Source organism: Cricetulus griseus, assembly GCF_003668045.3.
Source record: "Cricetulus griseus strain 17A/GY chromosome 1 unlocalized genomic scaffold, alternate assembly CriGri-PICRH-1.0 chr1_0, whole genome shotgun sequence".
Classification (NCBI taxonomy): Eukaryota; Metazoa; Chordata; class Mammalia; order Rodentia; family Cricetidae; genus Cricetulus; species Cricetulus griseus.
Genome location: NW_023276806.1, coordinates 189,795,082 through 189,856,029, shown reverse-complemented (window position 1 = coordinate 189,856,029; position 60,948 = coordinate 189,795,082). Strand labels below are relative to the sequence as shown.

General features: G+C 45.5%; 1 protein-coding gene across 2 annotated transcripts; it reads right to left on the bottom strand.

Annotated features, from left to right (window-relative positions):
* Positions 1-524: 524 nt before the first annotated feature.
* On the bottom strand, positions 525-46,891 carry Zc3hav1 (zinc finger CCCH-type containing, antiviral 1). Of its 2 annotated transcripts, XM_027391477.2 has the most exons (13): positions 46,204-46,888; positions 30,436-30,571; positions 28,136-28,388; positions 23,977-24,996; positions 23,686-23,784; positions 21,502-21,625; positions 17,097-17,271; positions 12,237-12,357; positions 9,341-9,443; positions 6,036-6,132; positions 5,224-5,354; positions 4,849-4,982; positions 525-3,820 (listed from the first exon to the last, which is right to left on the bottom strand). In XM_027391477.2, exons 1-13 carry the CDS (start codon positions 46,509-46,511, stop codon positions 3,552-3,554), a joined length of 2,970 nt encoding a protein of 989 aa, XP_027247278.1. In that variant the 5' UTR covers positions 46,512-46,888; the 3' UTR covers positions 525-3,551. The 2 variants fall into 2 exon arrangements, with proteins under 2 accessions (XP_027247278.1, XP_027247279.1); XM_027391478.2 differs by lacking the exons at positions 525-3,820; positions 4,849-4,982; positions 5,224-5,354; positions 6,036-6,132 and adding an exon at positions 8,715-9,051 and having other exon boundaries at positions 46,204-46,891.
* Positions 46,892-60,948: the final 14,057 nt, after the last annotated feature.

The following is a 60,948-nucleotide window of genomic DNA, read 5'->3' as shown; positions in this document are numbered from 1 at the left end:
TGTAGTGCTGGTGAACTGAAAAGGCTTTGGGTAATATAGACCCTTATAAACTGAGCTACACCCCCACCCCCAAGGCAATAGACAATGGCTCTTTGATTTGAAGACAGAGTCTCACTGTGTAGACCCAGCTGGCCTAGAACTCACTATGACGTAGACCAATCAGGATGGCTGAGAACTCCCAGAGACTCACCTGCCTCTGCCTAAAGTCATTTGCCATCGTGCCCAGATTTAGAGAAGGATTTTTGTGGACTGTCCAACAGGATAATTCTGTTTATAAATATATGCACCTTCATGTCTCGACCTGGCTCTGTTACCCCTTTGGGACCAGGGGAGAAAAAGTGTGTTTGTGGCTTCCAACATGTCCGCCCCCAACCAAGCTTGTAGTCCAAAGCTGTGCCAATCAACTGTAGCCTTAGCTATCCCCATGCCTACCTTTGCCTTCCACTCTGGTGTCTACAGTTGAGGGTTTTCTTGCTTTTGTTTTATTTTGAGATAGCCATAAACAGAACAAATGAAGACAAATGAACCAAGTTACTTTTTTCTTTTATTGAGTAAACAAGAAGGCGGATAAAGATAGACAAAACCAAGGCACAAAGCATTTTAAAAACTGGGGGTTTGTGAAGCAAGGATCTGGGTATTCTATAGTAAAACACAATGGGAGTAACAACTGAATTGATCCATGAGTGCTGTCACTAACGAGGTCAGTGATTCTCATTGTAGTATACTGGAGAGTACTGGTTGTTTGCTTTGTATCTGAAGGTTATTACCGGCACTGAGTAGATGCAACCTGAGGCAGAACAAGTGTTCTGCTGTGTGTGGATGGGACAGTCCCACACACTTGTTCTGCACCTTTGCGACTATCTAATGTCCTGCTGGACATTTATGCAGGACCTACAGTTTGTCTGGGAGAGAACATCTGGTTTCCGAGACAAAATGTAATTTGTCCTGTCTTATTATCAATTAAGGTGATTCCGCCCTTCCCTTCACCATAGACAGGTAAGCAGCACAGTCTGCTATGGTGTACCCTAATGCCATCTGGTTTGTGTCACTGAGTCCTTCCAGCTTTCATTTCCCTGTACTTCTGTACTCCTGCACTGCTGAACTCTTAAGCCCAAACCTATTCATAGTGAGAGTTGACATCTCTTTCAAAACCTATAGCATAGTCATGCCTGAGCACTTACATGCTGTGTGTTCATTACATCTATGTTTCATTTTCATTACAAAACAGGTAGGGCACTAAATTAAGTTTTAATAAACTCATATGTAGACCGTATTACCTATAAATCATCTCAAGATGGCCAAAAGGTGCTATAAAAAAGATCTACATTTAAAAGGGTGAACAGGTGTGGTAGGGTCTATGGTTGTCATAACTGTGGGCGAGGGCGCTACTGGCATTTAGCATGTGAGAGCCAACTACGGATCTTGCGACCTATTGGGCAGTTCCTCACAAGAAGAAATTACTTTGCGCCCTATTCGAGTTTTGAATGTCTCAGACATTCACGTACGACATATATATATATATATAATATATATATATATATTATATATATATATTGTCTGAACAAATCTGTAAGTTCTTTTGTACAGTATCTTTATTACAATAAAGGTATTTCGTTCTTACCATGAACAGATAGTGCTGACATTTGCAAATGACTTATGTCATTAGTTTTTACTCTAATGTCCACACACGTCCCTGATTTTTCATGTTCAGCCAATTCCTTTCTTCTAAGCTCACACTGATTCATGGTAAATGTAGGCATCTGACGACTCCATTATGTCTTAGTACTGTAAAGTCGTGCCGGAGTTACGGCCTTGTATTTCCCTCTTAAATTATATTAACTTTTTTTAATTAATGGAGTTATATGGAGAATATATGTCTGAATTGCACTTTAGAGATTAAAACAGATATTGCTTGTGCGGGGAGGGGTGGGAACCCCGACAGAACAGTTCACTGAGACCCACAGAATTGAACTAGGTGCTTCAGAATGGGCTTAGGAACGACTCAGACTGGGGGAAGCTAGGAGCCTGGGAGGAATTCTAGCTTTCTGCTTGTGTATCAGGGAGCAAGTGATACTGTTTATGGGGTTGGGGCAGGTGAATCTTTGGGGGTGAATCACTTTGAAGCAGGCAAATAGAGTGTTCCATTTTGAGCCTGTTGAACTGGAGATGGCAGGTAAATATCCAACTAGAAGTTAGCTTGCCAAGTAGTTAGATGCACTACGTGTCTACAGTATGAAGTCTATGTCAGAGAATGAGTATTCCAAAATAGAAGATACCACGTGAGAAAAAGAAAAGAAAAATCAGTGAATTAAAAAAGAAAAATTGTGGCAATGAATGACAAGAATCCCACTCTAAAAAATTCTCAATATATCATTATTGGAGACTTTCAAAGTAAAGCAACTGATGAAAAATCTGATCAAATGCCCATTAACGATGAACATGTCTGCTGGAAGAAAATGTAACAGGAAAGGAAAAAATATGCCAGGAAACTCTGGCAACTGGGACAGAACGTTGAGAAAGGGAGGTTGGAAGGAAGGACCTGATCTGTACACAGTAAGCAAGGAAAAAAAATTGGTCCGGGCGTCCTAAATGCTCTAAAAAACCCACACCCACTATGCTTTCAAAAAGATGTGGCTAACAGTAAAGGTCTATGTGGGACACTGCTTTCTCTGCACTGCTTTGCGCTCACCAACAAACCAGTCTTGCCTCCTTACAAGGCCCTTCCAACAGGGAAGGCCTTTCCTGGCTTCTGACAACCCTTCTGTCACTGTACACAAATCCCAATAACACTAGGTTTTATCAGTACTGCAACTTAATCTTACTAAAAAAATCCGGATGATTACACAAAAGCCTGCAAGAAGCATCCTCTGTAATCACATGAATTAGAACTCGGATACCAAGAGCCTCAATGGACAATTAACTCCAGTTAGTTGCTTCTGAACTATACTTAGGGGTGCTTATCACTGTATTTCAGAGTCAACTCCATGGAGTCTGTCTTCTAAGTAAATGCAGAGAGACAGAAATGTGTTCCTCAGGTCAGTTTCATCGCATGGTAATATATAGTATTGCGTACTGCTTTTGTGTCTCAATATCGTTTAAATTTAACCTTTAAACTTTTTTCCTCAGCAAGTTTTCTACTCAAAGCTGCAATGTCTTCTTATATGTCCCTATTTCCATAAACATTATTACATGTCTCTCAAATTTCTCAAACTAATATCCAGTTCAAATTAAGCGAAACCGAAACAATGCTACCTACATACACAATAAAAACAAAGAGTAGATGGGAAAGATAAGATTACAGACAATTTAGAAACCAGCCTCACTAGGAATGTAAGACAACGAAATCTTTTCAAAATGCTGGAGTCATGGGGGCAATTTTTACAAAAAAACTGCCTGGCCAGGGACTGTGAATCTGGAGAGAAGTTTGAGAATGGCTGATTTAAGACGTTAGGTAATGTAGCAAGGAAATGCAAAAGTCTAACTACTGTCTGGGGATGGTTTGGTCCTAGAAGTCAACATAAAGGCTTCGACGCGGCAGTATACATCGTTTTCTAACTAATTATGCAGGCTTTCTCTTTCTCTAGCTCCGTGTACTCAATCACATACGCTGGGTAAATCTGCTCTTTCTGGAAGATGACAAAGACCGAGGGATTCAACCTGCTATCCACACAGCTGTCATAGAGGGCGGGAGCGCTACTGTATCTCATATTTCCTTCAATGGAATTTCCAGCCAAGACTCGGGCGACAAGCATAACAATGTTTTTGGCCTCATATGAACAATTCTTGTGGGAATACATGGCTTCTTTTGCAAAGTAATTTCCTAGAAATAACCAGAAAAAGTGGTAAATTGTTATTTATCAATGAGTATAGGTTATAACGGGATACAGAGAAGCAGACATTGGTATGGGTGAAAAACATCTGCCAATAACACTTACTACTATCCCACCACCTGTCTGTGACCAATAGCTCCAGCTGTCATTGCTACCTACCCCCCTCCTTCCTAGTTGTCCCCAGCACCTCAGTTTGTCATTGTTTTATTTTATCTAGGACAAGGTCTCGCTAGGTAGTGCTAGCTGTCCTGGAACTCTCTATGTGAACCAGGCTAAACTCAAACTCAAGCGATCTTCCTGCTTCTGCTTCCCAAGTACGGAGATTAAAAACATGCGCCACCATTCCCAGGTAGTTTGTATTATTTTTCCCTGAGACAGGTCTGGTCCCCGCCACAGAATTCTACACTGTACTATGCTGCCGGGTCTGACTACGTCACATTCCTCAAACACCCACAAAGAGTGAATGATTCCTCAACAAAAAAAAAGGAGGGCAAACCTCTTTAAAAATAAAAATGTGGCTGACATGAGAAGGGGCCTTGCTCTGTAGAACAGGCTGGCCTCAAATTCACAGAGATCTGCCTGCCTCTGTCTCCCCAGTGCTGAGATTAAAGGCGTGCCCCACCAACTCCCGGCCCCTCTTCCCATTCTTAACTGGAATCCATTGGTGACAACAGAAAGATAGTTTGAAAAGCTCTGCAGTCACAGACATAGGACAGGAAGAGCCATCTCCAGTAAGTGCTAACGGCAGACAATACAGCCAGTAGATGGAGCAGTTTACAAGAATGAAGACCTTCAGTTGTCCCCAGAGAGAAACAAGACCGAAGACCTAGAGCCAAGGCCTAACACCCACACCCCCAAGTCAAGAGACCTGTCCTAACACAGGCTGAAGGTAACTTAGCTTCTTTTCTTCCAGGGCCACCAGAGCCCAGACATGCAAGTTTACAAACTAATGCCAAGAACATCTCAACAAAAGCATGTGCGGAGCTGGAATCATGGCTGTCTCTAGCCCAGCACAAACCTTTTCCATATTTGGTCTCCCGACTATCATTTATGATCCAGTCGAAATTATTTCTACAGATATAATCCACATGAACACGGCATGTTGCATGAAACAGCAGCATCTCATTGTCATTCTTCATCATCAGCTTCTTCCTAATATACAGAAATGTGAGATTCAGTACCAAGAAACTGGGCCAGCAAGATGGCTGCCGCTGAGCATGAGAGCCTGGGTTCAATCGTCTGGACCCACGTGGGCAGACCCAATGACTCCAGCAAGTTGCCTTATGACATGCATGCATGCCCCGCACCCTAGTACCAAATAAATGTGAAAATAAAATGAGCCCTCTTAGTATACTTTAACTACACAGTCCCAAACAAGGTCTGATTATGTCACCTTTCAAAAGTTTCCCAGAGGTCTTGATTCCATATCCTCTTTATCGATACAATCTTGAAATATTTCATGGATGCTTTAAAAAGTTCACTTATCGTGGCATATTCCACATCCTGGCTATCAAGCTCTACCAACTGAAAAAAAAAATTAGATGCTTAAATGTAAACTAGGAAATACTAAAAACATGCTATGTTCACACATGTGGCCACCACCCTCCCCCCCCATGCCATGAACACCATTGCTGTTCTCCAGTGAGACAGGCTGGCTTAGTGTGTCCATATCTAACTTCTTGTTCATTCTAGTAATGAACCAACAGGCATGTGCACTTTTCTGTTTATATGTGACTTAGTCCAGAGACCCAGAAAGCCCAAACTCCAAAACCGACCAGTGACAGAGCCATCCATCAGAAGTACCTATGGAACACAAACAGACCAGAGCCAGTTGTGAAGGCTAGACAGACTAGAAATGGTCTCGTCCCAGCCAGGCTGGTGACAAAGTGAGGCACACAGAGCTAGGCAACTATGATTCTCTGAGTTCCGGTTACATCCTCAGCAGCGTTGTTATGGTCTCACGGGGTTACCCTAAGGAACCCGCCTCACATCCTCAGCAGTGTTGTTATGGTCTCACGGGGTCACCCTAAGGAACCTGCCTAAGTGGCACTGCATCCCTGAACACGGGGAGATGCCCTGGGAAAGTGTCACAATCCTACCTAGACGCCTGTCTTTAATCTGGAGTTAATGCGGAAGCACTCATTCACTCCAATAACGAACCCAAACACTTTCTGCCAAGCATGTAAAACAAGTAAAACCAAGTACCTCGTATCTGTTAGAAGGAAACGGAAACGTGCCAGTGTCCCTCAGGGGAGGAGAATCCAGGGTCAAAGCCTCTACCGCAGGCATCACTGGCTGCCGGCTACAAATAAAGACAGAAGGAAAATTCACTGGGTTCCCTTTCTTTCTACCCTCAACAGGCAGCCAGAAAGTCAAGACTTCCTGGGAAATGCATTGTTGACACCCCGGAAAATCCCTGGTTCCAGTAACCACAGCTTTTAAAAAGGGCATTATTAAGTAATATAAACGCACAAGTCACCACGCCTGGCAATTTTGAGGACTAGTTGGGTCCAGACTGGATTTTGGTCAAGAATGCGGCACAAGGGATTTTCTTATTGCAATAAATAACATCTTACTGTCCTGTTTACTGACATTAAGGGGTGTCTGCAGTTATTCCTGTCTCCCACCTGACCTGTCGCCCTGAAATACAGTTTCTACAGAAAGGAAGATCCTTCCCATTGTGTCTTTCTAAATTAGCTGTCTATCATCTGGCAAGGAAGTCACAAGGCACACATGAGTGCACAAACACTCTGTCATGCACGTGCGCACACACAAGGTCAGGGGACAAACTGAAGAGTCTGTTCTGTCATTTATTAGCCGGGCGTTGTTGGCACATGCCTTTAATCCTAGCACTCAGGAGGCAGAGGCAGGTAGACCTCTATGAGTTCAAAGTCAGCCTGTCTACAAAGTGAGTTCCAGGGCAGCCAGGGTCACACTAAGAAACCCTATCTGGAAAAACCAAAAGAGAAACAAAAGAAAGAAACAAAAAAATCCAAATTCTAAAAATCTGGCAACCGGGGCTGGAGAGATGGCTCAGAGGTTAATCGCACTGACTGCTCTTCCAGAGGTCCTGAGTTCAATTCCCAGCAACCACATGGTGGCTCACAACCATCCGTTATGACATCTGGTGCCCTCTTCTGGTGTGCAGATATACATGGAAGCAGAATGCTGTATACATAATAAATAAAATTTTTTTTAAAAAAAATCTGGAAACCAGCCTACAGAAGCCACCCATAAAATGATCCCACTGGAACACAATGGAGTATATTTTTATAAATCAAATTACCCATTTCTTTTTTAATCATATTGTAAAAACAGAGAAATTGGACATGGAGGAACATACCTCTAATCCCAGGAATTAGGAAGCAGAACCAGGCATAACTCTTGAGTTCAGAGCCAGCCCAGCCTACATATTGGATTCAAGGCCAGCTAAGACTATATAGAAGGGTGCTGGAGAGATGGCTCAGTGGTTAAGAGCTTTGGCTGCTCTTGCAGAAGACCTGGATTTAGTTCCCAGCACACACACAGCAGCTCACAACTGTCTGTAACTCCAATTCCAGGGAACCTGGCACTCTCTTTAGGCTTTCATGGGTACCAGGCAGTTGCATATATGTACATATACAGAGGCAAAATATTTGTGCACATAAAATAAAAATAAATCCTTTTCTAAAAATATAGAGGACTGGAAAGATGGCTCAGTGATTAAGAGCACTAGCTGGTCTTCCAGAGGTCCTGAGTTCAATTCCCAGCAACCATATTGTGGCTCCCAACTATCTGTCATGAGATCTGGCGTCCTCTTCTGTCGTGCACGCATACATGCATACATAATACATACATATTAAAAAAAAAAGACTACATAGAAGCCCCTATCTCAAAAACAAAAAAGAAAGAAACTATGGGGAGATGGATTGTGGAGATGGTTCCCTGGGTAAGTGGGGACCTGAGTTCAGATCCCCAGCACCCACGTAGAAAGCTATGTGTGACAGCACCCTCCGTAACACCAGCACTGGCAGGAGTGGAGATATGTGTGTCCAGAGACTCGCTGGGCGGTCCAGCTGATGTGTGGGTAACCGAGTCTCAAGACGTGAAGTGATTGAGGAGAACATACCCATGTCAACTTCTGGCCTCCACATCTATCAGAATGAGTGAGAGCACACAGACGCACGCACACATGTGCACGCACACAAAACTTTTAAAAATACAGGAGGGTACGCTTAAAGAGTTGAAAAGCAGCTTAAGGGATAAACCAGCTAAACGTAATATACACAGACCTTGTTTGGATATGATAGGGGATAAATCAACTCTCAAAGGGCATTTCAAAGAGAATGGGAAAACTGAACATGACTCGGGCATCATTACACGCCATTTAATTAATTACTGTCAGCCATTTAATTAATTACTGTCAGTTTTGTTAGATGTCCACATGTGTCATCACAGAGCCTAACACCAAGAGGAATAAAAGTAATGATCAGAAGTGTTGTTACTGTTCCCAGGGTCTGAAGGTGGAGCTCAGAAGTGTAGCTGTCAGACATATTATGTGGTGGTGGTGTGGGGTGTGTGTGTGTGTGTGTGTGTGTGTGGTGGGCGGTGTGGTTCATCTGCAGGGTGTGAACTCAGGTGACCAGCACTGGGTCTTAGACCTGGTCAAAGCGTAGGCACTGAACCATCCTGCAGTACTGGCACCTACATCCTCCCGGACACCACCCCCTGCCCTCTCCACGTTCGAGCTCTTTCTAGATGTTATTTCCTGCGTTCCTAATGGCAATCCATCCACCTTGGACTCTTACAACCACAAGAATTTACAACAGCTTGATTTGACACCCGCCTTGAAACCTGATTCATATAATCACACATCCCCCGGGGGGAAAAAATCCAACTGCAAAGTTTGTGAACAATGAGATTTTACTGAGTTTCACAGCAGATAGGCAAGTTACAATCAATTCCCCACAGCAAAACCCACCTTGAAATGCCCCACTGGTACAACGATTACAAGTCAATTAAAACTAAAGCCAACGCATTTAGTCAACTTTCTCCAAAGCCCTTAATCAGGATGCTAGCTCAAGCCTTTTCCCCAGCTTCCTGCTCTCTATAAACCACACCAAAGACAGAAAGAAAACGCACAGCAAAACAAAAATTCACTGTATACAGTACTTTCGTAGGCACACTCCTCAATCCAGTCAGTCACAGTTGGAGTAGATGAGGCCCAGAATATGGATGAGACCTGCCCAGAAATCCCCTGTGACTGTGAGTTAAGGGCAAATGCTGCTTTCCTGGTACAGTATCCCTCCCACTCTATACCCGAAATCCAAGGCCTAATAAAAAGGCTTATCAATGCAACCTGCTCCCCTGGACTCCTAACCTGAGCCTTTTACCCATGCCTAACAATAAAACAAAAGCAGGAACTTTCCAAGAACACAGACCCCGGATGCACGGTGCATGGTTGCAGCGCAGCAAGGTCAGGGCCAGGGCATCTCAGACACCTGCCCGCTAACCAGCTTCGGAACACTTACTCTGCACCTCTTCTCCTCCGCTCCACATCCTTCCACGCAACGAACACTGGCCGTCTGACTACACGTCTTTGAGTCTTGGAAGCTATGTTTGTCTGAATCATCCCTATAGACAGAAAAAATACAATAAAAATCAAGACTTGATCCTAGAAAATGACTTTTTCTTTTTCCCCAGAGGCCATTTGTATAGCTAACATTCATGACCAAATCTTAAATGTACAAGTGGAGAATGGTTTTAGATAAAAACAAACAAACAAAAACACATAAACTATAGAATGCTGTTTTCAGTTGCAGACCTGGCTCAAAATTCTAAGAGTGACCCTTTTCAAAAAGCAAATTACTGTATATTGTTAGAGTATAAAATAATATCTCACTTGGAAATTAAACAGCTTCTCATAAAGCCAAACATATCCAAAAGCCCTACCCAAAGAAATGAAAACCTGTACCTACAAAAAGACCAGCAAGTAAGTGTTCCCAGGCATTATTGCAACCAAACATTGAAAAACAAGCCTGATGTCCACAAACTGATGAATGAAATAAACTATGGTATGTGTTTATAATAGAATGTTATTCAGCAAATAAAAGTGAAGAACTAGTATATTTGCAGCAACACAAATGATTTTTACAGCCATTATTTTGAGTGAAAGAACCCAGCAAATGTATATACTTTAAGAAATCTATTAATGCCGGGCATTGGTGGCACACACCTTTAATCCCAGCACTTGGGAGGCAGTGGCAGTCAGATCTCTGAGGGTTCAAGGCCAGTCTGGTCTACAGAGTGAGTTCCAGGATAGCCTCCAGAGAGAGAGAGAGAGAGAGAGAGAGAGAGAGAGAGAGAGAGAGAGAGAGAGAGAGATTGACCTATAGGAACTTAAAGCAAAGCACCCATAGCTTGTCACAGAGTAAAAGATGGGGCCAGAGGCTGTAGAAAAAGGCAGGACAAACTTTCTGGACAGATGGAAATGTTTTGTGTTTTCACTAGAGGGGTTGTCACATGAAGGTACTCATCAATATTCAACCAACTGTGTAAGCGAAATGGATCATTTTGCTGAGACAATTAAGACAGGGTGATATAACAAAACAAACATAACATTACAAGGGCAAATAGGATCTTGTAGGGATGCTGCTCAATCCTCCCACGGCTCTGATGTTGGGGGGGGGCTGGAGAGATGGCTCAGTGATTAAGAGCACTGGCTGCTCATCCGATGGACCCACGTTCCATTCCCCTCACCTACATAGTAGCTCATAAATGGCTAACTCCAGTTCTGGGGGTTCTGATACCCTCTTCTGGCCTCCATGGACGCCAGGCACCATACGGCACAGAATTTTATTGCATGCAGGCAAAATATCCATACATATATAAATTTTTAAAAAATTTAAACCAAGGACTTAAGAGATGGCTCGGGGACTAACAGTGTTTGCTGTTCTTGCAGCATCCACATTAAAAATCAATTTATACTTTCAAATGAAACGTACAAAACAGAAAATAAGATAAATTTGAAATACAATAGTTTTGTTTGTTTTGCTTTTGGGGGGGTTATTTTGAGACATGGGGTCTCACTATGCATCCCTAATAGCCACGGGAACTCTCCTGCCTCTGCCTCTCAAGTGCAAGGGATTATAAAGATGGGTTTTTCTGTGTCCTCGCTCTCCTGGAACTCACTTCGTAGACAAGGATGTCCTTGAAATGCACTGAGAGTCTGCCTGCCTCTGCCTCCCAAGTGCTGGGATTAAAGGTGTGCGCCACCAATGCCCAGCCACTTTTTCTTTTTTTGTTTTGGTTTGGCTTTTTCAAAACAGGGTTTCTCTGTGAAACAGTCCTGGCTGTCCTGGAACTCAACTCTGTAGACCAGGCTGGCCTCAAACTCACAGCTGCCTCTGCCTCCCTAGGGGGACATTTTTAAATTGTTAATTGTGTGGAAGGGCCCAAGTCACTGTGGGCTGTGCCATACCCAGGCAGATGGCACTGTTCTGAGAAGGAAAGGTGACTGGGCAACCTGGGGAAAGCAGGCCAGTAAGCAGCACGCCTCCATGGCTTCTGCCTCAGGCTGGAGTCCTGGCCTCCCTGAGCCCAGTTTGCTTTTGGTCTCACAGATGCAGAATAAGACAACTACCCCACTAACATTTAACTCTCAAGTTTATTTACTCCCCGTTTTTTCTAGTGGACACAGAGGAAGCAGTGGGCATGGTTCAGCATGTCTTGGTGTGAAGGCCGGGTTGAGTTCCAAAACGTCTGGTACAATATAGGCCCTAAAGTTGCATTGTTTGTGACACAATAGGCAGCTTAGGACTCAAAATCAGAGACTACCAGGAAAGGACTTGAGAAAGTATCACTTCTTCAAACCTGGCCCTGAAAGGGCAAGTGTCTTGCTACAAGCAGGCATACCCCCGAGGCTGGATGCCAGAGGGACAGTACTTTCAAAGGGAAGTTGGTCTCATTTCTTTCTCACTCAACATAACACCAGGAAGACTGGTGGAAGCTACCAAGACCTTCCTATGGAGGTTCAAATAAACATGGTGGCAAGCCATGTACCTGAGTGGAGGCGATAAATTAAATCACTGATTAAGGGCAGGGCAGAAAGCCAAGAGCAACTTTCTAAATGTCTAAGGTGCCCAGAGTACCAAGACTCTATTGCAGTCATCGGTAACTAAATAGCACACCCGCCCCCAAATCAGAAACACAGGAGCTGAAGAGCCCATGGAGACTTCTTGTCCAAACTTCTGATCTCCCAGGAGAGAAGGGGCAGGAGTCAGAATACGGATCTGATGGCCACCAACTGACACTTTCAGAGACAGTTCCCATGCTGAAAAGGGCCCTTGAACCTGGGTGTGGCCATGAGCACGGACTGTCAGTGCCAGAGTCCACAGACATTCCACACCACCAAAGACGAGAACTCACCTTGGAAGCTTAATTCGTAGTTTTGTGAACCGGCCTGAAACGGCAAAACTCCCCTAGGACAGGACTGGAAGAAGGACTCCAGGTATGAAGAGCTGATGTTGGAACTGAGATGGCTTTTATTCTATTCACAGAAAAAGTTGAGAACACACAGGTAAAGACTTGAGGGTAGATTTTCGGGGAATCTCTACTGTTCCATCTTACACAGTTTAGTTTGCCTTTAGCGATGGATGGGATTAGGGAGGCATGCTGTCTCCCAAGTCAGGCTTAAGAACTTCCCAGAGGACACCAAGTCAGTGCTGGAGAAAGCATAATTCTGTAGAAACCGACCATTCTTTCGGAGAGTGCCTGAAGACCATGACTGCGATATTCTTTTTACACCATCTACACAACAAAAACCCATCTGCACCCACTGTGACAGAATTCGATAGTCTTGTGTGGATCAGAACATCTTGGGCAGTTAGTTTGGAATTGTAATAAAGGAGAATCAAGAAGCCTTTCCAATACTCCCTCTTAAATTCGAAGCTTCAATAGGGATGCTGCTCAAATATAAATAACCTGGCTCTTTCCTCTGCATTCAACCACAATAAATAGCATGAGCAGACCTCCAGCCAGGCAGCTACACTGAAGATGCATTGGGCTTACTACCCACTGAGGCTGTTATGAAAGGGGCTTGGATAATCAAGAAACATAGACCTTGTCTCTAGTTTCAAGGCATCTAGGAAGGATGTAAACCTCAGGACGGGTGGGGAAAGACATGCGTCAAAACTAAGCTACCATTCCACCATATCCATCCTGCAGCAAGCGCAGACCGGATGTAAAACCCTAGACTCAGGGCCTCCCAACAGAACAAACAGGTGCAAAACATTCCCTGAGAACTAGAGCAAAGGGGATGAAGACTGCAATCCTGCCAGCTACCTACATGGGGAGGGGCCTAGCAAATGCCCATCAGGAGAGGGCACTGGAGCAGAAATACTCGAGGAAAATACCTTAGGGCCTTGGGCCTACGTGCTCTCCCAGTCCTGTAGACCAGCAGGGCTAGAGGAGGAACATTTGGGTTCAAAGGCTTTCACATAATGCAGAGTGGGAGATGGAGCCAAGACAAAAGGTAGAAGATTTCTAAGCTTCAGCCTCCAGTGATGACGTCAAGCCACTAATACAGAAGTGGTTGAAAAAGATCACTGCCGAGACGGGGTGGTGCCTGTTTCCCCAAGTCCCTCCTTCTGGCTCAAAGAACAGCCAAGGGGAGCACATCCTCATGAGGCTCTGAGACTTCCTACCCATCTAGATCGAAGTCTTGCATCCTCTCTGTTCAGCGTTGGCGGTCCCACCCCATTGTGCCTCAAACCACCTTTCCAGGTGGCGCACACAGGGAGCGTGCCAGACTGTGCTTCAGGAGGTGCGGGAAGGACCTGGGGTCCAGAATTTGAACACCATGGAGGCCACGCCAATGCTATTGTCTGTGAACCTCGCTTTGACTAACAAGGCTCTGGGGTCTAGTGTGCCTGAGGATAGTTATGAATGAACACAGACACAAAACCATTCTAAAAGCAATGTGAGTTTCTTAACTCTATTGCATTTGAACTCCATAGATAAAATGTGATGGTTCCACTTCCTTCTTGTTTTGTTTATCAGTTTCTAACTGTATTTTGTTTGTTTGGCTTTTTCTTGAGACGGGTTTTCTCTGTGTAGCTTTGGTGAGCCTGAAACTCACTCTGTAGACCAGGATGGCCTCGAACTCACAGAGCTCTCTACCCGCCTTTGCCTCTCAAGTGCTGGAATTAAAGGCATGTTCCACCGCCTCCGCCCTCTCTGCTTTTTAACTATGGATGTACTGTGACCAGCTGTTGAGCTCCCGAGGCTATAACCTGGAACTGAGAAATATAATAAACCCTTTCTCCTGTATATTACATTTGGTGGGGGGACGGGACTTATAACATGACAGGGTCTGGAATTCATTATGTAGACCAGGATGGCTTTGAACTCACAGTGATTCATCTACTTCCGCCAAGTGCTGAGTTTAAAGGCATGTGCCACCAGGCCTGATGTATGTGCTTTTAAAAATCTTTTGACATTTACTTAGTGGGGGGCGGTAGGGGAAGTGCACATGAGCCAGAGCCAGCTTGTGAGGGTCGGAGGACAGCTTGCAGAAGTCAGTTTTCTCCTTCCATCATGTGGTCCCAGGTATCAGAACTCTCCCACCACAGGGGAAAGCAGAAAGCAGATACAGACACACTCCTATACCCTCTTTCTGTGTTAGTAGGAGAAGAGCCAACTCAACTCATGCCACGATGAAGCCAAAAATACAAGACCTCATTCATATCTTCATGTGAACAACAAACACTTTGCATTGTGTTTATGCTCACCTAAGGTTATATATTCCAGGGCTGACAGGATGGCTCAGCTGGGGAAGTTGCTTGCTGGTAAACCCTGAATTCCCCACCCCCCAGATCCTGGGAAGAGAGACCCGACTCCTGGAAGCTGCCCTCTGACTTCCATATTCACACGTGTGCACACACACAATAAATAAATGGAATTTAGAAATAAAATTATTCCTTTAATCCCAGCATTCAGGAAGCAGAAACAGGTGGATCTCTGTGAGTTCAAGACCAGCCTGGTCTACAAGAGCTAGTTCCAGGACAGCCCCCAAAGCCACAAGGAAACCCTGTCTCGAAAAACCAAAGAAAAAAATAAAATAAAATTATCCTGAAGCCTTTGTAGCTAATGCAGTCTGAATGTACCAGAGAAAAGTCTGTACTAAGAGCTCAGAAACTTTCTTTCTTTCATTTGTTTGCTTGTTTATTTATTCGGTATAGGATCTCAATATGGAGCCCAGGCTGATACGATGACAGGTATATAACCCCATGCTTGTGGCTGAAGCTTCTTAGTGTTTCATTAGAAAATGTGATCTATAGAACTAAATGTTTAAATTACTTTTTTTTTTCCCTCAAGATAGGGCTTCTTTGTAGCTTTGGAGGTTGTCCTGGAACTTGATCAGTAGACCAGGCTGGCCTCGAACTCACCGAGATCCACCTGCCTCTGCCTCCTGAGTGCTGGGATTAAAGGCGTGCGCCACCACCACCCAGCTAAATTTCATTCATTCATTCATTCATTCATTCATTCATTCATTCGAGAGAGATGGAACTCAGGTTGTTAGGTTTGATGGCAGGCACCTTCATTACTGAACCATCTTGCTGGCTCTAAATTTGAATTTAAATACCACCTCTTCTGATAGCTCTGGTCGCTGGTACTGATGTTAGGAGGGTAGAGCTGTCTCCTGAGCTTCCTCCCTTGAACCATCTTGCTGGCTCTAAATTTGAATTTAAATACCACCTCTTCTCCTGATAGCTCTGGTTGCTAGCAGTGATATTAGGAGGGTAGAGCTGTCTCCTGAGCTTCCTCCCTTATCCAACAGAACATTAAATACCTGACTTAGGAACCACTGAGATGGTGCTGAGAGTATAGTGCAGTGGCAGACCACTTGCTTAGCATGCGTGAGACCCTAGGTTCAATTCCCAGCTCTGGCTAAAAAACACACAAGGCATGTGCTTGGGAACCACTGAGACCTACAGTTTATTTTAAATTTTCCCAAGGTTAATTAACTTGGGTTCATGGTATCGATTCCCACATGACTTAACAAAATCATTCCTATGCGACTACACTTTGACATCACACTTGGCTTGAACATAAAAAGAACTGGGAGATTTCCTGTCTCGAACGGACACAGGAGCTGTCACAGCCCATTGTGACGAGACCGCTCCTCCAAGGATGCTCCACATGCCCTATCAGGTCTGGCGTCTTCACACCAGCAACTCTGCACTGCTCCCCTTTGCTCATTTAGGTTCCTTCAAGGACTCACTGATAAATGTGTGCAGCTAAGACCTTTGGAAACCACTGTGCTGCTGAACTGACATGCAGGGCCCTTGCTTGTAGAGCGCCCCTTAGCAAGCTTGTCCCATCCACAGTGTGTCCACGGGGAACAGTAACACTTAGCAGAGACAGCGGTATCTCTACTGAGAAGTTGCTGTGCTCCCTGTGGAGGTGCTGGGGACTTTCTAATGAATGGCATTTCTTTCTTTGCCTTAGCAGCTCCATCGCCCCTCACGTCTAACTACAGGAAACCTCACACTGCCATTCCTTTGTCCTTACATGGCTCTCATTTGTTTCTCTCGAAGTCACTTTGAAGACCTTTCACTCTTAAGGATGGGCTGGAGGTGTGAGCCAGCTTTCTGTGTGTCAGTTCCAAACACAGGGCCAGCGAAGAGGGCAATACTGGGAAGTTAGGGGAGTGACAGCCATGTCTTGACAGCTGTTGCACTAGCAGAATGTCTTAAGCCACCCTACCATACAAAACACATCTGGTCACTTGTATCTGGTCAGCGTTTGGACTTAACAGAACTTGGAGAATTGGATAGAAAAGTCTAGGCCGACCCACAGTGGGGGCATAGTAAGGGGGAAGTCTGGATACACTGAGCACCTGTCCTTTTGTGTGAATGTCTCTTCCTTTGATTCATAGATTAGCAAAGTTTTTATTAATGAGACCTATTAGAACTTGTGCTAAAGTGTCACTGTGGGGTTGGGGCTTTGAGGCCTCCTATGTTCAAGCTACACCCAGTGGGGACACAGACTCTTTCTGCTGCCTGACAATCCAGGTGTATGGAGAACTCTCAGCTGCTTCTCCAGCGCCATGTCTGCCTGTCCCCCCACCATGTGGCAACACAAAGATAATGGACAGAACCTCTGAAACTGTAACACGCCACCTCCATGGAGTGTTTTCCTTATAGGAGTTGCCATGGTCGTGGTGTCTCTTCACAGCAACAGAAACCCTAGCTAAGACGTCCCTGAAGGGAAAGTGGTTCTTACCTCATCACCATACTGCACGTATTTGTTAAACTCATCCTTCCAGTACCAAAGCCACGTGGTGCTGAAGACGGAATTAACTGACTGTGCGTCAAATGAAGGCGTGGAGAGGCGTCGGATGGGGAAATAGTCGCAAGTCATTTTCTGGAAATTGATCTGATACTCTCCTATCATAACGCTGAAAGAGAAGGTGGAAAATTAACAACACTTCAATGAGCTGTCTTGTACGTTCTGGTCACCTGTACCACAAACACGGATTTACATTTTAGGGCTGCAATGGATCTTTAAATGTTCTTTCACTGTTTCTGTCTCTTTCATTCTAAATGGCACTGGGTATTTCTCTATACAGCTCCTGGTCTTACACATAATAGAAAAACTGAAATACAGACAGGTAATTTGTCTGCGCTAAATATGTAATGGTTTCCAAAAGATGTATTCCTGCTTGGCATGGGGTCAACTTTAATCCCAGCTCTCTAGTAGAGGCAGATGAATCTCTATGAGTTTGAGGCCAGCCTGGCCTACCTAGTGAGGGCCTGGCTCAAAAAAATTTTTAACTAATTAATTTTTTTAAAATATTAAAGTTAGCCGGGCAGTGGTGGCTCACCCCTTTAATCCCAGCACTCAGCAGGCAGAGTCTCTGTGAGTTCGAGACCAGCCTGGTCTATAAGAGTGAGTTCCAGGACAGCTTCCAAAGGCCACAGAGAAACCCTGCCTCAAAAAACCAAAAAAAAAAAAAAAAAGTCATTCATTCTACCCCCCACCCCCCACAAATCTCCAGTGGGCTAGAGCAAAGGGTCACTGTGCTTAAAAGCATTTGTGGTTCTTACAGAGGACTTGAGTTCAATTTCCAGCACTCACATGGAGACTCATGGCCATTTGCAACTCCAGTTCCAGGGAATCTACACATTCAGGCAAAAACATTCATATACAAAATGAAATAAAAAAAAAATCTTTACATAAAGAGAAATTAAACCCGGGTCCTCTGGAAGAGCAGTCGGTGCTCTTAACCACCGAGCCTTCGCTCCAGCCCTAAGACAGCTTTCTGGAGGTTATATGATACATAACTCCAAAAAACAGATTTAATTTGTATTTGTGTGTGTGTATGATGCTTTGTAGGTATGACTGATATATGTATTGTGTGAGGATGTACACATGTGTATAGAATGTGCGTGTGTGTATATATATGATGTGAGCATGTGTGCATAGTGTTTGCATGTTATGTGCATGTGTGTACAATGGGCATGTATGATGTGCATATGATATCTGTTTATGACATGCGTATGATATGTGTGTACATGTGTGTATATGATGTGTCTGTATATGGTGGGCATATGATATGCATGTATACATGTGTGTATATGATGTGTGTATGATGGACATGTGTGTGTGTATATGATGTGTGTGTGTGTGTGATGGACAGGTGTGTGTGTGTATGATGGGCACATGTGTGTATATGATATCTGTGTGTGACGTGCGTATAATATGCGTGTATACCTGTGTGTATATGATGTGTGTATGATGGACATGTGTGTGTGTGTATGATGTGTGTGTGTATGATGGACATGCGTGTGTGTATATGATGTGTGTGTGTGATGGACAGGCGTGTGTGTGTATGATGGGCACGTGTGTATATGATATCTGTGTGTGAGGTGTGTATAATATGCGTGTATACCTGAATGTGTGTGTGTGTGTGTGTGTGTGTGTGTGTGTGTGTATGATGTATGTGTGTATGGCGTGCCCACGCAGGCACACGCTGGAGGTCAGAGGACTACACTCAGAAGTCGTTCTCTCCTTCCACAGGGGATTCTGGGGTTCAATCGGTTTGTCTGCTTACAGGGAAAGCGCTTTCATGCACCTCCCAGCCATATTATTTTTAATATGATACACTGGTAGCTGTAATCCACACACAGACTCTCAAAGTTCCAAGAGTGCTAATGCTGCTGAGATGGACGTTTGATAATTGCTGTTCTACACGACAGCTCTTAGGCCCTTGGTCAGGACAGATCAGGGGATCTTTTGGTCATAGTTAGTGGACAACAATGTTGGTCACCGCCAGTCAAGGAAGCAGGGAAAGCAAGGCCAAGAATTCTGCTCAACTCTGCCCCCAACAATTCTATTCCTAAACATCAATAGTTTCAAGACTGAGAAACTGGGTTTACAGAGAGGAAAAGTATCTAACCTGGGGGAGGGGAGAAAGAAACGTCTCATCTACATATGAGAACAGCGTTTGCCGCCCTCTAGTGGCTGAAGGCACAACACAGGACAGCTACCAAATGTTTCTAAAATTCCACACGGCAAGGAAAGCCTGTGCACTTCCCTCTTGTACATCAAGAGTCAATGTGATCATGCGGCTGTCACCCTCACCCCCGCCAATACCAGCAAATGCAGGAACATAAGCAACCCTCTTGGAAACCTCCAGAACACAGAGATGGCATACAAAAAAATGTAGGTACAAAACAAACTTCTCAAAGCGCGCGCGCATGCGTGTGTGTGTGTGTGTGTGTGTGTGTGTGTGTGTGTGTGTGTGTGTGTGTGTGTGTGTGTGCGCGCGCGCATGCATGTGTACGTATGTGCATGGAGGCTAGAGGCCAAACTCAGACCCACCATGGTGTTTTGGGAGGGTTTGTTTTGTTTTGTTTTGTTTTTGTTTTTCAAGACAGGGTTTCTCTGTGGCTTTGGAGGCTATCCTGGAACTAGCTCTTGTAAACCAGGCTGGTGTCGAACTCAGAGATCCGCCTGTCTCTGCCTCTTAACAGCCAGGATTAAAGGTGTGCGCCACCAATGCCCAGCCCACCATGGTGTTTTGGAGACAGGGTCTTTCACTAACCTGGAACTCACCAGGTTAAATTGGGAATCACCTGCCTCAACTTTCACAGGGTTGGGATTACAAACACACCCTTCTGTGTGTTCTGGGGATTGAATTCAAGCATTTTTACTGCCTAAAGGTATCTCCTAAGCATCAAATCTTATTTCTAAATTAAGAAATTAAGCCAAAGGCTTATTTGTCCTGAATCACTTGACATTTCTTTTGAAATGTGTGTGTGTACATGCATGTGCATGTATTTATACGTATGTAGGGACCAGACAAAAACCATGGCTGTCATTCTTGATAGCTTCCACCCTGTTGGTTTAAGACAGGGTCTCACTGGCCTGAAGTTCACCAAGTAGGCTAGACTGGCTAACTGGTATACCCTAGGGATCCATCCCCGTGTCTCCTCCTCAGTGCTAGAACCACAAACATATATATAAACATGCATCCCTCTCCCCTCCAGCAAGAGTTGACGACCAAATCCAGGGCCTTCTGCTTATTAGGCAAGAGCTCTACACAGAGCTAACTCCTCAACAGCTGTCCAGCTTTTTGTTTGTTGGTTGGTTTTTGTTTTGTTTTGTTGAGATAGGGTTTCTCTATATAGCCCAGCTTTCTTGGACCTTGCTCTGTAGATTAGGCTAGCCTCAAACTCAAGCGATGCACCTACCTTTGCCTCTCAGGAGTGCTGGGATTAAAGGTGTGTGCCACTATGCACAGCGGTGTCTCTCTGGCTTTTTAAAAGCATGGGTTTGCAGGGTATAATTCAGGTTCTCATACTTGTTAGGCAAGCTCTTACCAACCAAACAGTTTGTCTCCTCGGCCTTAATTTAGTGTGTGTGTGTGTTTTTTTTTCAAATAATTTTTTGGTATGTGTTCTATCTGTATGAGTGATGGGCAAAGGACAGACAGCTGCCAGAGCAGCACCTTGTTTTTTTTCTATTATGTGACATATTCTGAGCTAACTGGCCACCAGCTTCTGGATATAGAAACGCTGGGATTCCAAACGTGTGTCACCTCATCTGGGTTTCTCATGGCTTCCAGGAATCAAACTCGGGTTGTCAGGCTTTTGAAACAAGTGCTTTCATCCAGTAAGCCACCTTCCTGGCCTCACTGACTGTTTTTGATAGTGAAGAGCTATCAAGAGTATGAACTAGGGGCTCAGTGGTTAAGAAGGTTGTTCTTCCAGAGGACCTGGGTTCAATTCTCAGCACTTGCATGGCAGCCCATAATTAACATCAATGAACATAAAATACAATTAAATGATAAAAAAAAGTATGAACTAGCTGGGTGGTGGCCCACACCCTTAATCCCAGCACTTGGGAGGTAGAGGCAGGTGGATCTCTGTGAGTTTGAGGCCAGACTGGTCTATAGAGTAAGTTCCAGGACAGCCACAGCTGTCTTGAAAAAGAAAAAGCAAAGCAAAAATACTGACCTCTGTACACTATTTTTCTATAGGATACACTGACAGATGAAACAATCATATGTTCATGTGACTCAAGCTACTAACTATTCCTCGAGTCCCTGACACTAGGTATACCACAGGCTGAGCTTGAAGCTTCCCTCTGTTCAAGGTGTAGACCCCATTAGCCACCAACTTACCTTTCAGTTTGGGGATCACAATAGGCCCGCTCGATATCCTCCATGTCCTGGAAGTCAACCCAAGAATTATCTATGAACAGCTGCCACCGGTAGGGCAGGTGGAAGTGGCTCTTGTTGCAGTTGCCTATGAAAACAGAGAAGGGGTTTACAGTTGGGTGTTGGGGTTTCTAACCAATTCAACTTCCCTGCTCAACTTCAAGTTCACTGCTGACGTCCTGTCAAGTCCAGCCTATCCTACTTGCCAGGCACTTCCCCACCATCCCTTCACTCACGCTGACCCCTGCTTGGATTGCACGTCATCTACTCTGGTTCTAATGGAAAACCATTAGAAAATAAAAGTTGGGCTGAAGAGATGGCTCAGAGGTTAAGAGCACTGGCTGCTCTTCCAGAGGACCTGAGTTCAATTCCCAGCAACCACATGGTGGCTCACAACCATTCGTCATGAGATCTGGTGCCCTCTTTATGACCTGCAGGGAATACATGCAGGCAGGATACTATATACATAATAAATAAATCTTTAAAGAAAATAAAAGTCTGGGCTGGAGAGATGGCTCAGTTAAGAGCACTGATTGTTCTTCCAGAGGACCTGGGTTCAATTCTCAGCACCCACATGGTGACTCACAGCTGTCTGTAGCTCCAGGTCCAAGGGACCAGATACCCTCTTCTGGCCTAGACAAGGAACTCTAGGGCAAGTGGCAGCCTTCTTTCTACCTAAGAGTCACCTTAGGGAGACTAGGATGAATCCCAGTAACTACTGTTATTCCATTATGATCTGTCTGGTATTTTAAATTCCTTAAATTCTGATACACAATTTGGGCTAGATGCCAGGTATTTGCTTATTTTAAGCAGCCTTCCTGCTTGTGGCTACTCTGGTGCCCACTTTAATTACAGACATTGAAGAAAAGTTGCATCATCGTTAAGTTTATGCTCCTAGCCCAAGCGATGGAAGATGCTAGAATGGACCCTTGCTGAGTGAGGAACGATTATAATCCCAGCCCACAGGAATACGGAAAATGGCTTTTCAAATTACCAGTGTCACACTTGTTTTATTTTTGAAATTCCATGTAGGTGTTGTATCATTCTGTTCCTTCCTGTCTTCCCTCCAGGGCCCCTTGCACCTCACCTCCTGGACCTGAATGGCCTTGAATTCATGGCCTCCTTTTCTCTAATTATTATTGTTGTCATATATGCGTATGTGTGTGAATATATAAACATAATCTTCTGGGATTTTTTTTTCTTTTTTCTTTCTTTCTTTTTTTTTAAGATCTATTTATTATGTGTTCCTGTGGGTCAGAGGAGGGCACCAGATCTCAGTATATATGGCTGTGAGCCACCATGTGGTTGCTGGGAATTGAACTCAGGACCTCTGGAAGAACAGCCAATGCTCTTAACCTCTGAGCCATCTCTCCAGCTCCCTGCTGGGATTTTTTATTTTTTAAATCCAGATGCCTATGGATGCTAGAAGAGGAAGTGGAGTTACAGATGGTTGTAAAACTGCGATATGGGTGCCAGGAACTTAATCCAGGTCCTCTACATAAGATCAACAGGTGCTCTTTACCTCTGAGGCATCTCTCCAGCACCTTAAATCACTGTAAAAATGTTTAAAAGATACATGGCTACTTTAAAATAAAAGGCACCACAGAGGGAATCAAAGAATGGGGCTGCTTGAGATTTAGGATTAAAAAAGTCATTAACAAAGAAGGAGGAGGAGGAGAAAGACAGCTCTGGAGGAGGAGGAGTTGTCTTCCTCAGTGGTGGGGGATACTAGTAAGCAGCTGTGCCCTGTAAGTAACCGAACTCGGCCTTGTGCACTTGTGCAAGCAGTCCTGACTAAACTCAGTGGCTCGTTACAAAAAAAAGGGACATGAATACCCAGGGAGGACTTGTTGGAAAGGGGGTGAGGTAGAAGAGGGAGAAGAATGAATGGGGGCAACAGGTGTTTGTGAAAATATCATCTGAAAAAGAATGACGAGAAAAGAGAGAGTAAAGACTGAAGGAGTAGGGAAAGAGCCAAGCCATAATGGAAAATGTTTTCTACAAAAATCAAAGCAGAATTACCCTATGATCCAATTCATTATCTGTTTACTCCAAAGCCGCAGTGTAGTCTTGGGCAAGCACTGGTGTGTGCCATGCTCAAAGCAGTATTCACAGTGGCTAAAGGATCTTTCAGAAAACACAACTTACTCTGATGACAACCCTTATACAGGTGGTCCTGACAGATTTCCTTTGGTCCATGATCATCCATCCTAGGGGACGTAGAACTTGCGATGGAGAACAGGGGATCTGCAAGACAAAAGAGGATGCCTGTGTGCCATCACTGACGATGTCTGCCCTCACAGTGAGAAAACCACCAGAAACCGCATCTACATTGGCAAGCACCCTGGGGTTCACGGGCTGCCCCTAAGAGTCCACACAGTCCCTCTGCAGAATGAAACAAAGACACTTGCAATTCTGAGGCAGGTAACTGTAACTTACACTCAGAGTCTGAGGTCCTCCTTGAGGGCTTACAAACTGGGCTCACAGTGGCATGTGTGGAGTTCTTGCCAAGGATCTCAGAGGCTGCAACTCTGTGGCTTGAGGAAGGTGGAGGTGTCTGAGGCAGCCTGCTGGCTGGTACAGCGGCAGTGATCTCCTCGGGCATAGCCAGGACCTGGCTTCTCAGACTCTGACCTCCAAAGCTCATAGCTTCTTTTCTTCCAGTGACTGCTGCTTTTACACCAAAGCCAGTGGCACTACTTTTAGAGACATCAGGAGTTTTGTTCATAATTTGACTGGAGCCATTTGGGTCACTATGGGTAGACTTACTAGCCCAGACTGTGTTTCCTCCATATTTACCACCCAGGAATGCCATGTCTTGGCCGCTGTCGGCGATGCTGTCGGCGACTCTGCTGGTGATCTGGAGATCCAGAAGGTTACCCGCACTCTTCCGATGGTTGCTAGGTAATATTTCTCCCAGACCGTTGGCTGTGGCCCTGTTACCTAGAATTCCTGAGGCTGTTCCTTCCATCTTCGCCCCACCAGCACAGCTATCAAAAAAAGGGACATGCTGCTTGTCATGGGCCTTACTTCTGTTCTTGACATCCATGTGGTACCCAGAAAGCTTATCTGTTTTCTTGGCCATGGCTTCAAGTGTTTGTGTCACATCGAGATGAAAGCCGCTGGCAGCTAGATTTGAGGATGAATCAGAACAACTCCTAGAAAATAGGCCACCTGGGTCCCCATTCTCTGAAAACTTCAGGCCTGCTCCTCGGAGACCGGCAGCCTTAGGTGACACTGAAGAAAGCTGTGCACAGTCTTGAGTCCCCAGGTACTTGAACTTCTGAGTGACATCTGCAGATACATCCTCCAGGGAACCCTTACAGCTAGTGGCATCTGGGCTAGGTGGACCAGATTCCGCAGGGGAGACAGTTGGGAGAAATTCTAGACTGTTCTGAAAGAACCGGTCTCTGCTTTTGCTTCTACCTCTGGCCCGGCCTCTGCGATGTGGTTGGGGAGCTGAAAAAGAGAAACCGAAAGAGAACTTCAAGCTCGGATCCTACCTCGATGTTCCTTTCGCTTGTCCAGGCGTGTGAGCCGAGTTCTCAACTGGGGCTACAGATCTTAGGATGGAGCTGGATTCCAGACTTCCTCCTCTAGTTCCCCTCAAGTTCAAATGTATTATCCAAAGTCAACACTGAAGGTGGAACATAGTGGCTCATGCCTACCATCCCAGTGCTTGGGAAGCTGAGGCGGGAGCCCAGCTGAGGCTACACAGCAAGTTCTAGGCCAGCCTACCCTACATTATGTATATTGAAGAGAAAAGAAAAGCTAAAGTCAGACTGATGAAGTAGGGTCTTCTCTCTAGAAAAATGATGGTTCCCATCTTCTGGAAGCTGAGAAGATGGAAAGAAAGGGCCAGAGTGTGAAGTCTGGGTGGGAGATGTACATATATGGTGTCCACTTTGGAAAAGGGGTTGGAAGTTATGGGTTTCTGTATGCTTACGAGAGCATGTGTACAGTCATGTAGTTAAAGCAAAACTCCTCCTATCATGATGGCTAACTCCACAGGTGAACTAGAAGGGACAATAAACACAGATCTTTGCTACACACAGTGAACCCACGCAGAACACATGAAAACCAGAATGTCTCTGCAGACACCCCCGCTCACAGCACTATGGTGCTGAAGTCAAGCTCCAGTGTGAAAACGGAGCGTGTGCTCTATGCTCAGCTCAAAAAACAAAACAAAACAAAACAAAACAAAAAACGTGGCTTTGGCAGCTGGGCGGTAGTGGCACACGCCTTTAATCCCAGCACTCGGAAGGCCTAGGCAGGTAGATCTCTGTGAGTTCAAGACCAGCCTGGTCTACAAGAGGTAGTTCCAGGACAGCCTCCAAAGCCACAGAGAAATCCTGTCTCGAAAATCGAAACAAAACAAAACGTAGCTTTGGATTCAATCTTCCCGGTGCTGTTCCATGTTCTAAGCATGATTCAAAGCTGCCTGCAATAAAAACTGCTTAATACTTCTGACTTTCTTGCTTGCTTGCTTCTTCTTCCTCGTTTTGGTTTTTCAAGACAGAGTTTCTCTGTGTAACAGAACCCTGGATGCCCTGGAACTTGCTTTGTAGACCAGGAGGCTGGCCTCAAGCGCACAGAGATCCATCTAGCTCTGCCTCCCAGTGCTGGGATTACAGGAGTGCACCAAGCCTGGCTGCTTAACCGTTTCCAAGTCCTTGTGCCTGAGTGAGGTTAATAAGCCCACCATTGTTCATAGTTTTGATGTGAGGAATAAGGATGAAGTATTCTGGGTGAAAGTTTCCGGTAAACTATAAATTATTCGCAAAACACAAGATGTAGTTTTTCCACTGGATAACTGCAACACCTTAGTGTCAGGTGATCCTGTATCTACTTTACAAAGACAAGGAGGACCAGCGTGATGGCTCATTTGGTAAAGGTGCCTGCCACAAAGCTTGAATAACCTGGGTTTAATCTGAGGGAAGAGATAACTCCTGTAAATTGTCCTCCGACCTCCATATGTGGCACACACACCCAAACAATATAGTTGTGCTGACTAATTTTATGCCAACCTCACACAGCTGGAGTTTTCTGAGAGGAGGGAAGCTCAACTGAGGAAAATGTCTCTATAAGATCAGCTGTAGGACATTTTCTTAATTAATGATTGATGAGGGAAGCCTCAGTCCACTGTGGGTGGTGCCACCCCTGGGCTGGTGGTTCTGAGTTCTATAAGGAAGCAGCAGGCTGAAGCCAGCCAGTGGTGGCCTTCGATTCCAGAACTCAGGAGGCAGAGGCCAGGACAGGCAGATCTCTGTGAGTCTGAGGCCAGCCTGCTCTACAAAAGTGAGCTCCAGGACAGCCAGAGCTGTTACACAGAGAAACCCTGTCTTGAAAAACAAAAGCAGGGAGGGAGCAGACTGAGAAGGGCATGAGGAGCCAGCCAGAGAGCAGCACCCTCGATGGCTTCTCCATCAGCTCCTGCCTCCAGGTTCCGGCCCTGCTTGAGTTCCGGCCCTGCTTGCCTTCAATAATGAACAGCAATATAGAAGCAAACGCCAAATAAACCCTTTCCTCCCCAAGTTACTTTGCTCATCACAACAATAGTAACCCAAACTAAGACAATAACCTAACTTAATTTAAATTAAAAGAGCACCATGGTATATAATAGGAAAATGCTTAACAAATGGCACCACTTCTGGCCCCTAGGACAGTGTTTCATGAAAACTCTGGTGGTGTCTGAACCTTGTGTGTCACGGGGGGGTTGGGGGGGTGGCAGAGATGCTACGGAACACAGCTTGGCGGCTCGTCGAAACAATTATCACATCTAGAAAGTGATCTGGACACTGGCTATACTCCTGAAAGGACCGGGAGCTGGGTCTCAAGGAAAAAGTTTAGCACCCACACTCATGGTGGCACTCTCCCCACAGTGGCTACCACGGAGAAACAAAGCAAGCCTCCATCAGCAAACCACTGAATAAACAAGATGGGGTGAAGCCATAGTGTGGACACTGAGTAGCCTCAAACAATGAAGGGAGGGCGTGGGGGGTGGATCACTGCTGGAACATCCTTGCTGCTAGCACAAAGACATGTTGGGCTACTCACAACTGCCTACAACCCCAGCTCTGGGGAGAGCTGACGTCTTGGCCTCTGCAGGCACCTGCACTCAAATGCATATACCTATGCCAACTGCCACACGAATCACACATACACAATTTTTTAGATGATAAAACAGCCGGGCAGTGGTGGCACACGCCTTTGATCCCAGCACTCGGGAGGCCGAGGCAGACGGATCTCTGTGAGTTGGAGACCAGCCTGGTCTACAAGAGCTAGTTCCAGGACAGCCTCCAAAGCCACAGAGAAATCCTGTCTTGAAATCCGTCCCACCCCTTGCAAAAAAACAAACAAAAAACTGATAAAATAAATCTAAAAAATATATTTAAAGGAAAGTAATTACTTTAAAACCAGGGGCTATAGCTACTTGCAAATCATTGTTTCGATTATATTGAAGTGGTGTGTGTGTATGGAAAGGTGTGGAAGGGAAAAATGAGGTTTCTGTATAGCAAAACTGAGGTTTCACAGGTAATTTCTTTCCTTGTTAATTTCTATTTGAAAGCTCACACAATTAAAAGGGGAAAAGGCACACCTCTCATGGCGGGTGGGTTCCTCCGAGAGTGCTTGCTGTTGCAGATGTCCTGGATGTTCTGGACCACATCAGAACTCAGCCCGTGTTCCTTCATGATGGCCAACACCTTTCTGTCCATCAGGTTGTGAGACCTGAGGCAGTTGAGATAACTGCAGTTGCCCCGGGTGAAGTGCTCACAGATGTGGAGTCTCTCACATGGCTGTGGTTGTCCGCATATCTGTTTGCGGCCCTCTCCTTTGTAACTTTTGCATATCTGCAGAGGGGGGAAGAACAAGAGGCAAGAATATATTCTACCTGCCATGCCGGTTAAATGCACGAGCCCCCTTCCTGTAAAAAGCAGAGGTGTACCCAGAGGAAACAGTGCACACACAGCCCACCTCTTTGAGGAGATGGAATGAACTGGGGACTCATTTGGGGACAGGGGAGAATATGCAGACCAGTCAACAGATGACAACCGTGCATGGTGGTGCACACCTACAACCCAGCTCTCAGGAGGCCAAGGCAAAGAGGGTCACCAAGCTCAATGCAAAACCTCACATTTAAAAGAAAAGAAACATAAGGGAAAAAAACAGTGATGAGTTTGGTAATTCTTGGAAGAATCAGATGCATATAGGAGCCCAAGAGGAAGTCTAGTCTGGATCCTGACTTACTCTATAGTTAAAAAGACATGTGTATCTTACCTGCAACTTTGGGATTTTTGTCATTTGGTCTCTGGTAGCCAGCGCAGGACTTTTTCAAATGATTTGTATGTGAGGGGGTGGGGTAGTGGGAAGAAGAAACAGAAGAGGAAAATAAAGAGATGGAGGCAGGTCTCACTACGTAGCTCTGGTTGGCCTGGAACTTTCTATGCAGACCAGGCTTGGCCTTAAACTCTTGGAGGTTCACCTGCCTCTGCCTGCCAGCTACTGGGATTAAAGGTGTGCACACCCCTTTTCCATTTTGTTTTTGTTAGCTGGGATTAAAGGCACACATCACTGTACCCAGCCTTGGTTTTCAGTTTTTTTGAGACAAGGTTGTATTATGTAGCACAGGCTAGACTTTAACAGACAGTCCTCCTCTGAGATCCCCAAATGCTGGGACTGCAGGCATGCTCCACCATAGCCAGTTCAGTAAGGAAACTGACTACAGTCTATCTAAACCGATGGTTCTCAACCTGTGGGTCCCAACCCTTTAGGGAATCGCATATCAGATGTTTACATTATTATTCAAAATAACAGCAAAACTCCATTTCTGAAGCAGCAGTGAAATGATTTTCTGGTTGGGGGGTCACTACAACACGAAGAACTGTATTAAAGGGTCGCAGCGTTAGGAAGGTTGAGGACTGCTGCTCTAAACATGCAACTCTGCAGAGGTGGAGCTCCTGCTGAAGACAGAGACCAGAGCCAGGCAGAGGTGGCCCACGCCTTTAATCCCAGCACTTGGGAAGCAGAGGCAGGTGGTTTAAAGGCCAAGGTCCACGAATCAGCAGGGGGACCTTATGGGCCCAGCAATCCTCTAGCTTGTTTCCTTTTCAACAGCAGAAGGAAAATAGTTGTTCTGCTGGCCTGCCTAAAATCTGCTGTGAAGCAGAGTAAACGACAAAACAGAAGACTGTGTTATACAAAATAAGGAGTGTGAGGCTAGTATTTAAACCATTAGATGAGGAGCCCTGTATGACTTGTGACAAACAATGACCAGGAGAGGAAGTGTACACCTTAATCCCAGCACTAGGAAGGCAGAAGCAGGTAGATATCTGTGAGTTCAAGCTACCCAGTGAGACCCTGTCTCAAAAAAGTTACACATCCAAGGAGCAGGGACGTATAGTACATTGCCTGTAATCCTAGCATGTAGCAGCTAAGGCCTGAGAATCAGGAGTTCAAGACTAGCATAGGCTAGTTGAGAGAGTTTCAGGACATTTTGAGCTACAAAGGACAACTTGGGGGAGTCAGTTCTCTCCTATCATTCTCTTGTACAGCAATACAACATGTACCTCCATCTTTACAACTTCAATTCAAAGGCCACCCTGATGTAATAATAAAGCATCAACCAATCTGACTACGACTGTCTTCAACCCATTCTTGTTCTCAATGGAATTCCTGGCACCCCGTGGTGCTGGGATCTGGACCCAAATCTGTTGAGACAGGGTCTCACCGGTAGCCTTGACTGGCCTGGAACTTGCTATGGAGACAGAGCTAGTCTCAGGCTCATATAGATCTGTCTGCCTCTGCCGCCCAAGGTTGCTGAGATTAGAGGTGAGCATCACAGGCCTGGTTTGCTCATAACACTCTTGCCCGCTGCTTAAACTGGGAATCAGGACCTACCTCAGGCATGAAAAACGGGTCGCTCTGGACCAGGAGTACTGCCAGCTCCTCCTGGTTAAGCCCAGAGAGCTCATGATTCTTCAAGACCTGGAAGTTCTGTTCCGAGAGAACTTCGTGAGAATATTTGCAAAGGTTCCTGGAAAAAAGGAGACCTGTCAGTACCTGCATTTCACAAAAGACATGAAAAGAAGGCAGCCACAGACACAGGACACAGATGTAGGAGGAGGACTGGGGGAGAGAGGGAGGAAGGCATCCTGAGTTCTAAGGGAAGGGAAGGAGGGAAAGAAAGGGACTAATTACCATGAGGATGGGGGTGGGGCAGGCAGGGGCCTTGGGAGAGGGGAACAAATAAGACCAAAGTGTGATAGTATGGGTGCATGAAAGCACAATAATGAAATCCATTCCTGCCGGGTGGTGGTGGCTGCGCACACCTTTAATCCCAGCACTCAGGAGGCAGAGGCAGGTGGATCTCTGTGAGTTCAAGGCCAGCCATGGTTGTTACTCAGAGAATCCCCCAATGACAAATCCATTACTTCATATGCTAGCCTAAAATTAAGAACTGAATTTTGAAAGAGTGGATTTCAGTGGTAGAGCACCTGCTTAGCGTGTCTAAGGTAGATTAAACTTTTGCTCAGCAAAGATAAGTGTGTGGCCTTCAGTCATTAACACAGGTTAATCAATCCTGCAGAAAGAATGCAATTTTCAAAGGTACACTGGTCCAGCCAGATGGCACAATGGGTAAAAGTAAATTAAGATTTGCCCACAAACCTGATGACCTCAATTTGATTGCACACACACAAATACAAATCTGATGACCTCAGTTTGATTGCACACACACAAATATGTACTTAAACAAAAACAAGGTCTCACTGGATAATATCAGCTGGCCTGACACCTGATACCAGACCATGCTGGTCTCAAACTCACGGTGATCTGCATGCCTCTGCCTCAGAATTAAAAAAAAAAAATAAAAAGAAAAAGGAAATGCATAGAAAGAAAGAAAGAAGTGTGTGGCACATGATTTAAAACCCAGAACTTGGGAGGCATAGATGGGAGTTTGAAGCCAGCCTTATTTACATAGCTAGTTCCAGGCCAACTAGGGCCACAAAGAGAGACCCTGACTTAAAAAAAAAAAAAAAATTTAGTGCCAGGTGTTGGTGGTGCACGCCTTTAATTCCAGCACTCAGGATGCAGAGGCAGGCGGATCTCTGTGAGTTCAAGGCCAGCCTGGCCTACAAGAGCAAGTTCCAGGACAGGCTCCAAAGCAATACAGAGAAACCCTGTCTCAAAAAAACAAACAAATAAACAAAAAAACTTATTAGTAAGTAAAATGATGATGATAGCAATGGTGATATATTTACCAAACAGCTAAATCAGGAGGGTGCACAATTCTTTACTCATGCACACATAACATCTGACCTTAGCTGTTAGAATACTTCTTTTGCACATAGCTGTGAAAGAAGAAAAAACCGCATAGGAATGAGAAACAACCTGTTCAGAAGTCATGGCCCACTGAGGAGCAAACATCACCAAGAGGCTAGCAGATGGCCTAATGGTCACAAGAGCCCTCAGTGCCCTTCCAGAGGACCCAAGTTTGGTTCCCAGCACCCACACCAGATGGTTCATTCTTAGAATATTGTTTTGACTAATCTGTTTTGTTTTGAAACCAATGGTGATCATTTATGTGTCCTTTACAACATAAAATATTAGCACAAACAATTCACAATAATGTTGGCTACTCCTGTTCAGAAGATCCTTAATGAGCTTAACTACTTTTGTACATACAAATGTTACTCAAGAGTGTCTCAATTTCTGTAAAATAGCACATAACTGTTGCCTCTATAAATGATACTACATATTACCTGTGTTGAGATTGTGTTAAAATATCTGGTTCTGGACAGAAAACTGAAGGGCTTAGTCCAATTTTTAATTAAAATTTTCCCTTTAACAGTTGTCCTTCATTGCTAAATATTGCCTGCCCCACTACTATTTTTCAGCTGTTTACTCCTGGCAAACTGAAATGCAAAATGATTTTCTTGAAACTGGTGGGTTTTGACATAAACATCCAGGCGGAAATCAGTCTCTAAGAATTACTCTTGCCAGGTGGTGGTAGTGACACACACACATACACACACACATGCTCGCACTCGCATCTTTAATCCCAGCACTCAGGAGGCAGAGGCAGGCAGATGGGGTTTGAGGCCAGCCTGGTCTACAGAAGGAGTTCTAGAGCAGCCAGGGCTGCACGAAACCTTGTCTCAAAAAAGAAAAACAAATGAGCAAAAAGACAGAGAATTAGTTTTGAGAAATCATCCATGTGGGCTAGAGATAACAGCTCCATCAGTAAAGTGCAGGCCTTGCCATCATGACAACCTTCGTTCAAATATACATAAAAAAAAAAAGCCACCTGACTAGCTTCTTTGCAATCCCAGGCCTGGAGAAGCACACAGGCAGATCCCTAGAGCTCAGTAGTCAGCTAACTCAGTCACTTGATGAGTTCCAACTCAGGGACAAAACCTGTCTCAAAATAAAGTGGACAGCTCCTGAGGAATGAGGCCCTACACAAACATGTGTGTGCCTGTACATACACATACATACAGAAATACAGAAATGCAGACAGACAGACAGACAGACAGACAGACACACACACACACACACACACACACACACACACACACACACACACACACACACCACTTACAGGAATGTTATTAAGCCTCCAGAGGTACCAGAACCTTTAAAAAAAATTACAGACACAAGCCCGTTGACCACTAGCTGGCCAGCCAGCCCTTCCAGGCCCTTTTTTGGCAAGGAAAGGTGAAGGGCTGCTCACGGCCTGCGTCCATCCTTGCCATTTTCCCAGCCAGCCCGCCTCTCACCTCCCCACTGCCTACCATGCCTTGTAGTGTATCTCTGCTGCTCCTTGATAAGGCTGACCTCAGCCCTGCTAACTTACAGCTTCTGCTCTGTGGTTTCAGATAACGGCTCCCACCAGCCTCTACCCACCAAGAACCCTTGCAGCTGGGCAGAAACTCCACCTTATCACCCTGAAGCCACAGAGAGGATCTGAGGAGACTGCTAAGCAGAAAAGCCCTCTCCCCCTCACCCTGTTATAGCTTTGCAAGAGGTGTAGGAGTTCCCTTACCTTGCCACCGAGAGGCCTCACTTCACTGGTCCCATAGCCATTCCCATTAAGGTTCTGTTTGTTACAGATCTGAAGCACCTGCCCAGGGCCAGCACAGTGGCTCAGTGGGTAATGCCACCCCCACTCCCACAGACAAACAGGTTCCATCTCCTGACTTTGACATCTCCTGAGATTGACAACCGTTAGTCAAAGAGTAGAGAATCCTTGCTTTCCTTTTGAGTCCAGCCCAGACATCCTGACCACAGAGAGCCTATGGGGCTCCCTCTGTTTGGAAGCCCACTCAAGGCATGGATGTCTAAAAGAAGAGTTGGTTTAGGCCACCTGTTGTCCTTGATGCTGTCCTTCTGATGGCTCCAGTTTTGCTTTTTATTTCTCATCTCCATCCTTAGGTCTTCACCTCAAACTCAGCTTCCGTCTGCTGCATCTGTCTAGTCTGGATGTGGCTGGCACCCCATCCCCAGCAGGCTCTGCTGCTTCCCCCATAGGCTCCACGCAGCCCCTCCACTGCTTTTTAGGATTTTATTAGTTTGTAAGGTTTATTTATTATGTACACAGCATTCTGCCTGCATGTATGCCTGCATGTCAGCAGAGGGCACCAGATCTCAATATAGATGATTGTGAGTCACCATGTGGTTGCTGGGAATTGAACTCATGACCTCTGGAAGAGCAGCCAGTGCTCTTAACCTCTGTGCCATTCTCTCCAGCCCTTCTAACAGGTTTTTAATCTTGGTTCTCATTTCAGTACAGCAATCAGCCACAAAGGCAGGCAGTTTGTGCTTGCTGACTATCTAAGGAAATACAGAAATTAAAATCTATCATGTTTCCTGCCTGGGAGCTTAGCAATTACAATAACCCTAACTCGGGCAACTAAGGCCCAGCAGACTGCAACCTCAAGAGCGAGGTGGGTAACAGGAAAGAGCAGGTCATTAAACTCAGATGTCAAAGGCAAGAGGAAGGGAAGGGGACAGAGACCTCTAATCTGCAAAACTGAACGTGGGTAGCTCAGAAACTTACAAACGAAACAAGTGGGGAAGTCTGAAGCCATTGCTCCCCCTTACTAGAAAACTGGGTGCAGAGTAAAAGGATAAAGGCTAAAGTTCAATCGGGCAGAGGGATGAGAAAGGCTCAGCTGCCGGTCTAATTAGAGCTAAGGCTGAAGCCTCCTTTCCTTTCCTCACCATTCGGTCTGATTCAGAACCCTGACACACAGCTGACAGCCAGGACTGGCGTCAGAGTCGCCCAGGGATAGTGTCTCTCAAAGTGTTCCTCTGAGGGAATCAACAGGGACGCTGTCAGAAATGCAACCTCTGGGTCCCATCCCAGACCTGCCAGGTGAGGCTTCACTTACAGCATACAAAAGAATAGTCTAGATCCAGAGGGTCTGCCAGACTGACTGGCAGGGGCCCAGGCCAGTTCTGAAACAGTCTGTCTGAAGAAGGGGGCTGGAACTTCCTGGTGATGCTAGAAGTAGCCATGGTTCCCTCCCCTCAGGGGACAATGGCTCTTGGGGAGAGGGTTGATTAAAGCCTCGGGTGCGTCCCCCCCCCCAGACAGAAAGAGAGTTGTTTACAATCCTGCATGAATTGCCTAGGACAATGCAAACATTTGTAGAGCGCTGCTGGCACCCCGCAGATACACAAGCAAGCAAGCTCCTGTCACAGGAAATGGTAACTTTGAAAAAGAAGCAAAGATGGAGCATCTCTGACACCCCAAGCCTAACAATAAATGACCATTCTCCTTTGCCTTCTAGCCACAAAACAAAATGTTGCTTTAACCCAGCAGGCCACACTCCCCCACCCGCCCTGTCCCCCCTGAAGGGTGTGGCCTACCAATCTAGCCTGGAAAATGGTTTCTGTCCCAGGCAGCACATAATCCCCAATTGAGGACTGTTTTAAAATGTCTGAACCCAGTCACACCTACAGACTGCTTGAATCTCACTGGTGTGAGGCCCCAAGAGAGTCTAATATGTTTTCTGGGCCCGGGGTTGGGCTTTTCAATTCTGGGTGAGGCTCCAGGCTGGGTGTGTTCCCCTCAGTAAGCAAATCAGCTGCTCACCAGAAGATTACAACACAAGAAAACCTATGAGTCTTGAGTTTTGATGGAAACAACATTGAAATAGCCTTTCCCTCTCCCCCTAGCCCTGGTGTTCCCCTATAACCCATGAGGTTGATAAACACACAGATGCCTGATTTATTTGCATAGGAAACAGGAAATAGCAAACCATAATACAAGCCAGGTAGAAATGGAACCAGGATGTGTGAGCAATATGACCTACACAACCCTAATAAAGCATTCAAAGCACTGGACTCCCATTCTCTTTGTACTTAAGATGCTCTTGGTTACACAGCCAGGTTACACAGCCACTAAGGATGGTCACCCAATGTGTGACACTCAATGGGACGGAGTCAAAGAACAGCTCAGCACAACCAAGGACACACAGAGGAAAAGCCTGGGATTAAAAGGCTTTGTCCACAACTGCCTTACACACAACACTCCCGGAGCTCAGCCAACTGTCACAACATGGCAGAACCCCTGAAGTTGCAGCAGGAAGTGACATCAGAGCACCCAGGCCCAGAGGATGATGAGGGCAGACAGAGGGAGCTGAGAGACAGAGATCCGTGAAGTCTACACTTCTGTGGAGGGGGAGACAAACTGGTACCAATCAGATCTCCTACAGACTTGGAAAATTTCCCTCCCCGTGCCATGTCCAACCTAGCTCAGTGGTTACACACTTGACTACCATGTGTGAAGTCTCAGGTTCAATCCCCGCCACAAAACAAAACAAACAAACAAAAAACCCAAACAAAATCTCCGTGCCTGATTCATACCTACTGTTAAAAGTCTAGGACTAGAGAAGCCACTCCGCAGTTGAGAGCACTTAGGGCTCTCTCGGGGACTCCAATCTGGTTCCTAGCATCCACACTGAGCAGTTCAAAACCACCTGTAACACCAGTTCCAGGATTTCCAATACCTTCTTCTGGTCTCTGTGGGTACTTGCCTGCCTGCCTGCCTGTGGCGCACACACATGTGGGCAGGCACACACAAAAACAAGTGTGTGTGTGTGTATATACACATATATACATATACATGCACACATACACACACACACAGTATGTAAGGGAAGCATCCGGCTAAGATATTCCATGTGCGGCCAGTCTCTCCCTACTCACAAGTACGTGGTGGAGGGTTATCCAGGCTGGCAGTGTGTGTGTGTCCCCTACCGTCATCTCTGCAGCCTCTGACTTCCCCTTCCTTCCCTTGCCCCAACTTCTCTTTTCCAATAAAACCCAGCCATTTTGCCTCTCGTGGTCTCAGGTCCCCAGGTCCTAGGCTCCTCTCTTTTCTCTTGCTGTCTCTCTCTGCTCTTCCCTTTCTCTTCTCAGGGCCGGGTACAGCCTGGAAATCCAGATGCCTGGGGCTGTTTTCACCCTCTTATCTACAGTAAACCTCCCCAGCCATACCTAGGAGCAGCCATGTCCTCAGTCTTCATTCACACAGATTGTGATTTTTGTCCTGACTTCAATACATCAGTATAAACAGCTATGCTGCGTTTACATTGTATTAGGTGGCACACATAATCCAGAGGTGGTTTTAAGGATGTGGGAAGGTATGTGGAGTTCACATGTAAAAACTACGCCATTCTGTATTAGAGACTTTTGTACCAGAGATCCCTCCCCAAAGGACTCTAAGGACTGACTGCATATGTTCTGACCAGAGTAAGGAATCAAGCCAGGTGTTGGTGGCACACGCCTTTAATCTCAGCACTCGGGAGGCAGAGGCAGGCGGAGCTCTGTGAGTTCGAGACCAGCCTGGTCTCCAGAGCGAGTGCCAGGACAGCCTTCAAAGCTTAAAAAAAAAAAAAAAGGTGAGGAATCAAAAAGTCTGAAGGCTACTTCCCTCTTCAGTCTGGTGGCATGAGTGTCTAAAACATAAACTCTCTTCTCTGAAATGCTGAGCAGTTAAAGGCTCATGAAATGGGCTATACTCTCCAAGTCAGCTCAGCTCCCCTGCTCCAATATGGTTAAAATGTCTGGCTTCTAAAACCTGGCATGGGGGCACATACCTGTAAACCAGGTACACACCTGTAACCCCAGTTACATGCCTGTAATCCACGCACACATCTATAACCCCAACACACACCTTCTGCAAGCCCAGCACACCTGTAACGCCAGCACTCAGGAGACAAGAGAAAGGAGAATCAAAGGTTCAATGTCACCCTTCACTAAACAGACTTCAAGGCCTGCCTGTTTCTTCTTGTTCCTGACATCCTCGGTCTCACAGAATCTTTTCCTCCTCTTTCCATTTCCAGGCCTTGCCTAGTCCAAAGTAACTTGTAGGTAAAGATCAGAGAGATTCCTGTTTGGAAGAAAATACCATTAGGATTAGAGAGTAAATCAGAACTTTCCAGTTCATGAAAAGAAAATGAAGTTACGCTTAATGAAAGGGTTTTCTTTTTTTTCCCCTTCCATCTCAATATAACATAAAAGCAGAAAGTATTTGTTGTCAAAATGCTTGTGTAGAAGCCCAATGGAGCCATGGGCTATGCCAGTACTTACACAGCACAATGCTTGTCCCTGTTAAAAGCTTTTTTAATCATTGTAAGTATTACTTATATGGAGTTTCTTAGATCGTTTTTTGTCGGCAATGAAGAACATTGCCGACACTGAGTATCAAGTCTGATGGAAGTAAAATTAAAAAACATGAAGCAAATCTGAAATAGAACAGATTCCAAAATGATTCTTCTGGCCTGCACCCCTGTTTGGTCAACAGGTTGCAGAAAATAGCAAGTGTGCCTTGAGGGCCTGAGGAATGACTGACTCTACAGACAGGAAGAGCTTCCCAGGAGGGCTCCTCTGAGAAAATACACCCAAGCCAACTGTTTGTCACTTGCTCAACTGAAACACAAGCTCTGAAAACACACTGCTTGAAAGGAGCAAGGCAGTCCCCAGAGGCCGCACTGTGATGCTACTGAAGAGGAAGAGGACAGGTCCAGAACAGACTAAGTACAAACAGAAGATGGGGGTAGGAAAGAAACAGGTGTGAGGGCATTTTCTGGAGGATAAGAAAGTGTTCTGGCTTTTGATAATGGTAGTAGTTATGTAACTATAAAACAAAGAAGCCATAATGTGCTTATTGACACGAAATTAAAAAATGCATTTAGCTATTTAAAAAAACAACAACAGGAGCTGGAGAGACGGCTCAGTGGTTAAGAACACTGGCTGCTCTCCCCAGAGGTCTTGAGTTCAATTCACAGAAACCACATGGTAGCTACAACCATGTATAGTGGGATCTGATTCCCTCTTCTGGTGTATGTGCCGGCAGAGCACTCAAATATACAGAGTAAGTTTTCTAAAAACCATGAAATAAAGAACCTTACAGACAACAAAACAAAACAAATACCATGAGCTGGTTGTGGTGGCTCAGGCCTTTAATTCCAACACTGGGGAGGCTGAAACAGGCTGATCTCTGAAGTGGAGGCCAGTCAAGGCTACACGGAGAATCCCTGTCTCAAAAAAAAAAAAAAAAAAAAAAAAAAAGCCACAAACAGAATGCTATGCTAAAATGACCCAAAAAAGAGTGCCAATAAATGCATCAAATCAACAAACTTAAAAAATTCAGAGTGATATAGAAGGTTGTTCTCAACTACATCAAGAGTGGAGACCGACAAATACCACCCTCCCAATCCACCCCCACAAAAAGATGAAGAGCGGGTGGTGCAGGACTTTAACCTCAGCACTCGGAGGCAGAGGCAAATGGATCTATATGAGTTTGAGGTCAGCCTGGTCTAACAGGGTGAGTTCTACATTGGACAGGGGTATGCAACGAGAGTCTATCTCTAGGAAAGAAGAGACAGTGTGCTGGCCCATTTATGCTCCCAGTAAGTGGTCTTATATGCCATTGGAAATTTGTGCCTCTGCCTCCCAAGTGCAGGTATGAAGGGTGTGTCCCAAAACGCCCAGATCCACAAACACTCTTTCGAGACAGGGTTTCTGTGGGTAACATTCCCGGCTGTCCTGGAACTCACTTTGTAGACCAGGCTGGCCTCAAACTCACTGAGATCCACCTGCCTCTGCCTCCCGAGTGCTGGGATTAAAGGCCACCTACCTGGCTTTCCACACTCTTTAGAAAACAATTTAGCATCATCATCTCATAAAACTTCAGGTACGTTTGGAAATCCCATTGTCAATTCTATAGGGAAGATGTGCACAAAGAAACATAATCAAATTAATCAAAGATCATGATTAGTGGCACAACAATTGGAAACATTTTCAATTTTAATAATGAGAAAAAAGCTTTATACTTTAATAAATCAGAATAGTCCCCCTCTAAAATTTGTGGGGTCTATAGCACAGATGTAAATGAAGGGCCATGTGAAACACCTACATAGAAAAATCTAATATATTTTCTCTCTCTCTCTCTCTCTCTCTCTATATATATATATATATATATATATATGTCTGTAATGAATTTAGAATTCTCAGACTGCTCAGTCTCAGAGTGGAAGATAGCAGTTCCAGTCCACTAGCTACTTCTCTCCTCAGGTTCTCCCTATACCCACGGAACTGACAACCTGAACAAGGCTGTATGAGCCATTTCCTTCCATATGTAATTTCCTTCCAAGAAAACATAACGTAGACTCTAGAACTATGATTGAGAAGTCTATGGGCCCAAGGACCCCCCAAGCACGGTGTAGGCTTCGGGTATTCTTTTAAAATTGGGTAGGGAGGGGCTGGAGAGATGGCTCAGAGATTAAGAGCAGTGGCTGCTCTTCTGGAGGTCCTGAGTTCAATTCCCAGCAACCACATGGTGGCTCACAACCATCTGTTATGAGATCTGGTACCCTCTTTTGGTGTGCAGATATACATGGAAGCAGAATGTTGTATATATAATAAATAAAATCTTAAAAAAAAAAAAATTGGGCAGGGATACGACTTGGCAAAGACCAGAACCAAGACCCATAAAACCCAGAGCTCAAGGCAAAAATAGAATAAAAAAATAGAGCAGGTGAAGCATGCTGAACCAGTAAGAACAAATGAAGCAAGAAGAGCCACTCTTTAGTAACCCTCCCCTCAATGCCAAAGTCCATATTAGATTCCCTTTGGTAACAGGCACAGTATTTGCATGCAGCCCACACACACCCTCTCATGGTCACCCTGAGACTTCTTACAATACCCCAGACAATGGAAATGCTATGTAAATACTTGTTCTGCTGGATTGTTTGGAAAACAATGATTCAGGCTTCCCCCATGCATATTTTCCATCAGCAGTTGGTCGAATCCACAGATTCTACAAATACCCTACTAACCCAATCACCTGTTGGTTTGTAGATGTGGAAACAGGCAAAAAGAATGGGACCAAAGGGTGAAAACAAGAATGCCGAGGTCTCTCAGGCTCTTCATTTTGTAAGAGACGAGCAAAAATGTAAAGACATTTATTCTACATCCCTTTTAACAATTATCAGTGTGTGTGTGTCTGTGTGTGCGTGCACGCACTTGCATGCCAAAGAGTGTGTCTAGAAACCAGAGGACGGCTTTATGGATTGGATTTCCTTCTTCCATCTTTCTGTGGAGTCTGGTGATAGAATTCAGATGACCAGGTTTGCAAGGCAAGCATTTTACCTCATGAGCCATATCACAGGCCCCACACCTAACCGAAGTTTCAGCCATGAATACCTTAAAAACAGGAAAGAGCCCAGAAAAAAAAAAAAAAAAAAAAAAACCCACACTGACAGAAACCATAGTAACAAAACAACCCTAAGACATCTGCTCCAACCAGTTCACCAGAACTCATGCCTGTGAGCAGAGTAATCAGTTAGTCAAAGACCACAATGATGTATACTGTGTGCTGTATGCTACGAGACAATGGAGAAGCTAAAGTCACACAAATAGGGTTGACTTGTCACCTCTGCCAGTTACAAACTATGGTGGCCTCCAGGAAAAGAGGGTTTCAGATCCCTCAAAACTGGGGCTACAAAGGGTTTTGAGCTGCCATGCTGATGCTGAAACAGAACCCAAGGAGAACAGAAAGTGCTTTTACTGCTGAGCCATCTCTCAAGTCCCAAGACAGAATTTATAAGGCTTGGAGTGATGCTGTATACCTCTAATACTACTACCCAAGATGCTGAAACAGGAGGATTCTTTTTTTCTTGAGATTAAGGCAAGCTTTCAAGACCTAGCAAGACCCTGTCTCATAACACAAAACAAAACAAAACAACAAAAAGAAGGGCATCAAGTCCACATAACTGTGCTAAACTCCACATGTGTTCTATGGCACACATGTAATCCCCTACACACATTGTACACCTATACACACACATACAAAACAATAACAATAACGTTAAATTACTTTTTAAAAGGGAAGGACTTGCAGGGCACATGCCTCTAATCCCAGCCCTCAGAGGCAGAGATACGTCTGGTCTTCAGACGTGTACTGCAGACTTCTCAGGTGCTATGGTGAAAACTAATTTAGCTGTCGTCTCTACCGAGCTTATTGCATAATTAGTGTCTGTGTCACACCTGGGACTTGAATTTCAGGTTTGAGAATATGATGTCAGCAAAGCAAACAGAAATATCCCAACTTGAGCGCCCAAACAAGTATATACAGCCTACTTAGGAAAGCCCTGTTGTCAACTAAAATGTATAGCCAGAAGCATTACAAAAGACAGGAACACCGAGACAGGGGAATTTATAGCTATAAATAGAAGTACTACTGAGAAAGTATTATAAGACTAGCAAAAATACAAATTACACGACAAAATACAAATACAGTATATCATTGTGTATATTAAAAGGTTAACTGACCCCATCAGCCAGTGATTCAAGAGAGTCATTAATCTATGTCAAGTTTTAGAAGACAAAATTTTGTAGGAGTCAATAAAGGGAAAATACTAAAAAACAAACTTGGTTTAAAACAAAAATTCTTGGCCGGGTGTTGGTGGCGCATGCCTTTAATCCCAGCACTCAGGAGGCAAAGGCAGGCAGATCTCTGTGAGTTTGAGACCAGCCTGGTCTACAAAAGCTAGTTCCAGGACAGCCTCCAAAGCCACACAGAAATTCTGTCTCCAAAAACAAAAAACAAACAAACAAACAAAAAATGCCTAGACTCTGAGGAGAGCAGGGCTGGAGACGGCCAGGTAGTTGAGGGCACTGGCTGCTCTTCCAGAGGACCCGGGTTCAATTTCCAGCACCACTCTGCGGCTCACAGTGGTCTGTGATGCACCACAGTTCCAGGTGGTGTGACGCTTTCTTCCACCCTCAGAGGGCACCAGGTACGTGACAGCGGTGCATGAGCAGGCAAAACACCCATACTAGTAAAAAATAAACACTCTAGCCAGCTATGGTGGTGCATGCCCTCTGGAGTCAGAGGCAGGTGGACTTTTGTCAGCTGGAGGCCATCCTGGTCTACATAAGCAAGTTCCAGGCCACAGAGAGCTACCCAGTGAAACAAACAAAAAACACAAAGAAACACTGCTCACCCCTAAACAATGAAATCTCTGGAGAGTCTATCTCTATTCAAACTTGAACAGACCAAATCATCCCTTTTCTATATAATCTTTCAAAATACAGAAACAATTGTATTTGATACATATTGGATATGTATCAGAGTAACCACGGCAAAGTGCTTTGCTAGCAGCAGGAGGTACTGGGTTCAGTCTCAGGCACCCCACACATCTGCCGTGGCCACCAAGTGTAAAATCCCAGCACTGAGGTGGAGGTAGGAGGATCAAAGTTCAAGGTCTTCCCCGGCCTAACCGGAGCTCTAAACCAGCCTGGACTTATGGGAGGACAGCAAGAGTAAGAGACCTCTCTAAACCAGCCTGGACTAATGGGAGGACAGAAAGAGTAAGAGACCTTTCTTTCTTTCTTTCTTTCTTTCTTTCTTTCTTTCTTTCTTTCTTTCTGTTTTTCGAGACAGGGTTTCTCTGTGTAACAGTTCTAGCTGTCTTGGAACTCACTTTGTACACCAGGCTGGCCTCAAACTCTGACTCCCAAGTACTGGGATTAAAGGTGTATACCACCACAGATGCTAGAGACATTTTTTTTAAGTGGTCAATGACTATACTGTGAGAATACTAATAAAATACAATCTTTATCTGCTAGAGATACTGAATACTTAGGAAGTAAATAATCACTGGAATTTGCTTTAACATAAAACCCTAGAGCTGGGGATAGAGATGGAGAGGCCACATTCTGACAACTGCTAAATCAAAAGGATGGGTGCGTGGAGACTCACCAGTCTCCCCTCCCCACTTTTTCCCTTTTTAATGTTTTGGTTTTTGAGACAGGAATTTTCTGCCTCCCGAGTATTGAAATTAAAGGCATGTACCACCACCACTTGTGTAGAGAAACGCTGAAACTTTTAAAACTAAAAGCCAACCACTACTGAAGAAATTCTCAAAACAGGCAATGACAGAAAAAAAAAAAAAAAAAGAATCACGAAGCGTTCTAACCCTGTTGCTATTCAGTACAGTGCTAGAATGTTCCTTTCCTTTTCTACCTCTAACCACTTCCTCCAAAGTCAGCGATTTCTTCAGTTGCAAGCAACTTAGATGCCTACTCCTAAGCATAACTTCCGGTAACTCAGAAAGGCTTTCAAACTGTTGCATCAGAACATTAAATATTTAAATAAAGGGGCACACTGAAGCATTTCTTTAAATACTTAATGAGCTAAATGAATTCTTGTTCCCAATTATTTAAGAAATATTACTACTCCATCCATTTAAAACACTCCTTTGTATGTTTTGATACACACAAAATCAAGGTAACTGGAGGGTTTTTTTGGGGGGAGGGTTCTGAGGCAGGGTTTCTCTGTAGCTTTGGAGGTGGTGTTTTTTTGTTTTGTTTTTTTTTTTTTATAGTGTCTGGTTTAAAAAGTTTGAAGATCGCAGGGCGATGGTGGCTCACACCTTTAACCCCAGTACTCGGGAGGCAGAGGCAGGCAGAACTCTGTGAGGTGGAGGCCAGCCTGGTCTACCGAGCTAGTTCCAGGACAGCCTCCAATGCTACAGAGTAACCCTATCTTGGAAACAAAACAAAATTTGAGGATCTGGATTCGAACTCACAAGAGATCCGCCTGCCTCTGCCTTCCGAGTTTTTTTAAGAACCAAAAAAGCGTGCAAAATACTCTACCCAGAAAAAATAACCGAGCATAAGTGTGAGCCTGAAGGGACAGACCTGTAACCTCAGCCACTTGGCAGTATGTGACAGAGGGAACCCAAGTTCAAGGGCTATGGAGCGAATTGGAGGCCAGCCTGGGCAAGTTGCTCAGACTCTGGCTCAAAAAGATTTTTTTACCTCTCCAGTGGTGGGGTGTTTGCCTAGCATGCAGGTCTTCAGTACTACCACTCTCTCTCTCTCTCTCTCTCTCTCTCTCTCTCTCTCTCTCTCTCTCTCTCTCTCTCTCTACACACACACACACACAACACACACACAGAGAGAGAGAGAGAGAGAGAGAGAGAGAGAGAGAGAGAGAGAGAGAGAGTTTGTAAATACGATAGCCTGAAAGAACCATATACCTCCTCTGCAACACTCAGAAGTGAGACCTGGAAGAGGAAAGGGCAAAGGGATGAGAAATTATATAAACTAGAGAAGGGGGGGGTGTAAGGTCGGAGAGCCTGTCTGGGGGGAGTTTGGCTCATGTGAGCAGAACACTGGTTCCCCAGACGCGGGAGATGGAGAAGCAGGATTCCTAGCACAGGCCTGCGCAGGGTATGTGTGTTTAGAAGCTGTCTCCGGAGATACTACAGGTGAATCCAAGCGAGTGATCCCTCTCAGAGAATTTTGGAAGACAGCTAACTAAAAGGCTTGATTTAAGCCTGGAAACGCCTATATTTAGGAAGCGAAGAAGAATCAAGTTGGAACAAAAGCAGCTGCCTGAGAAGTTAAACCACATTGTTTCAAGGAATTTTGAGAGTGGGTCGCAAGAACGGGTTGGTTGGTCACCGTGCAGGCCACCACGCAGACTAAGCTGGGAGGCTAGGAGGCCACTACATCTTTGGTAATCTCGAGGGGGGCCGCTCTGGCCAGGGGAACGTGGGGATCCCAGGACTGGAGGGTCACAGCGGGTCCGGGTAGGTGCTCGGGATACACAGTGCGCAACGGTGCTGGGGTTCTGGGGAGACCCCCAGCTGGGGGACTGGGGTAGCAAGGAGGAAAAGATCTACCTGCAACTCCTCCAAAATCTGGTTGGCCCAAAAGTGCTTTAATTAGGATTTTAGTGGGAGACGGAAAGGGCTGTCTAGTCTGTTAGGCAATATCGCTTTGGCCCAGGAAAGTGGTTCTCAACCTGGGAGTCGGAAGACCCTTTCTCGGGGTTGGGAAAAGATATTTACATTATGATTCATAGCAGTAGCAAAATTACAATTACGAAGCACCAATGAGAATTTTACGGTTCTCAACAACGGCCACCACAACACGAGGAACTGTATTAAATAAAGGGCCGCACCATTAGGAAGGTGGACGACCACTGGCCTAGGGGGTCTGGGGGAGACAGAGGGAGAGAGGGAAAGGGAGGTTTTTCAGGGGAGTAAGCGACATCCACCCTGCCCCGGCCTGCCCCAGGAAGCAGCCCCACGGGGTCCCCGGCCACCGGCAGAGAGCCTCCGCCACTCGCGGTGCACTCACCGCTGGGAGTGTGAGTAGTGGCACCGGCCCAGCAGGTTGAGCTTGCAGAGGTGCAGGCTGTCGCAGGGTCTCTCGCAGTACTTGCGACGGCAGACGCGGGCTCGGGTGGTGGCCACCACCGACCGAGTGACCCCGGTCTGGCCTACGATCTCCAACTGCACGAAGCGATCGGGCCCCGCCGCCTCCAGCAGCTCGCGGAGCTGCGCCTCGGGGAGCGCGATCTCGGCCAGCAGTTCCTCCAGGGTCATGCGGCCCCCGTGGGCGCACAGGATCTTGGTGATGAAACAGCACACCCCGGGGTCGGCCATGGCGCGCTATGGCTGCCGCTGCTCTGAGCGCAGCGCGGGACAGCGCTTCGCCGAGAATCGAAACTTACGGGCGGCCCCGGGCGGGCGGTGCCGTTCGCGGACCCGAGCGGTTTCGCTTTCCAACTCCGGCAGTGGCGTGGCGTGCCGAGGCCGGACCTCACCAGGCGGGTCCTGGGGTCAGATTTAAGGTCAGCAGCGCCGGAGAGAGGATGGGAAGAAGAAAGCGGCGCTGTGCCCGGCAGGTCCGCGGTTCTAGGCTGGACGTGAGATGCCCACGGTTCGGGCTGCTACCGGGAAGGAAGGAAGTAAAGATGTTCGTGGGGCTCGGGTGGAGTTTTGATAAGCCTGAGGCGAGTGACGCATCCTGGGGGGGGTCCACTGGAGGCGTCCTCAAGTTTGCCCCACCCAGCGCCGGAAAGAGCTGACCCTGGTGTGCTCTTCCTCCAAGCCCGGCTCTCTGCCGGTGTCGTCAATGCTCGCAACCACTCAAGTTCGCGGCTGTTAACCAGACTTGCTCTTGCGGAAATAACTTGAACGAACAGGTGGAGCTCGGAAGACACCAGGTCTGGGACTACTACGCGGAGCTCCTCTTAGAGAGCCGTGATTGTGACCCTTCTTTGCCTTCAACGAAGCTATTTGAAGGCCCATTCTTTAACCCTCTCTGGCCTTTCCAACTAAAATCGCCAATTTTGGTGTCTCAAACCAACTGCTAATCAATCCCTGACAGTAGGAAGCCACATCGGGCATGCTCAGAATATCTCCAAATATCCTCTTCTCCCGCTTAGAATGAAGATAATTTTTAAGGTAAACCCTTTAAGACATTGTAGAGGCAGGGAGAAATATTAACTAGGTTTCCTTTGAAGAAAGCAAAGGCAGACGAAATTAAAAGAGCCATCCATATCCCCCAGGGAGCTTCTAGAAGATTCAGCTGCTCCAGGCCATTAGCATAAAAAAACCCTCAACATATCCTTCCAGACTCTTCTATTGAAATACAAAAACCTGTCTGCTATTCCTCCACCTTGTTAAATTGAGACTAATATCTTTTATTTAGGACAATTGTCTTTTCTTTGATTCATCTATATTCTCAGTAATTTGCAGGCCGCTAAACACCAGACCCAAATTGGAAAAGAAAATGGGTTTTCCCATCAGCTCTCCGAAATGAAATGAATGGATAGGGCCACTGATCAAATAGGAAATAAACGTTTTTTAAAAATCCTGCAGACATTGTGCAGGACTACAGGTGTGAGCCATGTAAGCCTGAGATATTTTGAACTCCACAAGAGGGCATGGGTGCCTACACACACACACACACACACACACACACACACACACAACCTCAAAACACTAAAATAATATTAATAGCTTGGTGTGGTGATTGTATACCTGTAATAGAAGCACTTGGAGAGTGAGACCGGAATTATAGGCCAGGAAAATGGTTCATCACGTAAAGGCACCGTTGCTAAAACCTAGGATTCAAATTTGACCCCCTGAACCCATCCCCATCCTGGGAGAGTTTACTCCTGCAAGCCACTCTCTGACCCCCACCTTTCCCTCTCCCCACACCCCCCCAATAAATGCAATTTAAAATAAAAAACAAATCAGTAAGAAATAAGATTCTTCAAATGCTGCAGATGCTTGAATGAGAATCACTCTGGGTGTGGTTATTCAGTCATCCACTCTGACTCCCTGGAGTTCTTTGGTATGAAAAGTAGCCAAGCCTGGGGCCCTTTGGCTACTTGTTGACTCTGGCTTTTTGCTTCTTGAGTCGTCTTTTAATCCACTTGGCCTTATTTTTTGTCTGACAGGTTTCCAGAGACCCGTTCTTACAAATCAAGTAAGATCAGTGTGTTCACTGACTGTCTTCCGTGTGGTCCTTACAATAGTGACTTTAAGGCACAGAAATCAAAGAAACAATCTGCTCTCCCAGGGCATCTCCGCTCTCAGCTTTTAAAACAGGAATTCCATCCCTTTAGGCAGTGAGAACAGAAGTCATGAAGGACCCAGAACTTGTCAAGTCACTCTTCTTGAGAATGGATGAGAAACTGGGCAAAGACAATACTAAAGATGAGTCTTTTCTATCAAATAATATAAAATTGTGCTCAGGACAAGTAATTTAAATATCCTTTATCACCCCCACTGTTAGGATAAAGCCCAAGGGGAACCTCGGCAGATTCCTTGGCAGGTGAAGGTGACCGAGGGGGAAAGAACAAACACGAAGACAGAATTTAACAAGTTTTATTGGAAAGGAAAGGGGGGTCGGAAAGAGGTAAAGAGACATAGAGACAGAGAGAGGACAAAAGAAAAGAGGGAAACAGGAAAAGTCCGTCTACCCCAAGGGAGCAGCGGGAAAGAAATCCGGGAAAGAGAACACAAGTGGGCGGGGGTCTTTCTTTTAACAGGGTCCTTTGCACCTGCGTGCAGACTGCAGACTACGCAATCATGGAACCCTGGGCTGACCAGGGTACTGCCTGTGTGCATTCAGCCAGGTGACAGGAGCAGCCCAATATAAAACCTTTATTTGCACAAAGGCCCTGCTGCATTCGTGGAATTTAAGTGACTGAAATAGAAAACCCCTTCCTCCCAAGACTAGACAACCAAGTAAGACTTGGTTGTGAGGTAGGAGCCAAGTGTGGGGGTTGAAGGGGACAGGATGACTCAGTCACCATCTGAGCTAGAATAAAACCAAAGTAGCCAGGGTGGCGGCACACCCTTTTAATCCCAGCCCTCCGTTGGCAGAAGCAAGCTGATCTCTGAATTGGAGCCCAGAGTTGTCTATAGGACAGCCAGGGCAACATGGAAGAGGAGGGGGGGAGAGAGGAGGGAGGAGGGAGGAAGGAAGAGAGAACCAAATCCACTTCCTGTCTCTGTGTGTTAACTCTTCCAAGGTCACCCTTTTGGTAAAGTTTGTCTTGTACTAACACTTCAGTTGTAGTAGTATTCTCTTTTCTTTGTGACCCCTGAATATATTCCTAACAGGAACATGTGCAGGGACTGTGAAGTAAGGAGTCTTCCTGGCTCAGCCCTTCGCTCTCAGAAATGGCCAAACCCAGGAAGGATTACCTCAATCAGGAGGGCTGGAGAGATGGCTCAGCAGGAGGATATGGTTTGCTTCCCAGCACCCTTAGGGTGGCTCACAACGACGCCATCTTCTGGCCTCCACAGGCAATACAACAAACACATAAAATAAAAATAAATGTTAAAAGCATGATTGAAATCTCCGTCCAGTTCCCACCGAAAGAGTCATAAGAGACCACCCTCTGCTCCCCCAGGGAGACCCTCCGTCTCTCCTGGAGCACCTCACAGTTTCCCTTAATAAAGCTCTTTTACTCATTGTTGTCTGAATTTCCTTATTCTTCCTGAGCATAAGATAACAAACTTAGATGCCTCTGGGTGGCTTTGGTGACCATTGACTTTTCAGACATCCTAGTCCTCCAGCCCCACAACTTAAGCCACCCACAGCCAAGAAAGCTCCAACAACAAAAATCCACATCAAGGCAGTCAGTGGCTCTTCTCCAAGGAGATTAAGGAACAAAGAGTCCTGGCCGGGGAGATAGCTCAGCAGTTAAGAGAGACCAGAGTGTGATTCCCAGCTCTCATGTTACATACAGTCATAAAATCAGACACATAAATACATAAGAAAAATAAGTCTTTTTAAAAGGTTTCTTAGGCCAGGCATTGGTGGCACACGCCTTTAATCCCAGCATTAGGGAGGCAGAGGCAGGCAGATCTCTGTGAGTTCGAGGCCAGCCTGGTCTCCAGAGCGAGTGCCAGGATAGGTTCCAAAGCTACACAGAGAAACCCTGTCTCGAAAAACCAAGAAAGAAAAAGAAAAAAAGGTTTCTTAGCCAAGCAGTGGTGGCACACGCCTTTAATCCCAGCACTTGACCAGCTTGGTCTACAAAGTGAGTTCCAGGACAGCCTCCAGAGCTACACAGTGAAACCCTGCCTCAGAAAACCAATAAATAAGTAAATAAATAGATTTCAGCGCAGTGGTGGCGCTTGCCTTTAACCCCAGAACTCAGGAGGCAGAGGCAGGCAGAGTTCGAGACCAGTCTGGTCTACAAAGTGAGTTCCAGGACAGCCTCCAGAGCTACACAGAGAAACCCTGTCTCGGAAAAAAAGAGAAAGAAAACCTGCCCCCGAAAAACCAATAAATAAGTAAATGAATAGATTTCTTAGCTAAGGAAAAAATCCAGTTGGATGAGTGTGCCTAGAAATACAGAAAACAATTCCCCTCCATTCAAGTTCTGAAAAACAGTGTGAAGGCTGGGCATGACACTCAACATGACTTGTCTAGTATACAGGAGTTCTGAGCTTCTGCACTACAGCAAAGACAGAAAGAAAGGATACAAAATTAAAAGAACACTCTAAATTGTGGAAAGGAATGACAAGGGATTTTTTAAAAATAGGGTCCTGGGCTGGAGAGATGGCTCAGAGGTTAAGAGCACTGACTGCTCTTCCAGAGGTCCTGAGTTCAATTCCCAGCAACCACATGGTGGCTCACAACCATCCAGTATGAGATCTGGTGCCCTCTTCTGGTGTGCAGATATACATGGAAGCAAAATGTTGTATACATAATAAATTAAAAAAAAATCTAAGATTTAAGAAATAGCAGCCAGGCTATTAGTATAGTGATGAGCAGTAGCCCCTCTAGGGCTTGGCACAATGTGGTAGAAAAGTGATCTAGACCCACCAAGCTCAGCAGATTGGGTCAAGGCAGACTGCTTCCTGTACCATGCAACCGGCATGCAGTTAGCATTGCATATTAAAACCCTGTCTCAAGGAGAGGGGCTGGAGAGATAGCTCAGAGGTTAAGAGCACTGACTGCTCTTCCAGAGGTCCTGAGTTTAATTCCCAGCAACCACGTGGTGGCTCACAACCATCCATTATGAAATCTGGTGCCCTCTTCTGGTGTGCAGATATACATGGAAGCAGAATGTTGTATATATAATCAATAAATAAAATCTTAAAAATAAAATAAAATAAAATAAAATAGGGTCTTACTATATGTAGCATTGGCTAGCCTGGAACTCCCCATGTAGACCAGGTTGGCCTCAAAGTTGCAGAGATCCGCCTGCCTCCGCCTTCTGAGTGCTGGGATTAAAGGTGTGCGCCACCATGCCAGGCTTCTTTTAGGGCATTTTTGAGATAGTATTATGTACTGTTACAGTTGAGTTTCTTGGTGGGGAGCTAATGACATAGTTAAAGAACAGAAGGGGCCAGATAGATGGAGGTATACACTTCTTTTCCCAGTGGTTGGCGGGAATGAGGCGGTGTACTAGAAATAAAATGCCTTTTCAATGAGAAGTCACTCCTCACTCTTAGGAAGTGAAAGCTCTTTAGTAGTGTTTGTCGGACTGGGTGCAATGCCCAAGGAAAAGAGCTCTTTGAATAAAAGGGTTGGCTAATTTACATACACCGTATGCATATTCATGTCTCCAGCACCTTCATCCTTAACGCACTTTTGTCCCTGCCCCAGGTTACACTTTGAACAGTTTAAACAGAGACAGGACACTCTAAGACTGCTTGCTTAGGCAAATAGGAGATTTACACAACAAAGCTGTTGCCAGAGTTATTTCTTTTTTTTAAGTTTTTTTTTTGTATTTATTATGTATGCATTCTTCTGCCTGCATGCAGGCAGAGGGCACCAGATCTTATTCAAGGCGGTTGTGAGCCACCATGTGATTGCTGGGAATTGAACTCAGGACCTCTGTAAGAGCAGTCCGTGCTCTTAAACTCTGAGCCATCTCTCCAGCCCCAGAGTTATTTCTTAAGTACCCCTGTAATGTTCTGGTCAAAGAGTTGTCACCCAGGGTCATCATGCCCACCTGGCAGAAGTCTTTCCTATTAACAACACAGGAGATTTAATGGAAAACTAGACTTAATGATGTCCCCCTCAGGGATGTCTTCTTTGTTATGGGAATATAGCCTAAAGGATAGTAAACAAATCCTGGGAAATAAACTTTTTTTTTTTTTTTTTTTTTTTTGGCCTTTTCAAAACAGGGTTTCTTTGTGTAACAGCCCTGGGTGTCCTGCAACTCACTCTGTAGATAAGGCTGGCCTAGAACTCACAAAGATCCGCCTGCCTCTGCCTCCCAAATGCTGGGATTAAAGGCAAGTGCCACCACCACACCACTTTTTATTGTTGTTGTTGTTTTTGAGACAGGGGTTTCTCTGTGCAACAGTCATGGCTGTCCTGGAACTCACTCTGTAGATCAGGCCAGCCTTGAACTCACAGAGATCTATCTGCCTCTGCCTCTGCCTCTGCCTCCAGAGCCCTGTGATTAAAGAAATGAGCCAACACCCAGCAAACATTTATATCTTAACATGCTAAATTTCACTCATCTCTAATAGGCCTGGTTTGCATTATACTTATCTCCCGGGTATTTTGGAGGCAGCATTCCCTTAATTACATTCTACTTTGTGTGATTTTATGTCTCCTAAGCAACTCTATTAGCAAATCCTTTATAACACCAATTCTATGACTTTGACTTTCTTTACATCAGCAGGAGGATAGAGATTGAGGTCAGCCTGGGCTACCTAGGAGACTCTAGGACAGTATGAGCTCTGTGGTGAGGGGAGGGAGAAGACTAGATCCTGAGTAGAACACCAGAAAACATTAAGAGAAGGAGCGGAGTGGGTCTGAGGGACACAGTCACACTTTCGTGAAGGCATTGCACCAGAGAGCAGGAGTCCTGCCTCAGGCAGCGTCCCAGCATGCTTTTTGTTACTGTGATAAACGCCATGGACCAGAAGCAATTTAGAGAGGAAAAGGTTTATTTCATCTTATATCTTATGGCACATCCGGAATGGAAGCCAGAGTAGGAACTGAAACAGGGACCATGGAAGAATGCTGCTTACTGGCTTACTCTCCATTTCTCATTCAACTCTGTGTAGCCCTGGCTGTCTTGGAACTCACTCTGTAGACCAGACTGGCATTGAACTCACAGATATCTGCCTGCTTCTACCTCCTGAGTGTGGGGGATTAGGGCATTCGCCACCACTGCCCGGCCTTTCTTTGTCTCTTATTCCCTATCCTCTGTCTCTTTAGGGCAACTAAATTTCTTTTGTTCTGAGAATTTGCTATTGGGGGGGTCTTCAGCCAATACCGATTTCTTTAAGCGGATGGGATTAAAGCCTTGTACCTAACCACATTACATTTTTTTTTTCCCAGACAGAGTTTGTCTGTGTAGCTTTGGCTGTCCTCTGTAGACCAGGCTGGCCTTGAACTCATAGAGATCCACCTGCCTCTGCCTCTTGAATGCTGGGATTAAAAGGCATGCACCACCACTGCCCAGCTCATATTATGTATTTTTTTATTTTTTTATTTCCAAGGCCATACCAACATCCTAAATTGTGTGGTCCAGAATGAAGGGCTGTTTGTATCACAGCCTAGTTCTGCTCCAGAGTTCGCTTCTGTCCAAGTTGCATGCAAAACAACCTAGTTTGCTCTAGTTTGAATCTGTATTCCAAAAACTAATGTATCAAAATTCATTTGCCGGGCTGGAGAGATGGCTCAGAGGTTGAGAGCACTGGATACTCTTGCAGAGGTCCTGAGTTCAATTCCCAGCAACCACATGGTGGCTCACAACTATCTGTAATGATATCAGATGCCCTCTTCTGGCATGCAGGCATACATGCAGGCAGAACACTGTATACATAATAAGTAAGGAAACCTTCAAAAAAAATAATATGTCAATGTTACTTAGGGTTTGAGGGAAATAGGATGTCAGGAGAGAGGGTCCCCCATGATGGCATTTGTAATTCCATTAGAGGCACAGAGACCTGTGTGAGCATGCTTGCTCCGTTTTGCCTTATTGTGAACTGTTTGTTATTTAACAGTTTCCTGAGATTGAAACATTCTATCCTGCAGGGAAGTTCCTTAAACAAGAAGATAAACAATTCAAAATAGCTTCAGGAAGTCCCTGAAACTGACCAGATTCCGTAGGTTTCTCCTTGCCCAGAGAAGCAATAAAAGCTGAGAGTCACTCTCAAACAAAGCAAGCTGCAAAAAAGTCTCTGAGACCCGACCAGCTGCCTGAAAGAAGGAGAACCAACAGAAATGCCCAGGAGAGATTTAGATCAATTGAGTCTCGAGCTGCCTGCAGGCTTTGCTGTGTGCTCCGTGTTCCCAGATTGTGTGAGCTGTCACCCATGTTGAGTGGGCCTCTGTGATGAGGCTGTCTTTGAGGCATTTCTGCTCCTGTAAGTAACCCCTCACCCATATTTCTGTAAGTAATCCCAATAAAATTCATGGTTCACCAGGTTGGACGTTGGTGGTATCTGTACTTTGGTTGATCACAGCTTCCTACGTGAGGTGGGTAGAATTGTGTGTAGCATCTCCTCAGGAAGAGTCTTTGCTGTACAACATGATCTCAAATTAGGATGCTGTTCTGATTTTCTTTATTTGTCAACTGATACAAGCCAGAGTTATTTGGGAAGAACAATCTCAATTGAGAAAATACCTCCATCAGATTGCCTATAGGCAAGTGTGTAGGGCATTTGGGGAGGCATTTTTTAAATTAGTGATTGACATTGGAGACCCCAGCTCACTGTGGGCAGTGACACCCCTGGTCAGGTGGTCCTGACTTGTATAAGAGTGCAAGCTGAGTGAGCCATGGAGGGCAAGCCAGTAGGCCTAGTAACAGTTTTCCAAGATTCTGCTTTAATTCCTGCCTCCATGTTCCTGCTTCAGTTCCTACTGTGGCTTCCCTCAGTGATGAACTGTGAAAGTGTAAGTAAAATAAACTATTTTTCCCCAAGATTTTTTGGCAGGATTTTCCCCACAGCAACAGAAACCTCAGATAGATGCTCTTGGACTTCAGAGCAGTGTGCCAAGTAACTGCTCCTCCTTCTAAATGACTTTGATCACAGGTGTTTTGTTATTGCAACAGAAAATGGACCAAGATGGAGTCTAAAGGCAACCGTGGTGCTGGTTGGTGCAGTTTGTGTCTTCAGTGAGAACCCAGATCCCCCACAAGCTCTCGGCTGCTTTCTTTCTGGCAAAGAATGTGAGAAGCAGCCCTTTGCTTTGTAAGATGTACCTGAGGATACTAATAACCACGGGGACTCCAATGTTTAGAAATTTTTATATTTCTTATTTATGCGTGTGTGCCCATGTGTGAGCACATGGAGGTTAGAAGACAACTTGTAGGGGGGTCAGTTCTCCCCTTCTACAGGTCCTGGGGGGGTGAATTCATGTTGTCAGGCTTAAAGGCAACCTCCCTTTCTCCCTGAGCCGTCTCACCACAGTCTATTTAAGGGGTGTGTGTGTGTGTGTGTGTGTGTGTGTGTGTGTGTGTAGGGACTGGAGAGGTGGCTAGGTGGTTAAGAGAACTGACAGCTCTTCCAGAGAACTGAGGTTCGATTCTCAGCACCCACATGGCAGCTCACAACTGTCTCTAACTCCTGTTCCAAGGGATCCAACACCCTCATACAGTCATTCATGTAGACAAAACACCAGTGTACAGAAAATAAAAATAAATCATTTTTAAAAAAAGATTTGTGTGTGTGAGTCAAAGGATAACTCGCAGAAGTTGGGTCTCTCCTACTATGTGGGTTCCAGGCATTTAACTCAGGCTGTGAGACTTGGCAGGAAATACCTTTACCTGTTAAATAATCATGTATCCAAGTATCTCTGAATTTTTGTCTTGTTTTGTTGTTGTTGTTGTTGTTGTTTTGAGCAGGGTTTCTCTGTGTAACAGCCTTGGCTGTCCTACAACTCAGAGATCTACCTGCTTCTGCCTTTTGAGTACTGGAATTAAATTCATGCTCCATCATACCCTGCTAAATTTTAAATGATGAAGCAAGTCACTAGATCCTCACAGAATTTAGCTCTCACTCTTTCTTTCTATTTCTCTCTCTCTTAGTTTTTCAAGACAGGGTTTCTCTGCAGCCCTGGCTGTCCTAGAACTTGCTTTGTAGACCACGTTGGTCTCGAACTCAGTGATCTGCCTGCTTCTTTCTCCCGAGTTTTGGATATAAAGATGATTAATCCCAGCAGAGGGAGGCAGAGGCAGGTGGATCTCTGTGAGTTTGAGACCATCCTGGTCTACAAGAGCTAGTTCCAGAACAAAGCCACAGAGAAACCCTGTCTCTAAAATAAATAAATACAGGTGTGCCCCCACACTACGCCCTTAACCCCACTCTCAGGACTGCGTGTGTCTCCTGCCCCAGGATCTCTCCCATGCTCTCACCTCTTCATGATCAATCCGGGGACTAAGGTCAAGGTGACCAAACACTTCAGTTTACTCTGGGCTTGGTTATCACAGATGTCTGGTGAGTGAACCAGTAGCAGCGTTGTAAGCAATTGCTGTGGAGTCGAGAGTCTGTGTGAACTATTGACTGGCTGGAGTAAAGAATGCACTCTCTGACCCCCAGCTGCCAGGCACACACCTTAGGATTCATGCCTGGGCATAGGCTGCTACTTCCTAGCAATAGTCTACAGTCATTCTTTAAGATCCTAGTTGTTGCAAAGCTCACTGGGATGTGAGTTTTTGTGGTTGTTGCTGCTTTGAGACAGGATTTCTCTGTGAAACAATCCTGTTTCACACTCTGCAGACCTAGGCTGGCCTGGAACTCACAGACATCCACCTCCCTCTGCCTCCCCAGTTCTGGGATTAAAGGCTTGCACCTCCACCTGGCTCGGAAGGTTACCTAGATACTTGAGAGGGGCGCGTCTCTACCGTACCCCCACTCTATAGTCGAGTCACTACCTCAGATGTTCCTGCTTGTTTCCAGATTTACCAGCTCTTGTCCTTCAGGATCAGATGGATGCGAGGAGGAGCCTACAATCTCAGACACACAGGGTTAGGAAAACGGCAACAGGTGGTTCCAAGAACCCAGAGAACCTCTGGAAGCTGGACCTCAATGAAGACTGCATTTTACCCAGCTCTACCCTAGGGACCATAAGGATGCCTCAGATCTCTGGGTAAAGATGAGCTCTGACCCTGTCCGCAACAGTCACCAAAACTTATGCATTCCTCTTCCCCTGGTGTTCTGAGATAAGGAATTGCCACAAGACAGGAGGGCGTGGGAGAGGGAGGAGGCGCCTCTTCTTGGGGTCTGATTTGTTTTTACCACTGACAAAGACAGGAGACTTCAGATTTCAGATGCCACTGATAGGGAACAGAGTGGCCCTCCTATACAATACACGTTTCCCGAAATGCATCTTGTCAGAGGTGATAAACAAATTGTGCCTGCTTAGGACCAGATAATGCACTCCCAGAAATACTTTGGTCAAGGCAACAAGGACAGTGATTAGGCTCAGCTACAATCCTCGAGGTCCTAGAATCCCCATTGCTGTCAGGGAGCCTACTCTGAAGACAACTCTGCTCCCATCAGTTAAGTCCCACTGAGAAAACCAGTGCTGGCTCTTTGGAGGTTTGTGTGCATCCTCTGATTTTTACCATGTTGCCCAAGCTGACTACAAACTCCCAGTCACTCCTCCCTTATCCAGACTCCCAAGTAGCTGACATTGTGCCATCAGGCCCTGTACCACTGAACTTAGGGACCCTGGTGTACCTCTCCTAAGTGTCTTTCCAACAGCGTCAAGGAATGTGGTTCCTCTGAGCCACATTGTAGGATATAACCCTCTGATAGCTATACTGGGCTGATGTGGTATGTCTGTTTTTTTGGGGGGGGGGCAGGGTAAAGACAGGGTTTCTCTGTGTAACAGCTCTGGCTGTCCTGGAACTCGCTCTGGAGACCAGTCTGGCCTTGGACATTCAGAGATCTGCCTGCCTCTGCCTCCCCAGTGCTGGCATTAAAGGCGTGTGCCACCACTGCCTGGCTCTATTTTCATACGTAATTATTCCATAGCTACTTTTTGTTTTTCTCCTCCTCAGTTTGAATAGCAAATTAGGAATTTCAATATCACTGTGTGTCATCACTATTTGGGCTTTAGGGAGCTATCCTAGCAGTAGTCCTTGTAAGACACTGAACCTTGTGTCCTTACATCAGCAAAGAATCCTATGGCCAGCATTATGTTCCAGCTTGGTGAATAGTTTTCCTGGAGGGGTAAGATTACAAATCAAGAAAGAGAGCTGAGTGGAGCGCACGTCTTTAATCTCAGCACTCAGGAGGCAGAAGTAGTGCCATCTCTGAGTTTGAGGCCAGCCTGGTCTACAGTGTGAGGTCCAGGACAGCTGGGCCTACACAGAGAAACCCTGCCTCAAAAAAAAAAAAAAGAACGAGAATTACTGAGTAAAGACCACTCATTCTAGAGGACTGACAAGGGAGAGGAGAGGAAGGGAAAACATTTTTCAGATCATCAGAGGAAGAATTGGCTGTTTCATTGTTTTGGGGTTTTGTCCATTATTCTTGGGTCTTTGGTTGTTTTTCTTCGTTGTTTAATGCTTTCTTGGAAGATCTTGGCATAGTTGAGAGTTTCAATGACATAAATCTGTGGAAAGCACAAAGCTGGAGTTGTAAGGACACAGGGGGGATAGCAAGCAATAGGAATCAGTTAACTACCAATCAGAAGGGAGCAGCACAGAGTGACTATAATGAGTCAGCTATGCTAAGTCATAGAAATGAAAAGGACATGTATACCCGAGTTGAGTCAGATGAACTGTCCAAAGTCCATACCAAACAGGTGTTCCATCGAGATACGGGTAGGGAGAGGCACTGGTCATGTGATTAGATAGCAGGGGACAGCTAGGGACTTTCCCTAGCTTGAATCTGTACAAGGGCCAGATTCCTGGGAAGAAGTGAGGTAGGTGAGGACGATGTTGTTAAACAGAGAAGTCAGATCTAACCACATAGGAGAGAAAGGCCAGTCATTCTCTCAGTATGTGCTCAGACTTGGTTGCTGGGGTTGAAATGAGGAACTTGAGACTGCATGCCCTCTGTCTTAGGGCTTCTATTGCTGTGAAGAGACACAGAAACTTTATAAAAGAAAGCATTTAATTAAAGTGGCACCTTACAGGTCCAGAGGTTTAGTCCATTATCATCTTGGTGGGGAGCACGGCAGCGTGCAGGCAGACGTGGTGCTGGAGAATTCTACATCTTTGATCCACAGGCAACAGAAAGTGAACTGTGACAGTTGGTGGCACCTTGAGCCTAGGGGACCTCAAAGACAGTCCTCCCAGTGCCACACCTCCTTCAACAGTGCCACACCTCCTAATAGTGCCACTCATTATGAGATCGTGGGAGTCAAGAGAACATGGCATCATAGGTAAACCAGGCCACATGGAGATACACAGATCAATAGAAATGGGTTAATAATTAAGAGAGGGCTAGCCAGTAAGAAGCCTGAGCCATTGGCTAAACCATTGTAACTGATATTAAGTCTCAGAGTAGTAATTTCATTAAGAGTCTGTGGGACCTGGTGGGTGGAGAGAAAACCAGTTCAGTGGGAGAGAGACAATGGAAAAAAATCTACTTCTCCAGGAAGGGGATTTATATAGTAGTCAGGCAGGAGGGAGGGGCCTGGGGAACTCTAAACCTGCTTAGCTACAGGCTTGGGATTGGCTCAGACTCTCCAAAATTGCATAGTTACAGCCTTAGGATTGACTCAAACCTGGACTGAGCTGATTGGCTGCCCTGGGTGTACGGAAATTCTGGATGCAGATTGGCTGTCCCCATGAAGTGGCAGGAATTCCCAGGCTAGGAGAATTCCCAGCCTGAGAAGATTCCAAACCCCAGGGGGGAAGTCCAAGCCTGATGGCCTGGGATTTGGTCAGTTTTTCCAGCTCATGGATTGGCTAGTTTTGGGTCAGGGGCAGAGAGATGGCTCTGACTCCAGAGCCAAACTGTGTTTTTACTATGGTTCTTTTTGGCTTTCTGGCTCCATTTTTAGGGCCTAGGCGAATTTCTTTTAGAGACCTGAATCTAGGGTCCAAGTTCGTTCTTCGTTCTTTTGGTGCTAGTTTCTGAATTAGGATGTCATTTATTTATTTATTTATTTATTTATTATTAATTAGTTTACTTATTTATTATGCATATGGTGTTCTGCCTGAAGGCCAGAAGAGGGCACCAGATCTCATTACAGATGGTTGTGAGCCACCATGTGCTTTCTGGGAATTGAACTCAGGACCTCTGGAAGAGCAGACACTGCTCTTACCCACTGAGCCATCTCTCCAGCCCAAGTTAGAGTGTTTGCCCCTGGCTCTATGGATAAAGTGTCTCTTTCACTGGCTCGAGTCCCAAATCCAGGATGTGTTTCTTTCACTGGGTTGGGGCTTGGAGCCTAGCCGTTCAGGGCTGTGGATCAGAGATTTTCCCAGGGCCTGGGTCTCTCAGTTTGCATCCTTGATTAACTTGATACCTAGAGCAAATAGCCAGTTGGCTCCTGGTGAGTTTTGTCTGCAGTTACCTGCACGGTTGAGTGGTCTCCTTCTAAGCTGACTGAGTGACCTGAGTAATCTGAAATGACACCATACTGCTAAATTAGTTCATAAGAACATTGTGGCTTCTTCTTTGTTCCCTACCTCTG

Coding starts and splice junctions, on each gene's coding strand:
- Zc3hav1 (XM_027391477.2), bottom strand. CDS start 46,511: ATGGCCGACCCCGGGGTGTGCTGTTTCATCACCAAGATCCTGTGCGCC. Junction 9,444..12,236: donor CTACGAATTAAGCTTCCAAG/GTGAGTTCTCGT, acceptor TTCTGTCTATAG/GGATGATTCAGACAAACATA. Junction 4,983..5,223: donor CTCTGGGAAACTTTTGAAAG/GTGACATAATCA, acceptor TCTGTATATTAG/GAAGAAGCTGATGATGAAGA.